Consider the following 72,089-nt stretch of genomic DNA (forward strand, 5'->3'; position numbering starts at 1 on the left):
TTTCATGCCATTTTTCCTTAGGATCTTTGGAAAAGTTTCTGGGGAAGGAGAAATTCCCTTGTGTGCGCTACCTCATCCTCCCTCTCCTCTCAACTTGTCGTGCTTATTTGGCCCCATCGTTAATTGTGACCCATTTCCACTGAATTATATTCTCAATTCCGGAACCAAAATATGAGCCCAATTTTCCCCCCCTCCCCCTGCATGACTTGTTTTAAGTGAGCATGAGTGTGTCAAAGCACAATTTCTCGCAGTAAGAAGGAAGGTGAAAGGTAGTCAGAGTAAAGCCAAATTATACTCCCCAAAACTAATGGTGGTGACTACTCACATTGGTCTGTTGCATTATCAAGCTAAATTTGTTTATTGAAACTTTTGTGATGCAACTTTTTTTAAATTAAAGAATATTAATTTAACTGAGGAAAATCCATTACATTGGATGTAATAAATGTGTAAAGTCTGAGCAAACCACTTGGCAGCCGAGTTGAACTACTCTGTGATCTAGTCTAAAACAAGTAAATTGATGATCTTAAGCAATAATGCATTCAATCTCTTCTGAAAAAACACTGTTGTACCACAAAAATGGCACAGAGTAAGAAGAAGGTGGCAGAACTCACTATGTATTCAGGCTAAGAAGGAAGTTCTCACCAATTCCACTGATTCTCAGCCAATCATTACGAATGGCATAGCTGTGAAGGAGGAAGCTTTGCAGTCTGATGCTGTGGGAGTGGAATTCCAGCATGAAGGTGTTCAACCTGATAGATCTATGGAGCACTGGGCTAAGTTTTGCACCAAGCTGATGCAAAAGTGGTGAACGATGTGACCACCTGCAACGATTGTGTTCCTCGTGCACACTTACTGCCCTCCATTGTGCTTAAGCGCATAATGCCCACTTGACGTATGGCATTGTGTTCCGGGTTAAATTCATCAAAGGTCTTTCTTTTCATTACAAAATCAAGCACAAAAGCTTTGAGTGAAATGTTCCGAGTAAACCACTTTTTTCATTTCTTAAAATCTCAAACTCTTCCTTCAGTCTGCATTGTGTCATGTGCCCGGTGAATATTCATTCTAGAATATTTTCTTTAAATGCTAGTATCCATAATAATCACTTCCGTGGGAAGATTGACATTGATAGCAATCAGTATTCATACACCCTGTCTCAAAGGACTACTATTACTCATTATGTTCCATTTAATAAGATTGCTCTACATACTCGATTCACTTCAATTTCATCACTTTCCAGAAAAAGCTTATCCTGGAAAGTTAAGTGTGTTTGAATTTTCGAAGGATAAGTTGTGATATGTTTATATTTTGTAATTTTGTGTGCATTATCTCATGATTACAAACAATGGCATGAGTATGAATGTACATAAAACCCTTATTGAGTGTAGAAATATTGAATGTGCACGGTTTTATTTGTTGTCCAACCAATGAATACAGGTATTTTTACATCTTACATTCATTGACAATTACCATCGTAACCCCCCGAGCTTAGATATTATCATCTCATGCGATTAAATAAAATAGTTAGAAATGTACTTTGGTTTGTATGTTGAGAGTCTTTAATGTTGGCCAAAGTTTTTCCAGGTTGTAGAGGAAACATTTATAGCTGTGTCAGCTGAGAATTGTCCTGACATTTCTAGTTATGGGGTCTACATTTAAGAGGCTTATCAGAAACTGCCAAAAATGAATTTTTATTGCTCCAGCCTGCTGCACCTGTCCTACGTAGGCAACAATCGATTGGACATAATCTCTTCTTTTAGGTTTAGCCCGATGGCCATCATGTCGTACTCATGTGCACAACATGAGAAGATTCAGGCATGGGGTGGAGTTGATACATCATGAGGAGTGACTACGGAATGAATTTTCCAAATGATGTATCTTCATTATGTATTTATCCATCCAATCAGGCCCCAAAGTACCATTCACAAAAATGTAAAATCAAATTATATAAATAGAGAGAATGAAAATTACACTAATAAAATACGTAAATACAAAAATTAAAGTATTCTATCAGCATACAATTACATAATTAAAGGACGAAAATCTTAATATCATTCTTGGAATAATTGAAAATGCCGAAATTATTACATCCATTTCATGATCGTAAAATTCTGTTTATTGTGATGTTTTTACCATAATTATTTCTATGGTATTCTGTGATAATTAAATCTTTATATCTGGCATCATGAGAGGGAGAATGGAAACTTATTAATTCTGGCAGTTAAGGATTATCGTAATGTGAATTCATTATATTGGACAGTACTGCTAGGTCAAAACGTTCATGTCTTTTAAGAGAATGTAGGTTAAAAAGATTCACCAATGGATCATAATTTATTTCACCCAATGGTATCCTTAGTTTTAAATTATCTTTGTGCTTTCAGCGAAACGCAAATATTTGTGTTGCACTTCCTCCAAGATGTAAATGCTGCCATGCTGAGTGACGAGACCTAGTAGCATGAAAATTTTTAACTGCAGCATACTAGAAAAAAGAACAAAGTCTTTAAAACTAGAAATTTTAAAAATTTTTTGGTCCCTATATTAACCCTAACATTTTAAAGAATTTACTAGAGATGCTGTAAATATGAAGAATAAATGTTGGCTCTAAATCGAATGAGACACTAATAGAGATTCCCTATGGATGAAATTACGGCCAACACTGCAATCAAAATGGATGATACCCTCGTGCTGTGAGGTACCAATTGAGGCACATTTATCAATATTCAATTGCAACCCATTCCTAACAAAACAGGTGTTGTGATTAGCGATACAGTCCTGCCTATGGTCACAAGATTCAACAGCAGTCATGCAGAGACTTTCATCGTCAAAGAGAGACTAATTGGTGGTCCACTCAAAGAAGAGAGAGGGAGGAGCAAGGAAAGGCCACAAATATTGACCCAGAGCTACTCATAATGCAGTCGTAAATCACTGAGCACACATATTGGCCTTAATTTTGGCAATTGATGTATTGCATAAGGGACTAGTAAACCATTTCATTAAACCACGACTAATGCCATAGGCTTCCAATTTGGCCTGAAGTAACTTAACTTTGTCGAAAGCCCTCTGTAAATAACAATATATAGTCAGTTTGAGGACAGACCAACATATCTCTGATGATGTAGGACATTTATTTCTAGAGATTTGCCATTACAATTCTTCCAGGACAAAAAACTATATTGAATGGGAATGACTATTGTTTTAAGCAAAGGTTGAAATTAAAACAACTTGGCTTTTCCACATATAAATTTTTTATTTACTACCTAGGTTTCGTTATGGTATAACATCATCAGGTAAAAATACAAGTCAAGCACCGTCTATATAGCTCTGGACGGAGGGGAAGAGGAGGGAGGGAGGTAAGCAAGGATTGGTTGAGGCTGGAAGAGGAGGGGGATTGGTAATATTGATAAGTTAGCAGGCTGGGAGGAGGGATTGATACATTGTTGAAAAAGGTTTGCTTGGCGTCGGGTTAGTTGGCAGAGGAGTGGGGGAATGGGTGATGTGAACGGGGAGAAAGGCAGGCAGGCTGGGAGGGGTTACTACATTGTTGATAAGTTTTGCTTGGCATCTGTTTAGTTGGCAGATGGGCGAGGAAAATGCAATAATGGGGAGCATGAAGGGTAAAGGAAATTGTTGGTCAAAACATCTCCGTAATCCATGTGCAGAAGAATTTCTAATTGCTCCAGCGCATCGAGGTGGTGACCTTTCTTCTCAATGAGCAGGATTTCAAGGATGAAATCCCTGCTGTGGCCACAATGCAAGGCTAACTTGGCTAAACGGGATAGCTTCTTGTTGTAAAGTCTATCAATTAACCCTTCTCTACATCCATTGTTCACCGCAATCTGTTTTATGATGCTGAGTTCTTTAAGAGTGTTCTCTTTAGACATTGGGATAGAACGTGCTCTGTGTACCATGGCGTGGAAGGCTGATAATTTCTGAGAGAAGCAGTGCCTAGAATAATGGTGAATGGCTCGTCAGGATAATACTTCTTCCAGAAAATGGAAAAATCACACCTATTGCTTATAATTTTAATAGTTAAATCTAGAAAGTTGAGGGATCCATCTGCTTCTAATTCCTTTGTAAATTTTATATGTTTATCTCTGGAATTAAGGAAATTCAAAAAACTGTCTAATTGTCTGTCAGAACCCGTCCAGATGCAGAAAACATCATCTGCATATCTATACCAGCGAAGGACATTCTTTATGAGGGGGTTCTGAGGATAACATTGCTAGCTCAAAATTGTCCAGGTAAATGTCTGCAAGTAGCGAGTAAAGCGGAGAGCCTATAGCCAAACTGTCTTGTTGTTGGTAAATTTTGCCGTTAAACACAAAACTGTTTTGTTCTAGACAGACTTTTAAGGAGGAGCACAATTCAAAAATCACTGGGGTTGGAACCTTTGCTTTAACAAGGGTAACTTCCACAAGGTTTGGAGCTTCTGGTCTTGGAACACTGGGGAATAAATTTTTAACATCAAACGATACCATTATGCACTTGGGGGTTAATATTTCTTTAGACAACACATCCACTAGTTCTTGTGAATTTTTTATTCCATATTTCGGGGAAAATTTGGAAAAAGTATTGCATAAGACTATTATTAAACTTATTAGCCCAGAAGTGGTTTGGAGCTAAAACATTGGTGCCACACTGATTTTGTGGATTTTGGGCAGACCAAAAAATCTGGGCACTGATGGATTCATTTGTATTAGGTTGCGTTTCTCCCGGGGGCTCATTATCACTACACCGGAGTTGATGGAAGCTTTGCACACTTCCTGATATTCGGGTGAGGGGTCCTTAGTTAAAACTATTTCTTTGCTGTTCAAGATGAAATCTTCACACTTCTTTAAGTAGTCACTTCTATCCAGGACAAATACTGCGTTACCTTTGTCTGCCTTGGAAACAATAAGGTCTTTTTTTTTGAAATTGCGTCTTAGATTGAGAAAAAGGCTTTATAGTCTTTTGTATTTTATTCGATGACTGCATGTTGGTAACAAAAGATTGAATCCGTGAGGCGACGTGTTCTTTCACACCGCAGACATCTTTCCAAAGGGCTAAGTCTGAATCCACGGCTAGATTTTACAAATCACGAACTGAAATGGGAACATTCGGACAAATTTCAGTCCTTTGTTCGGTAAACTAAGTTCTTTGGGTTTGAATGTATGTTTGGAAAAGTTAACCACTCTGTCGTTTAACACATGTGGGGTCATGGTCATCGTCGGAGGGTGTTTGCCTCAGGTTAGGGCAACTAACTCTCTGGAGATAACCTCCTTTTTCTTGACGATGATCTTACTTGTTCTTTGGCAAACACTACCATCCAACGTGATCCACTCAGCCCAATGGAGAGAGCTGGTCAATTCTTGATATAATAAAAATAGGTAATGAGAGATAGTCTCTCTCTTGACATACCATTCGTGAAGCTCTCTTTTGATCCTGTAAGTTCTATGTGGAAAAGCCAAGTTGTTTATTTTTAATTTCAATATGAAGATACCAAGTGATGCCAGAAACTGTTTAAGCAAAGGTGTTAAGTCATCACATAAAATGCTCCCAAATATATTAGGAATGGTAGATAGCATACATATAGGCCAGTGCTTTCTTGCATTTAATTCATCTCCAGATTTGAATATGGCACCAATATGACTTAGTTTCCATCATTTGGGAGCAGCATCTTATGTGAGATAACATTGAATAGCATAGAGAATGGAGTAATAAAAGAATGTTGGTAATTTTTCAATAAAACAGGGAATATTGCCAGGATCCAATACCTTCTTTGTTGTCTAATTAACTGAGATTAAAAGATACCTTGCTCACAAGTGATAGCATGGTTGTTTAATATGGTATCATGTTCAGCAAACAGGTAGAATCCATCCAGAACATTGTTTTTATGGATTCTTGAGAACAAATTGTGAATAAATCAACTTCCTCATTACCATCACCCCACATTGTATCATTACGATACATAAATTAGGAAAGCTAGAGAGGCACAGGCCCTTTCCTGTCTGTTAGCGCCCTGCCTTGAAGTAGGTGTGTACAAAAATTCAAGCTGCATAAAAAATATCACCTAATACAATGCATAATGCCTACATTTCGTACGTGGAGAGTGCATTAACCAGGATTTTCATCAACCTGGATAATTTTTACCCTTTCAATGAGGGTAATCAAGAGTGATTAGCATGAGAGCTACAATTTATTTCTTGGAGATAAGTTCAAAGCATTGAGAATGTCTTCGTGTATTCTCTTCCCATATTTCAATTCCATTCATACTGGTGCACGTTGATATAGATCGGTAGAGAATAATGATACGGTGATAGGAGCTTAAATTCCCCATTCTTTACTCTTAAGGCAATGACAGCTCAACCACTCTGATTGGTCTAGCATAACAAGCAAGTATTAAACAACACATTGGGGCTGTTCCTCCTGAGACCAAGGAACCTACAGAAAAACTTTGACCCATGGCAAAGCAAGAAAATACATAGAAATCATGTTGCAATGTGCTAAGATGACAGCTAACTTAGAAGATTACATTAAATTTCAGTCAATTGACAGTAGAGAGATCCAATAGGCAAAGGGAGAAACCTAACTTAAGAAGGAGACACAAATATTCTGCTTGGAAATTGTATTCCAGTACAAGAACTCTGGGAAAACTTAAGGGCACATGTTTTCCAGCTTTAATGATTGGTATTGAGGGTTTTAGGGAGCAGCTGTGTCCTGAGCCAGAAATATTTGCATTCAATTTTCTGTATCTAATGCAAGCTGCATTCTGGGGAGTAACTTCAGTTGTTCCCAGAGATGTGACCTGCAATGGATTCAAACATTCATAATGATCCAAGGCACTTCATTGCACTTCTCCTTGTGGAAACACACAGCAAGAGGGGTATGTCCTTCGGTGAATGAACTGAACCAAAGGTGTGGATGTATATTAAATGAAAACATGTAGCGAGGGTCCATGAATTGGTGGAAAGTTGGAAAGCATTTCAGATTGTCATCTATACCACTCACCAGGCAAATAATAGCCATAAAAGAGTACCTTAACATTTTAAGTTTTTCACCATCAAGAAAATTAATACGAGTGCCATGAACGCAGTTGACACTAGGCTGGCGCAAAATGCTTCTCCAGTGATCCTCAAATAATACTAATTAGGGAAATTGACGATGCATCTTGTGATTGTTTGTTTCAAGGAGGAGTCAGTTAAACAATAAATGTTTGTTTATAAAACTCCAAGCAGAAGCAGAATATGCAATTGACTTGAACCTGCACCAAATTTGATCATCTGTGTCAAATGCAGCGATGGCAGTGGATGAGACCTTCCACCTCTCCATGAAACTCCTTTTCACTTGTAAAAATCACCAAGCAGAGCCAGTCATGGGCTTCATATCCCAAAAGTCTGACTCATGGGGTGCTGAAGAAATGGCTGACAGCTCAGCTGTACTAAATTCATCCACTGCAGATGCCATGAAGAGGTCAAAAACAAAAAAAGGGAGTGAGAATTATAACAGAAAATAGTACATTGAGTGGATGAAGGCTTCCTAATCATGTTATGTATCAAACAAAATCACAATAATTCACATGACTAGAAAGGTGAATAAAGGCAGGTAGAATGCAAGTGCTCTGAGCCCATCCTCAGGGATAAGGGAGCAGCAATGCAAGTCTCCTCCGATGCATTTTGGTTGTCTCCCGGGTGGATGGATGCTTTGGCTGAAGCAGCAGCAGTGTGGGGAGGAGTGTGCTCACAGAGAGGCTGGAACAGTTCTCTATGCTCATGCTACCGCCACGCAATGCAAGGGGGCGCTTGACTCTCACTAGGATGGCACGCCACTACACATCCGTGCCGTGGGTGATGGCTCATGGACCCCTCCGCATGTCACTTCCCCACCAGTCACCACTTCCGTGACCACCACAATCACTCAACCTCGCTTTCCATCCATGGGGTTCATCGAGGGCCACATTCCCCTCTCCCCAAGTCATCAGTGGAACACCCAATCAGACCATGGACTCTGTGAATGCCACGCATGAGCGAGATGAAAGCCATTCAGATGGGACATGCACCAGATTCATCCTTACAAGACATCAATTTGCAGATGTCTAATTTGAACCACTTATTAACACTAATGAAATATAATTGCTGAGAAATGCTTTCAAATAACAGAATGAAATATTATGAACAAATGGATGAAAAGTTGCCATTTGTGGACATCCCCCGCATGTGTGTTGTAACTGACTCATGGGAGAGGAGGGGGCGAGGGGTGGTTTTCACTTCCACCGCTGTGTGGGTCCTCGCATCTCCCCCTTGGCCTTGGTCCCGCTCGAAGCACCCATGGGATGGGCAGCCTCATCATGGGCCGCTAGCTCCTCGTCCAACAGGAGCTGGAAGTTGCCCAGTGCCTCAGGGGCCGGGATTTTGTTCCATCGGACACTTTGGGTTGGTTCAAAAGAGAGTGAAAACACATCACTAATTCGAACTGATTCCATGCCGTTTCTCAACTGGAGTTCCATTCATTAATAACGAGAATAAAAATGCATATGTCAATAACAATGGGAGATATGCAAGTACATGTAATCGTCAAACGTGATCTACACAAAAAATATAATTGATAATATGAAATTAGAAAATATTTTTAAAAAACATTAATTTGGAGAACTTTTATCACACATGAAAATATGTGATAAAAGTTGAACTCTCTTAGGTTCCGACTAGTCATGAACACTCGTGGACCACATACATTATATCACAACATATTAACTCTCACGACACAATAAGACATTGGTGCCGTGAATTCTCAAAGATTCAAGATAAAAGTGGTACAAATATGGGGGCAACAAAAACCGTAATTAACCCCCTCTTCACACCAAAAATGTAGACATAATGCATTGCATTACATATTAAATTCAGAGATATTTTTTAATAGCCTATAGAACATATTTTTTTTGTTTTAGATAATTCAAGCCAAGGCACTATTCGCCATCGCAACGCATTTACCCAGTTTATGACCTGTATCTGCTGAACTTTCATCATAGGAATGTTTATCAAACATCATCCAAGAAATAAATTATAAAAAGGCATTATGGTGGCATGCCTACGCTGCAAGAAGCATTCTCTGAGAGCAACATGACAATTGTTTTAATGAGTTTTAACATGGGAACTTTTCAACTTACAAATCAGCTCTTAATTCTTAATAACTAAATATACATGCATGTAACATATGTTGTAATGTATTAATTGACAAACCAGGATACAGAGTACATGAAACTATGCGTGTAGCAGGCTTTTTCGCATTGCATTGAGCAGGCTCTTTCTCTGAGACCAAGTTCCTTGCATGCCATAAGATGTTTTTCAGTTTGGAACACAATGTGGAACTTCATCACGCACAGACCAAACAAAAATATGCGACTGCATTTTGTGCATTATTTTCCATAGGGTCCCTTCTCTGATTCCAATTTATTACATAGCTTCACCGGGGGGATCGAGATGGTGCGGTGGCTATTGTACCGGCTGCCCACCCGGAGGGCCCGGGTTCAAATCCCGGCGGCGTTGAATATTTTTCATAGGTATCCCTAATCGAGGTGCTTTGTGGAGGGCACTTTGAGTGAGTACTCCGTCCGTCAGATAGGACGTTAAGCTGCAGACCCCTTGGCGTCTTTCATTAGGAGTAGGCTAATGCTGATGCTTGGTTTCTCTCCACCCTTCATCCTTTCCTGTCCATCCCCTACGGCCCAAATGACCTCAGCCCTCAGTCGCCTCCCCTATATACTACTACTAGCTTCACCAGAAAGGCTTGGGGCATTCTAGTTAAGCAGTGGCCTTCACGCATAAATGCAACCCAGCATCATACTATCACCTAAAACCATTGCATGGAATCTTTAATACTCCCTAGTGGATATTAAGACATTATATGAGGTTTTAGAGAGTAAAAAAACCAAACACATCCTAACTTATATCAGTTCCAGTCCATTATTTTGATTTTGATTCTAGGCTCAAGAGCCGTTAGATTTGAACTGAGCCATCACTGCTTCACACATGGTGTATAACATTCGCACATTCACAGAGTGCTCACAGATTCTTTTCCCCGTGGCACCTGAAGTTTCCCACAAAGTTCTGGGGTTTGCTGAGTCACAAGACTTGGGTGAAGCTGAGGGGCATTCAAAGGAATCACCCACACTTTAACCCTTAATCAGAAGCTAAATGCTCTGCCAACTCTACTATTTTTATTACAGCATTACTTATGCTTTATAAATAAAGGCTTAGAGTAAGAATATTGCTCTGAATTTCATACACAGACAATTGAGCTTAGCAACATTGTAGTTGACAGAAGCCTGAGCTATTTTTATCACTCAGACAATCATGCAATTCCTTTTAGCAGCCAGAGATAAGTTCAGATATGTGATGCACTGCACCGTAAGTTTTATGGGTATCTGACTCGGTAAATATGTCAAGGGGACAGTTTGCAATAGCTTATTCTTTAATATTATGAGTTCATATTAAATTGAGCAAAGATAAAGCAAAATTACTCACTCTGGTATCCCATCTGGTGGGAGAACAACGGATATTATGTTGTCAATCAATTTATACTTCAGAATTCGGTCATTTACAGTGGTCGAAGTCAAGGACGGAGATGCATTGACCTGAAACCAAGGGACAGATTCATGAAAATTCATTTAATTATTTATTTATCCATAGGAATAACCCAATTACCAATAGGAATGCAGAATACCTCTGATAAAAGCTAATACAGTACAAATTTACATACTAAGGGGTGCGTTCCGAAAGTAATGCAATTGAATTTTCTGCGCCCCTCCTTTTCATCGGAGTGGGATCGAACCACTTGGAGTAGGTGGGAGGGGGAGACGCTAAGCTTAGCCACAAAATCAATCTCAGTGCTCTCCAAGCTGTGGAAGCGGCGGGACATCAGTTATTGTAAACCTCTGCGCACCGACTGTGTCATGAAAAAAATAGAATCGACGATCAAGCAACGTTACGCAATTAAGTTTTATGCTAAACTGAAAAAATCTCTTGAGGAGACTAACAAAGTGATTCTGGAGGCTTAAAGGGACTCTGCTCTGTCCAACTCACAAGTTTCGAGATGGTTCAAGGCCTTTAAGGAGGGTCGGGAAGAGGTTCACAATGAACAAACCCAAGAAGGCAAGACTGAGCTAATCAAAATTGAAAACAATGCTCATTGTCTTTTTTGACGGTAAAGGAGTGGTCCATAAGGAGTCTGTTCCTTAAGGACAGATAGTTCACGCCACCTACGATGTGGACATGCTGGAAAGACTCCGAAAAAGGATCATCAGGATGACAAAAGACATCTCCACTGCCTGGCAGCTCCATCATGACAACGCGCTACGAGTCCGTGAGTTCCTGGGCAAACACCAGGTTTGCCCCCCCCCTTCCCCCCCCCTATAGTCCTGACTTCGCCCCAGCAGACTTCTTTTTGCTCCCTCGGATTAAGGTAGCCCTGAAAGAAACCCGCTTTTCGTCCATAGAAGAGATACAATCAGCCGTGACGATGACCTTGCGAGAGGTCGCCGAAGAAGCCTTCCAGGGCACGTACCGGTCATGGCAGAGTCGCTGGAAAAAATATGTAGACGTCCAAGGACAGTACTTTGAATAATTTAAAGTGTTTGTGCAAATCTGTTCAATAAAATACTAAAAAAGATAATTGCATTACTTTCGAAACACACCCTGTAGTTATGAAATTAGTTCATTCTCACTTACATGACTAAATGTAAGTATAGACAATGTGTGTTGATTACATAGGAATTGATCCTTCAGTATATTCATGCCACTATAAAATACATTATACATACAATAGAATCACACCGAATTATAATATTATATATTCAAATAAATAAAAATTAAGAGTGAAAAACAGTAATTGTAGAGCTCCCAATTAATGTTCATTAGAGTACCCCCATAGGTATCACTAAGGTACGAGATATATTTCAATGACTCCTTGGTGCCACCGTGACCATTTTAGGGGCCTCTTCATGCCTCCTCCTCCTTCCTCAATCATCTCACACTCCTCATTCCCTCTAAATACCCCCCCCCACAATCCCCTCCTCTTCAGCAAACAAAAGTAACTTTAGTCACTCCACTTCATACCACCAGACTTTCCCATAAGTGTCTTTTTAGTGACCTTTCCTGGATTATTTGCTGCATGTGACCTAACCACCTAATGTTAGCCCTGCTGATTTTATTTACCACTCTCAGTTTGCCCAACACATCTTCCAGGTATTGATTAGTTTGGATTCTTCACATTCCATTCCAACAACTCATCCATAGATCCTCAATCAGACTATCCCATTTCATCCAAACCTCTTTTCCCATTTGCTTGCCTCTCTAAACCTTGAATGACAGCCAGTCATATGATAATTGGATACATATTCATTTTATTGTCATTACTTATATTCTTTTATACACCTGTATTTATACCGTCTCAATTTTAAGATGTATAATTAGATTAATATTTTTTACATATATTAAAAAATATCCAACAATGTTTCTTGGTAGGTTTCAATTTATAATAAGATGAATTACAAAGGTGTTTTACCTTTCAAGGACATACTACCTTGATCAAAAAGTTCCCGGAATAACCACCGTGTGGCGCTCCCATCGTTCCGATTTGAGTTCTGTTTTTTTTTTTTAAATTGGTACATCTGTTGTTGATATTCCCTTTAAATCTTAGTGTCATAACTTGACATTTGCAAAAGTTACGTAGCCAAGAGTACATCTATCTCTGTGTGTGTTGGCGATTTTTTACAATTGCAGAAATGGATTTAAATTTGCAACAACGAACTTGTATTAAATTTTGCGTAAAAAACGGATTTAGTGGCGCACGGACGTTGGAAATGTTGGAAAAGTGTTTCGGCAACGATTCTCTAAAAAAAACGGTCGTTTACCAGTGGCACGAGCGGTTCAGAAGTGGTCGTGAGTCAATCGAAGATGATGAACGCAGTGGCAGACCATCGACATCGAAAGTCGGTGAAAAAATTGATAAAGTAAAAGAAATGTTGGTCAATAACCGCAAATTAACCATCAGAGAAATAGCGGAGGGCTTGAACATTGCCTATGGATCCGCCCAAGACATTGTGGTTAATGATTTGGGTTTCCGTCGTGTAGCAGCAAAGTTGGTGCCAAAAGACCTCAATTTCATGCAAAAAAGAGACCGTGTTGACGTCGCAAAAGACATGATTTGCGAGGCTGAATCCGATCCCACATTCATCAAAAGGATCATTACTGGAGACGAGACGTGGGTTTATGAGTACGACACGCAATCCAGACATCAGGCAAGTGAATGGCGTTCACCAAATGAGCCGAGACCAAAAAAACCACGTCGTTTTCAGTCAAAAAAGAAGGCAATGCTGACGGTTTTCATGGATTACAACGGTGTAGTGCATCATGAATTTTTGCCAGAAGGCCAGACAGTAAACAAAGAGTATTATTTGGGCGTTATGAGACGTTTGCGTGAAGCAATTCGCCGAAAGAGACCAGAAATGTGGGCAGAAAACTCGTGGATTTTGCACCATGATAACGCACCGTCGCACAGTGCTATCATTATTCGTAATTTTTTGACGAAAAATGCAACAAATACCATCCAACAGCCACCGAATTCACCTGATTTGGCTCCCTGTGACTTCTTTCTGTTCAATCGAGTTAAAAAACCATTACGGGGAACGCGTTTTAGCAGCCGAGAGGAAGTAATGGAAAAATCGCAGGAAGCACTGATGGACATACCGAAAACCGAATATAAAAAATGTTTCGAGGATTGGATCAAGCGCTGGCATAAGTGTGTTGCAGTCGATGGGGATTACTTTGAAGGGGACAATATAGATTTAGATGAATAAACTTGTATTTTTAATTTTCTGAATAAATTCCGGGAAATTTTTGATCAAGGTAGTATTCTGCTTTTAGATTAACACATAAAGCCTGGCAGGCATCTTTCACTAGTCTGCGATTGTGCACAGTGTGCAAACTGAATATTGGGGCATAATTCCCCTGCACCACATGGGGAAGTCAAGACTAAATAAGGGAAACTTAAATCATGGCAAACCACTTACTGTGGCCCTTATTTGATGATAAAAAATGAAGAATAACCAAAACAGACTGAAATGGCTTCCCTCATTTGTGCATTTGCTTTGCAATTTTTGGGTCTATCACGTCAGAGAGAGTAGTTGAACTGCTGATACTCATGAGAAAATGTTAACTGCTGATGATGTTGTAATTCCAAAGCCATCACAAGTGTCCTGCGAGCTCCAAAATATATGATCTGCTGTCCAATATAAGATAAAATAATAAAAAACATCCCAGAGCCAAGAAATTAAAGGGAGAATATTGCCAAACATGTCCTTTCTAATGAATTGACACTCACTATCACTGACACTGGACACTTTATATGCACACTGATTTATTGCCTGGTGTGCTTAAACCTTTCTAAGGAAGAAAAAAAGGCACTTGCTCATATTAATTTGTTTCTTAGGGATATCATCTTACCAACTACAACAAGCCTGAATGCACATCAATGGCTGATATGTTATAATAATCTTACAAAACTATGCCATTGCAAGAAAGGAATTTATAATCCTTGAATAATGATAAAATATAACTTTGTAATGAACTTTGTAAGAACTTTCACGAAGATGCTGCACCGCAGTGACACCTAGGACTCAATAAAGCTTATATTTTGTTTAGAGTTACGAAGTTCTACTTTAACATTATTCTTTATGGAACAGTTCCACAAAGTTATTCCTAAAACTATTAATTATATTTATAATCCTTCCTTGTTATCTTTGATTTTGATGGAAATATCCCCAACCCCCAAGCTCTGCTCTCTGCACCAGGCTGTTGATTCCATCACAGGGATGTTTCGTCTGGATCCCAAGCCCTCGACGAGGCCCAGGGCCCAAATTCCTGGAGACATGCAATGCCTCTGCCCTTGGCTCCCATACATTAGCGAGGGCACTCACCTCAATGAGCCAAGGCTTCAAGCGGTCGTCCACAATGATGTCGTAGCCATAGCACTCGAAGCAGTGCCTGTCATTGGCCATGACGGGAGCAACAGCCTTGAGTGAGTGCACGATGAGCCATGAGATGGAGGAGAAGAGCCTCTCGGTGACCGCCTTCCCCCGCGTTCCCTCCAGGTATAGCCTCAGGTTCTGCACACTCAGTTTCCCACCATGGATGCCATTGTACTCTCCCTGCACCAAGAGGAGGCACTTGCATCAGAGGGACAACCCATTAAGGTACACTCTCAACACCCTTCTACATGAAACATCTCCAGCCATATTCACGTCAAGAGTGTGGCCAGAAGAAATGCTGCACTGTGAAATGCAATATACTGTGTTGTGGCAAGGATATTGAAAGTAAATAAATCATATTGGACTGATCTCATCATTCTCAGTCAGTTAGTTGATGCTAGATCATGGCCAAAGAACACAGTGGTTCAAAAGTTCAATCTCAATAAAAAATACTCCAAGATAAATAATGATGCCTAGCCCAATGGAATCACTTTCAACTGATCACATCCTGACTCAAGAGTGATAAATTTAAATGACAATAGATTGGGAAAAAAACTGATATTTTGGAATAATTTGTAATGAAAACAATTATGACATATGAATTACTAAACACTGGTTTCATCCTTAAGAACTTTTGACAGTGAATAATGATTATTTTGATATCACTTTCTCATGCCACAGAGAAAATAAAAATGTGGTTGTCTATTTTCGTTCAAAATGGCTTAATTTACAGTGACTTTAATTTTAAATCAAAATTAAAAAAGTATTTTTAGGATATTTGCTTTTATACAGCTGTTAAATTTCTGAACCCGTACTTAGTTTGTTTTATTCTGGTAAATCAATATTTTATCTGATGTCCTCTTGTATTTTTTTTTCTTTTTTTTGATAGTCTTATAAATTCATGTACAAACCTTCAAGACCAATAAAGCTATTATGATTATTACTTAGGATTTACAACAAAAGGGTGGAGAAGAGATGACATAATACTTAGGTATGGATCAGTTTGGGTTTAGAAAGGAGATGAGTACCCATGGCACCATAGCAATTATGAATTCCTGACTAGAAATGAACATTGACTACCATCATGATTCGTTTGCATGCTTTACTAGAGAAGTGGCTTGATAGAGTAAACCGTATTTGCAGCAGGTAGGAGTACACGGTAGGATCAGATGACAAATCTGGAACCTGCGTTTGTCTCAGACTGCACAGTTGAGGATACCAATTAATATTCACCACTTCTGCCAAAATAACAGTATTTATATTGAATTTAACTTTACAAAATGTAGGAGGATCATAAAAGGACACTTAGATTTTATTAGACAAGAGAATTTTCTAGAGTTTACTAGATATCCAGTTGATAATTGGTTAACTTACAACAACAATATGGTTTTCTTGCAAATGTCCTTTTCCTTCCTGCTCCCTTGCGTTATGCTTATCCCATGACTTGCACAAATATTTGCAACTTCACACAAAAAGTTATCGCAACAACGTGGGACCAATACAACAGATATTATCATATTTGTAGCCACTTTGCGCATACACAATCTAAAAGTCAGCTTTGTTATTATTCAGAGCCATACCTTGACTATGTGCATGAACAGGAATCTTTAGAAAAAGAATACACACATGGTACAAACAAATGCAACAGGAAATCCAAAAGATAAGAGCACTAGGTAGATAGTTATAAAACTTTCTGGTTGTCGGCTGAGAATTGATCAACAGTAAAATAATGCTTTTCCAGCAAGAGATGTTTACTCCACTCTGAAATTTATGCGTAAATACTGCAATGATATAGATTTTGGGAGGGAGTTCTACATTTTCATTCCCACACCCACAGTGTAGTTGGAGAAGAACTTTGGTAAGTGACATGAATGTTTTTGCTACTCTTTGTACCACATGGGTCGACTTCTCATCACAATAATGCAGAAGAATATTTTTTTATAAGAATAGCAATACAATACAGACAGGTTCTGTTCCAAAAACAAGTAGAATCAATTCAGAGAAATATAAAATATAAATCCATTTCTTGCAGATCAAAGTACAAATTAGTTAAATTCTTCAAAATAGCACCTTTTTGTGTGGATGCACTGATGCCATCGCCTCTGCCAGTCACACTACACCTCCTCCGGAAGGCATATTTTTGGGAGAGAGCCCATACCTTGAGTCTATATAATGATTATATGACTATAATTCATTTAATTATGTAATGACACAACTCAAGCAACTTTTAATTATTAAGTAATTTAGAACCACATGTACCTCCACAACTTTTCTTAATGAGAGGATTAAGTTAATTAATTTGGAATGTTTATTGAACTGCCATAGAAACTACATGGCAAAATGATAAAGGGCAATATTTTCAGTCAGCTGTGTATGTTCAAGGTTTCACTTTGATAGTGCGTGGGAGTATATAATGCCATGCAAAAGATAATATTATATTGTTTCACATTGTAACCTAGCTTCTCTCAGGGTGAATGCATTGTTCTACAATGGATCGTAAGTAATGTGAGCATATGCTGTATGCTAATAAAGTTAAAATTCAAACTCTCCAATTCATTACACCAATGGCTGCTTGATGCAGGTAATGTATCAATGATTAGTAACCAAGTCCTTAAAGAAAGTGTATTCCTTTTAACAATTCTTTATGACAATATTGTGAACATTATAGCAATCTGATCTCATCCATGCAAAGCTGAGCCTTGTTCTCAGTAATAATTAGAGTTCATGTAAAAATGACAAAGGCCCACAATAAATAATTTTATAAACAAGATAACATTTTAATGTTCAACAAGTTCACAGTTTGTGTATAATCTGCTTCTCGCCTCTAAGCCTTCATCATCCCCTCTATGCAGTGTTTACATCATCCCACAAACCAATAAGGAAGACTTTGAATGAGAGGGAAAAGTATTTATCGGTTAAACACAGAGTGAATGCATTTATTAAGAGTAAACTAGAATCCTTAGCTGCCATGAAATCGGTGCCAATATTCCAAAGAAGTTGAACAATGTGCATCTATCAAAATCCATATATGTGTTTGCACCAATTTTCAAGGAATGCATTGGTCATTAATCATAAGTTTAAATATAAATAATCACTCAATGGCACATTTCTGAGGAAACAAACCCTGATGGTGACTGATAGCGATGCATGCCAATATATATTTTTTTCTAAATACCAGTCATCATATATCATCACATTTCTCTTTCGCAGATTAATATGCTCCTCGGACCTAAGGTTAGAGGGCATGAAATTTGTCGATAAAACTGCCCTTTCCCTCCAAGCACACATGAAATACATCCACAATGGATCATGCGAGCACACAAAACCAATGAGACAAAAACATGAGATAGAAATTAAACCAGGAGGGTTGACACAGCCCCCATATTACAAACCCCATGCTTCTGCACGGAGACGTTGGTGAGGTGGACGTACATGTTGTCCAGTTCCTGCGTCCCAGTATCATACTTGACAGTGCAGAAACGGCAAAAGCCCAACTTGAAGAGATATGCCTTCAAGGGACGGAATGATGTGACGAGGACATAGAGGCGGAGATCAAACTTCTTGCCCCCAATCAGCAGTGGGTTGTCTATGTACCTGTGGCAAGGGGAATGAAAGGGGGAGACCTTGGGTGAGGAGGCCATTGGCGGCAGCCAACACCACTCTCGGGCCACCACAACCACCAAAGAGACAGCTGCTTGCTTCCATTAGTATTACTGTTATCGTTACATGAATCCATTGATTGGAGGTAGGTTTGGGGAAGTTCCAGAAAACTATTACAAAATCTCATGGGCTTCCAACGGACTATTCTTCAACACAATTTGCACACCTTTGGACTAAACTAATTCCCTTTTAGTTCCAGAATTTAACTTCCCTTCATGCCATCTGGAATAGCTTTAGTCTTCCAGTTTCCTTTCCCTATTTACCTAATGCTTTCCCAATTATTTGACTCTTGGCATGCAATACACACTACATACATCAGTGTACTTTTATACTATTTATAATTTCTTTATTCAATATCTTATCCATAATAAAGCATTTGATTAATTCTCTGTTCACACCATTGTCAATGTTCATGTAGAGTTATGTTTGTTGCACACTGAACCAATGGCAAAGAAATGATTCTGATCTTTGGGGAGCAGACCCCTTCTGCGGTTGCGTACACGCAGGCACATACATAAATGCCCATTCGCCCATGAAAGAGTGCAAAACCAAAAATTCTCTGCTTTGAAAATTGTTTAAATATCATTGTTATATTTCATATGCCATTCAATGTTATGGAATCAAAAAGTGTATTTGACATTGCATTCAATCTAATTCATTAGTCATTGGCATCAGCAACATGAGAACTTAAAAACAATTTTCAAAATAATAGAATTTTATTCTCCGAAAACGCTTTTTCTCCTTTTCTCCCACTGAACATTTAGACACCCAAAGAATTATGGAAGTATGACTCACACTCGCTACATCAAGGTTTGATTACTAAAGATTGTAGCGCAAGAATTTAACAATAAATATTCATGTGTTCCCATTGAAGTATTTATTAGCTGAATGAAATGTGTTCAATGTGATAGATACATTATTCAGGCATATTAGTGGATGAAATATGCGTTAAAATTTTGGATCCAGTAGCTTAAGTACCATAAAATATATAACAATGATATATCTTTATATATATATATATATATATATATATATATATATATATATATATATATATATATATATATATATATATATATATATACACATATATATGTATGTATGTATATATATATATATATACACATATATATGTATGTATGTATATATATATATATATATACACATATATATGAATGTATGTATATATATATATATATATATATATATATATATATATATATATATATATATATATATATATACATACATTCATATATATGTGTATATATATATATATGCTTTCGTAGAGGTAACACGGAAGTGCCGAATAGTACAATACACAGTAACACACAATATAGAAACACAAAAAAAGAGAAGAACACTCACACGTTATTTCTTGATATTTCGACGGAAACAATCCGTCTTCCTCTGAAGATATAGAAGTAATGACTGCTGGAGTTGTTGAGGTGAGGGGTGCGAGAGAAAGGGAAGGGGGCCAGGAGAACGGGAGGCGAAGGAGGGGTGAGGGTGGGCTTCCACAAAGTAACAATTTTAGGCCACTCCCATCAGTGAACGACATTCAGGCCCGGATGCTGATAGGCCATACAGATGTAAATGAATGCCATTTCAAGTGTTTTTAATTGTATAGGGTTATCGGATGTGGGAAGGGAGGCCAGGACGGAAACATTGTAGCACAGGTTGAAAGGGGTATTATGATGGGAAGCATGTTTAGGGATGGGGAGACCCGCGGACGGGGAGGAGGGATTGCACGAGGCGCGGTGGTTATTAATCCTAATGTTAAGTGGTGTGGAACATTGGCCTATGTAAAATGACGGGCAGAGTTTACAGGTAAGAAAATAAACTACATTCTTGGAAGTGCAAGAGGAATAGGGGAAGGGCGGGAGAGAGTTAAATGGTGGGATGGAGTGGGGTGGAGTGGTGAAAATAGGGCAGGTTTTGCATCTTGCTCGATGACATGGAGTGGGTATGGCTCTGGGGGTGTGAGGGGATTTTGAGAGCGGCCTGGTGGATTTGAGGATATTTGCTAGGTTGGCGGGACGTTTGAAAGTGACAGAGGGGCATTTGGGAAGAAGGTTGGAGGAAGTGTTGTGATTTTTGAGGATGGGGAATAGGTCTTTGAGGATGAATTTGAGAGACTGAATGCCTGGGAAGTAGGTAGTACAGATTGAGAGAGGCTGGGAGTCTGTGGTTGAGGCAGGCTTGGGGGTGAATGTTCCACACCACTTAACATTAGGATTAATAACCACCGCGCCTCGTGCAATCCCTCCTCCCCGTCCGCGGGTCTCCCCATCCCTAAACATGCTTCCCATCATAATACCCCTTTCAACCTGTGCTACAATGTTTCCGTCCTGGCCTCCCTTCCCACATCCGATAACCCTATACAATTAAAAACACTTGAAATGGCATTCATTTACATCTGTATGGCCTATCAGCATCCGGGCCTGAATGTCGTTCACTGATGGGAGTGGCCTAAAATTGTTACTTTGTGGAAGCCCACCCTCACCCCTCCTTCGCCTCCCGTTCTCCCCTTCTCCTGGCCCCCTTCCCTTTCTCTCGCACCCCTCACCTCAACAACTCCAGCAGTCATTACTTCTATATCTTCAGAGGAAGACGGATTGTTTCCGTTGAAATATCAAGAAATAACGTGTGAGTGTTCTTCTCTTTTTTTGTGTTTCTATATTGTGTGTTACTGTGTATTGTACTATATATATATATATATATATATATATATATATATGTGTGTGTGTATATATATATGTATATATATATATATATATATATATATATATATATATATATATATATATATATATATATATATATATATATATATATATATATATATATATATATATATATATATATATATATATATATATATATATATATATATATGCAGGTATACATGGAAAATGCCAGGTGACTCAGGAAGATATCAGCTAGATTATATCCTGGTTAGACACAGGTTTAGGAATAGTGTGATAAATTCCCACAGCTTTCCGGGAGCGGATGCGGACTCAGACCACAATTTAGTTGTTATGAAATGTAGCGTACGTTTCAAAAAGATAAGGCAGGGGCGGCGAGTTAGAAAATGGAATGTAGAAGCATTAAATGGGTTGAAAAGGAAGGAATACAAACAGGCGGTAGAGAAAATAATGGAGGATGGTAAAGGGCTTATTACTATCGAAGAAAAATGGGAAATGATCAAAAAAGGGTTGTCTAAAGCCGCAAAAGACACTATTGGAACCGTTAACGCTAAAAGGACTAGGAAACCATGGATCACGGATGAGATAATTACAAAGATGGATGAGCGGCGAAAATGGAAGAATATAAATACAGAATTAGGCAAAATGAAGTACATAGAATTGAACAATAAATTGAGGCGGGCAACAAATAACACAAAAGACGCATGGTGGAAGACGCAGTGCGAGGATATGGAAAGTCTCCAGAGGAAGGGTGAAATCGGTGCGCTGTACAGCAAAGTTAAATCGTTATCGGGAAGTAAGAAAGGAAGAGCTATGCTAATAGTTAGAGATAAGGCGGGTAAGGTAATAGTTGACGCAGGAAAGATCCAAGAGAGATGGAAGGAGTATATAGAAGAACTGTATAGTAAAGAACTCAGACCAACACAGTTAGACATTGAAAAAGAAAATGACGTAGAGGAAGACAGCTTAGGTCCAGGCATACTAGACAATGAGATAGAAAGGGCATTAAGGGAGATGAAACTAAATAAGGCCGTGGGGGTAGATAACATTCCCGTGGAACTTTTAAAATGCTTAGGAAAATGTGGGAGGAAGAGGCTATATGGGCTGATCCGTAGCATTTATGAGGAGGGAATCTGGCCGGAAGACTTTGTGAGAGCAGTTTTAGTTCCGATTCCGAAAAAGGTAAAGGCCACGTCATGTGAGGACTATAGGACAATTAGTTTGATATCCCACGCAGCTAAAGTTGTTCTCAGGATCATAAACAAAAGGATAGAGAGTAGGGCAAATGATTACTTAGGGGATGATCAGTTTGGGTTTAGGAAGGGGAGAGGTACGCGTGATGCCATTGCAGTAATGAGATTATTAATCGAGAGGAATATAGAACACAACCAGGAGGTATTTGCCTGTTTCGTAGATTTCGAAAAAGCGTTTGATAGAGTGAATTGGGAAAAACTAATGAGTATATTGCAGAAAATAGGAATAGATTGGAGGGAAAGGAGGCTAATCCACAACCTGTACATGTCTCAGACTGCTCAGGTGCGGGTGGGAAACGGGGAGTCAGGATGGGCAGTGTTAGGAAGGGGTGTAAGGCAGGGTTGCCCATTATCACCGTTGCTGTTCAACCTGTATGCAGAGGAAATGATCAAAGAGGCATGGGAAGAACTAGAGGTAGGAATGAAAGTGGGCGGGGAATCCGTAAAATCAGTTAGGTTTGCTAATGACCAAGCTTTAGTTTGTCAGTCAGCCAAGGGGCTGCAAGCATTGCTGAGTGAATTGGAAATTCAGTGCGACAGGTATGGGATGAGAATCAACATTAATAAAACAAAGGTTATGCGATTTTCTAGAAAGAAAAAGGGCAAGCTTAACATTAAAATAGGAGGGCAAAAACTAGAGCAGGTAGAACAGTTTACGTATCTCGGTAGTGTTTTGGACCAACACGGTCAAAGTAGTAGGGACGTAAGGAGAAGAATTGCGCTAGGCAAAGAGGCTTTCACGAGGAGGAGGGAGTTGATGACGGGGACTTTGAGTAAGGATGTTCAGAAAAGACTCGTAAAAACTTTGATATGGAGCGTAGCTATGTACGGCGCGGAAATGTGGTCATTGAAGCAGGAGGATAGACGTAGACTGGAGGCTTTTGAAATGTGGGTGTGGAGAAGAATGGAGAAGGTGAAATGGACAGAGAAGAAAACAAATGAGGAAGTACTTGGTATGGTGGGCGAAGAGAGGGGTTTGTTGGGAGCAATCCTATGGAGGCAGGAAAAGTGGATGAAGGGGGTGTTGACCGGCAGTGGGATGTTGAAGACTGTGATAGAGGGTAGAATGTTCGGCAAAAGAGGAAAGGGAAGGAACAGGATAGGGATGTTGGACGGGATGAAGGGCGGAAGAAAGTACTCAGAGATGAAGAGGGACCTGGTGTAGAGTAGAATTTAGGGTTGTGTTTTGTTAGTAGTCACAAAATATTTGTTTGGTAGTTGTGTCCATCGAAAAACCTACCTTAACCGGTAGATTACCTTAAAAAAAAATATATATATATATATATAAACAGATATAAGGAAAAGGGATAGGAACACATATAAAGGACGAACACAATAAAGGTGGGGAAGGTGGAATCGGACGGATCACAAGAGTAAAAATATTTCCTTGACCGGGAATATATACATATATATATATATATATATATATATATATATATATATATATAATAATAATATATATATATATATATATATATATATATATATATATATATATTTATATATATATATATATAGTCCAGTGGGTAGAGCGTTGGACCTCTGACCAGAGGGTCCCGGGTTTGATTCCCGGGCAAGGCACTCTGGGCACCTGCAGCTCCACCCAAGCTTTGTGATTTTTCCGGTACCATATCTTCCTGGGAAACCATAACCGGCACAGGGACAGGAACTGGCCCCCCTACCCTGACGTGTGAATTTCACACACCATTGGGCTTAGTAATGGGTGAACTCTACCATCACTTACCAAATCGACCTTCGGGTTGATTACTGCGCTTATGGTTTATACATACATACATACATACATACATACATACATATATATATATATATATATATATATATATATATATATATATATATATATATATATATATATATATATATAATTGGCTGACAAAACATAACACAAATAGAAAAGAATAGACACATATAAAAGAACACTTACACGGTAAATTGTTCGAGCTTTCGGCCCTCTCAGGGGCCTTCTTCAAGAGAGACTGAAAATATGCTATGGAACAGGAGAGGGGAAAGAGTTATGGGCGTGGAGGGGAGGTGTGGAGGGGAGGTGTGGAGGGGAATGCTGGGAGGGAAATTAAATATGGCGGTTAAGGGTGGGAATTTTAAAGGAACGGAAGGATAGTATGTAGGCGGATTCACGAGTTCTCACCTCTATGTTGGTAGCTGAATCAGGTAGGGATTCTAGGATGCTGAGGGAAAAACACTGGTCGAATGAAAGGTTGTGGGAATTGGCGTGTGAAGGGATAGGAAGAGAAGAGAGTGAGGCAGAATTACAGGAGTATCGGTGATTATTCATTCGGATGGATAAGGGGGTAATGCATTCACCTATGTAGAAGGAAGTGCAATGCTTGCATGATAAAAGATAAATAATATTTTTTGAGAGGCAATTAGCGTGGGAACGAGGTGGGGGGGCTATGAGGGGATGTAGGGAGAGGGGAGTAGGCATAATAAGAGGACAGGTTTTACATCGGGGGCGGTTGCAAGTTGGGGAAATATTGGGAAATTTGTCACGGGGGGGCGCCAAAGGGTTGGTGGATCTCAGAAGGTTTTTGAGATTGGCGGGTCGTCTGTATGCGATAGATGGGCATTGGGGTAGTAAGGATGAGGTCGCGTCATTGTCATGTAGAATTGGGAACAGTTCTTTAAGGAGGGTTTTCAGTCTGTGTGATCCGGGGTAATAGGTGGTGCAAAGGTTGAGTCCTGCGTCAGATGTGGGCTTTTTATTGTGTGGTGTGTGTGGTCGGGTGGAACGGTGGATTTTATTTCGTAGCAACTTTTCTGGGTAACCGCGTTTGAGGAGTGCAAGGTGTAGATTGGCAAGGTATTTGTTGAGAGTGGCTGTGGTGTTGCAAATTCGGTGTCCGCGGATAGAGAGAGAGTTAGGAATATATATATATATATATATATATATTCCTAACTTAACCCATTATTATATATATATATATATATATATATATATATATATATATATATATATATATATATAATAATGGGACGGCACAATAGAACACAAAAAAATAGTAACACTTAAAAGGACACTCACACAGTAAATTGTTTCAGCTTTCGGCCTCCTCTGAGGCCTTCTTCAAGTAAGATTGAAAATATGCTGGAGAGGGGTAAGGTGTCTGGGTGGGGAAGGGAGGTGAGGTGTAGGGAATGCTGGAAGGGAAATTAAAGATGGCGGTAAAGGGTGGGAATTTTGAAAGATCGGAAAGCTAATATGTAGGCGGATTCACGAGTTCTCATCTCTATATTGGTGGCTGAATCAGGTAGGGATTCTAAGATGCTGAGAGAAAAACACTGATCGAATGAAAGGTTGTGGGAATTGGCGTGTGAAGGGATAGGAAGAGAAGAGAGTGAGGCAGAATTGCAGGAGTACCGGTGATTGTTCATTCGAATGGATAAGGGGGTAATACATTACCACACATGGCAATACACAACAGGGGGCCTATGTAAAAGGAAGTGCAATATTTGAATGACAAAAGACAAATAATGTTTTTTGAGGGGCAATTAGCATGGGAATGAGGTGAGGGGGCAATGAGGGGATGTAGGGAGAGGGGAGTAGATCTAATAAGTAGACAAGTTTTACATTGGGGGCGGTTGCAAGTAGGGGAAATATTAGGAAATTTGTCACGGGTGGGGGGCACTAAAGTCTGTATGCGAGAGATGGATATTGGGGTAGTAAGGATGAGGTCGCGTCATTGTCATGTAAAAATATGTGTCTATATATATATATATATAAAAGTGTGTGTGTGTGTGTCTGTGTATATATGTGTATGTGTGTATGTGTGTATATATATATACACACACACACATATATACATATACATACAGTTGGAGAGTGATGAAATTCCTAACAGCTGCATGAACTCTTGGTGTTTTATGCTTTGTTCATTTAGTGTCTACCAATTTATTGCTGTTTATAAATGTTTTGCAGCCTTAATATGTCTTATATTATATGTATTACTAGCTTAAAATCTCTGGAGAAATAGATATTATCATTATCATGCATAGGCCTCTCAAATTACACTTATGCACCTGGATATGACATAGGATTCACGAACAAGGCAAGGATTGAAAGCTGAAGGAGATTTGCTCTCCCGTGACCACTTCTTCAACTTGGACAATTTGTTGATGAGGAAGATGCCAGCCCCTTGAGATTTTCCGCAAGGCTTCATGATCCAAGTACTCTGTGGGGTCTTTCTGTACTCCTCCACAAACATGTTGTAATCCGCTGGCAGGACAAAGGTGACTGGTACCAGGTCCAGGTACAGGTACTGCCTTCCACTACCTGGGTATGACAAATATAATTAAAAACACTATTGAGGAAGGAAACCACCTCAAAAATTTATCCCACAAGAAATATGATGGACAAAAGTATGAGAATGATTCCTCTAAACTAGGGGACTTGACCCAGAGGGCGGTGTATCATGCCAGGGAGTGGTAGGAGTGAGGCCTCTCTGCGGTCATCATCACCAAAATACTTGCAAATTTGGATCCAATAGCATCAGCATAAAAGAGAGAAGAGGAGAGATTCAGATCATAGTTTAGTGCTAATGAAATGAAACATCAGATTTGAGATACACATACACTTGTTATCTATTTAAAAGTGTTTTGGACCCATATGGTGCCATGAGAAGGGACTTAAGAAAAGAGCTGCATTAGACAAAGAATATTTCACGAGAAGGAGGGAGATGATGGCTGAACCATTGAGAAAGGATGTTAAGAAAAGATTAGTGAAAACTTCGACATGGAGCATGGTTTTGTCTGGCACAGAAACATGGTTGCTGAAGCAATGTGATAGTATTATTAATAATGCTTTATTCACCATAGGCAGGTTCAGCATAGCTTCCTCACAAAGCAAAAAATGTGCATCAATTTTCTTTGAATACATCACATGAAAAAAAGGTTATATACGAGGGTCATCCGGAAAGTAGTACCCGTTCGTGCCGCATGAAGTGCTGACGACGCGAGTAGCCGCTGGACGAGGTCAGATAGCTTCAGTGGCTTGTCTGCCTTCTCTGAGCCAAGTTGCGTGACGCTAGCATTGCCTGTGTTGTTTCTGTGATTGTTTACAATGTTTAAAAAAATTGAGAACGCCGCCAGTTGTGAAGTGAGGGCAGTGATTAAATTCCTCAATGCAAGAAACGTTCGCCCATGTGATATTCATCGCCAATTAAAGGAGGTGTATGGAGACAATGTAATGGACGAGTCGTCTGTTCGGCGGTGGTGTCGCAACTTCAACATGGGGAGGGGGAACACACACGACGATGAGCGTTCGGGGAGACCGTCTGTCATTACAGACCAACTGGTGAGCTCAGTTGACGAATTCGTGAGGAACGATCGGCGCGTCACAATTGATGACATCTGTGAGCATTTTCCCAATGTTTCTCGAACAATTGTTCATGAAATTGTTAAACACCATCTGCATTATGCAAAAATTTGTGCAAGATGGGTCCCTCGCGTATCTCAATGAGCTGGCGGCGAAGGACTATGCAGCAGGAATACAGAAACTTGTCACACGTTATGACAAATGCCTTAATTTGCTTGGAGATTATGTTGAGAAGTAGTTTAAAGTATCCTCTTTCAAATAAAATTTTTTATGTTTGTTAATATTTACTTTTGTCTTTTTATTTCACGAACGGGTACTACTTTCCGGATGACCCTCGTACATTACAGAGGGATATATAACAAAACAACATTTAAGACTTTTCTTTACATGATGCACAAAATTCATCCACTGAGTACCAAGGTTTGATAATCAGGTATGCTTTAAGATTACACTTGAATTACACATTTGCAGGAGATGCTTCCAAGTCTGGAGGAGGTATGTAAAATATTTGGCTCCTTGGTGGTATGGTCCATCAGCACTCAAATTGGACAGTCTTGCTCCAATTCATACGTCAAGCTTAGTAGGTGTATCTTGATTATGGATATTTTAGTTTTGTTTGTATACATGAAATGTTCCCTTAACAAATAAGATTAGATTACATACTTAAAGAGCAGCCAGTGGCATGATTTGCAGCCCATGAAAATGAGGCTTGCAGGAGTGTCTGAGAGGAAAGTTTTAGATAGCTCTTATTAAAAAAATTAATAATAGCAGCACATTCCAATGAGAGCCCCTTTGGGGCTTCAATGATGAAAATATACGCAGGCACGTGCATTACTTGTGTGCCATGGTCCCTATTGGGTCATTGCTTACCCACCGGCACCAAAGGCAGAACTAGAGGTTCCCTCATGGCCGCCTTCAGTGCAGCTGGCAACGGCAGATGTCCGCTCAGCCAGAGGACTCCCCTCCTTCTCCAACTCCTTGCGATACCTCTTGATGTTCTTCACCAGCAAGTCCTTCCTCGTCAGCTCGTAATGGTTGGGGAAGTGATTGATGGTCCTGGAGCAGGGAAATGGGTCAACAATTGGGAGTGTGCAAAGGATACACACACCCATAAGCACAATACACTGTATGGCTCACGCTCACAGCAAATTTGAAGAGATTACGATTTAAAATGTTAATTTGGTCTTCATTGAGATGAGTTTAGATAGAAATGAGTATTAGTATTCTTTTATGTATTCAACCAGTTAAGGTATGCTTTGGATGGACACAGCTTATACAATCATACAAAAATATATTTACTTGCCACTCCTGAGAAAAAACACTAGCTGACATTGGACACTTGAATAAGTTCCTCATCTATTCTGCATAGTTCTTTCCTACCATTATTCCATCCAACATGCATAACATCTTCCTTCCCCTTCCTTGCTCGTTAAAGGTTCTCCCCTCTATCACAGTCTTCAGCTCCCCATAGCAAGTCAATCAAAATATCCTGCATCCACCTTTCCTGCCTCCTTTGGATTTGTCCCAACAATCCCTTCACCTCCCCCACCATGCCTAGCACTTCCTTGTTTGTTTTCCTTTCTCTCCATTTCAACTTCTCCATCCTTCTCCACACCCACATTTCCAAAGCCTCCACAATCTACTCCTATCATCTTGCTTCAATGGCCATGTTTCCGCCCCCTACCAAACCACGCTTTATATTAAAGTTTTGACAAATGGTTGCTATACCTTCTTACTTCAGATTTCTGTCGAAAATTCCCTCATAGAGAAAGCTTCTTTTCCCAGCACAGTTCTTCTCCTTATGTCCCTCCTACTTTGACCATTTTGGTTCGGAACATTTCCTAGTTGGGTTAACTGTTTTGCCTGCTCTTGTTTATGAACTCCTATTTTAATTTTTAACCTAGCCTTTCTCTTTCAGGCAAACCAAATAACCTTTGTTTTATTTATATTGACCCTCATTCCATACCTATTGCACTGGCTTTACAATGCACTCAGCAATGTTTACAAACCCTTCGCTGGCTGGCAAATTAAAGCTTGATCATCAGCAAACCTTTCAATTTTACAGATTCCCTGCCAATTTTCATTCCTACCTCTGGTTTTTTCCATGCCTCTTTAATCATTTCCTCCACATATATGGAGGACTATTAAGCCTCAGGCTATGTACAGGTTGTGGATTAGTCTGCTATCCTGCAAATCCACTCCTATTTTCTGCAATCTATACCTTAATTCCACCCAATTCAGGCTATCAATTGCTCTCCCAAAATATAACAAAAAGACATCCTGATTTTATTCTACATGTTCCTCTGTATTAGTGCCCTGATTACTGCACTGTACACCTCTCCCTTACCTGGATCAAACAAGTGATCATCCCCTATGTGATCATTTGACATGCTCTCCATCCTCTTGTGGATGATCCACCTTGGCTGCATGCAAAATCAAACTTACTGTTCTGTAGTCCTCACATGGTGTAGCCTTTACTTTTTTTTTTAATATGAACTAACACTGATCTTACAGAGTCTCCCAGCCAAATTCCTCCCTAATAAATAATACAAATTAGTCCATAAAAACTCTTCCTCCCATGTTTTCCTAAACCTTTTAGCAATTCTGCAGAAATGTTGTCTACCCCACAGCCTTAAATTGATTTCAGTTCCCTTAATGCCCTTTCCATTATGCCATCAAATGAGCCTGGACTTAAGCTACCCTCATCCATGTCATATTTTCTCCCTATGTCTAATTTCACTGGCTTAATTTCTTTACCTCACATTTCCTTTATATATTCCTTCCATTGCTTTAAATCTTCTCTGGCTCAACTAATATTTTCCTGACTTATATTTGATTGTTTGCAATGATTTTTCCATTTCACTCCCTGACAGTGTTTTCACCTTTTTGTACAGCACACCAATTTCAACCTTTCTCTGTAAACTTTCCATAATCTTGCACAGCACCTTCCACCATGCTTCTTTCACCCTATTTCTTTTGGGCCTCAGTTTATCATTAAAGTATTCATACTTCCTTCTACCTAACTCTGTGCTTATATTCTTCCATTTCCCTCTCTCCATAGGAATTTCGCAAACTGGAGTCAACAGCAGCAGCAGAAAAGAGGACTGAACCAGGCAGAATGGAGACCTGGAATGTTTGGACAATGTTGAGGACAGGAAATTTGGGAAATAGAAATTGGGGATTATAGAAAAAGATTCTTTAGGCCTATGAAAGAAGAGATGGAAGGATAACAGGGATAATTCGAGTGATAGTTATAGAGTAGTATGAAATGGAGAGGAAGAGAGCCAGCAAGGAGTGGCAGTAGTATTGAGCAAAAAACTTGGAAGAAGCATAGTAAACATGGATCTGGTGAGTGATGGAATATGATAAGTAGAAGTAAAGTTGAGCCAAGGAACTTGGTCATCATTCAGGTGCACATGCCTACATGTAAACTTGGTGAGGAATAAGTCGACAGAGTACACAATAAATTAGAGGAAACAATTGTTGGTGCGCCTGGAGGGAAACAGTGGAAGGTGATGGGGATTGAACAGTGGGTGCTGGTGAGTGAAACGAGAGATGGGAGTGAAGTAGGGGACTTGTTTATGACCAAGTGACAACCAAAGGGGGAAATCAATTCGGTAGGAGGAATGGTTTAATCATAACTAACAATTAGTTTATATGCCACAATAAACACGAGTAAACAAGGCAAATGCCTCAGGATTCAGAGAGATATCAGTCACCAAGACCAAATAATGGTTAGCCACACGACTTTAAGAAGAGGGTAATTAATTTGCAGTTTCCTTGGAGCAGATTGGGATTCGGAACAATTTAGAGCCAATGTAGTGTGATGCCAGATTAAAGATGATAAAAGAGGGAAAGAAGACGAGGGCATTGAATGTAGAGGCATCAGTTAGGACAAAAACGAAGGAATGCCACGAGACTGCACAGAAAATTATGGGCGATGACAGGGAGCCGGGCACTAGAGAAGAAAAATGGGAAGATATCAATAAAGATGTAGCAAAAGCCACAAATGAAACTAAAAGAAACGTAAATAGGAAAAAGGACAAGAAAACCAAAGATTACAGACAAGATGATTAGAGAGATGGACAAGCAAAGGAAATGGAAGAGCGCAAACACAGAGTTAGGACAAAGAAAGTACCGAAAATTGAATAATAAATTGAGGTGGTAAAGAAATTGAGCAAAAGAAGTGTGGTGAAAGACCCAGTGCAAGGATATTGAATTGTTACAAAGGGAGGTTGAAATGGATACAATTTACTGGAAGGTGAGAGCATTGTCAGGAAATAGGAAGGGAAATGCCTTCCTCTCAATCAAAGGTAAGTTAGAAAAACTATTGATTGAACCAAGGAAGGTGTAAGAGAGGTGGATCGAATATATAGAGGAACTACATTGTAAATTTATTAGCCAGGAGAGGGAGATGAGTACTGTTGACAAAAGGTGGAAGAATCTCAAAAAAAGGATATCGAAAGCTGCAAACAGAACTATAGGAACAGTGAATGGGAAAACGACAAGCATTCATAGGGACTAACACATAAGATGATGTATGCAATCACATGAAATGATAGCGAATGCAGCTGGAAGAAATCCCTTGATGGTGATTGGATTGTGGTGGTAGGCAAAGGGGGAAATGGAAGTGTGGTAGGAGAGAGGAATGACTGTCGTGAGAAAATCATATAGGAGAAACAGCTTATTGTCTAGTTGGGACAAAAAAAATTTGGGTAGGTAAGTTTCCCAGGAGTGCATATGGATTCTGAATCACAATTGTACTGCTCATTAAGTGCACCGCTAAATTTAAGAGAATGTGAAAGGAAAGGACAATAAGAAAATGGAATGTAGGAGAATCAATCGGGGTGAAAAGGAACCCAAGGTCATTGATAAAATTCTGAGCGAGGATAAGGGGATGGGTACAGTAGAAGAAAGGCAGGAATATCTAAAACGAGGGGTAAATAAAGCGGCAAACAAAGCAACAGGAACAATAAATAGAAAAAGGGTTAGAAAGCCATGAATTACAGAAGATATGATTAGGAAGATGGATTAGAGAATGTAATGGAAGAATGTGAAAATGGAATCAGGGAGAAAAAATAGCCACCGATGAACAATGTGAGGAGAGAAACTAATGGGGTGAAAGAAGCATAGTGGAAGATGTATTGTGAAGATGTAGAGGGTTTAGAGGCAGGGTTAAATGGGCACAGAATAGTGAAGGAACTGTCATGATTTAGGTACGATTAATCTGCTTATCTGAGTATATTGCAGAAAATAGGAATAGATTGGAGGGATAGGAGGCTAATCCGCAACATGTCTCAGACTGCTCAGGTGCAGGTGGGGAACAGGGAGTCCGGATGGGCACTGTTAGGAAGAGGTGTACGGCAGGGTTGCCCATTATCACCATTGCTGTTCAACCTGTATGCAGAGGAAATGATCAAAGAGGCATGGGAAGAACTGGAGGTAGGAATGAAAGTGGGCGGGGAATCCGTAATATCAGGTAGGTTTGCTGATGACCAAGCTTTAGTTTGTCAGTCAGCCAAGGGGTTGCAAGCATTGCTGAGTGGATTGGTAATTCAGTGCGACAGGTATGGAAAGAGAATCAATATTAATAAAACAAATGTGATGCGATTTTCTAGAAAGAAAAAGGCTAAGCTAAACATTAAAATAGGAGGGCAAAAACTAGAGCAGGTAGAACAGTTTACGTATCTCGGAAGGGTTTTGGACCAATACGGTCAAGGTAGTAGCGACGTAAGGAGAAGAATTGCACTAGGCAAAGAGGCTTTTACAAGGGGGAGGGAGTTGATGACAGGGGTGTTGAGTAAGGATATTAAGAAAAGACTCGTAAAAACTTTGATATGGAGCGTAGCTATGTACGACGCGGAAACGTGGTCACTGAAGCAGGAGGATAGACGTAAACTGGAGGCTTTTGAAATGTGGGTGTGGCGAAGATTGGAGAAGGTGAAATGGACAGAGAAGAAAACAAATGAGGAAGTTCTTGGTATGGTTGGCGAAGAGAGGGGTTTGTTGGGAGAAATCCTATGGAGGCAGGAAAAGTGGATGAAGGGGGTATTGGCCGGTAGCGGAATGTTGAAGACTGTAATTGAGGGGAGAATGTTAGGCAAACGAGGAAAGGGATGGAACAGGATAGGGATGTTGGACGGGATGAAGGGAGAAAGAAAGTACTCAGAGATGAAGAGGGACCTGATATAGAGTAGGATGCTGGATTTTGTGTTTTGTTAGGAGTCACAAAATGTTCTATTTAGTAGCTTTGTCCATCCAAAAACCTACCTTAACCAGTAGATTACCTAATAATAATAATCTGCTTATACCACTTGAAAAAGAATGTGATGTCAATGAGAATAGTTCAGAACTAGGAATACTTGACCACCATGAAGAAAAGGCATGTGAATATATGAAATCTAAGAAGGCTGTCAGGACCCCTACAATACAACTCTTGAGTTGGAAAAATAATTAAGGTAGAGATTTTGTTGGGTGGTTTGAAGCATTTACAAGGAATATGGCTGGTTGACTCTTAGACGAGTATTGACACCCATCCCAAGAAAGGGAAAAGCAGCAGAATGTGGCTATTTTATTATATACCAAAAGGGAACACCATGGGTACACAATTACCACCTAGTCTGGCCATTTATAATAGAACACAAAGAATCTATTTTAAGAGCTGTGGAAGAAGTGTGCCGCAGAAATAAAGGCAAGACAAGATGAAAGGAAACTCTGTGAAGGAAAGATCAGGTGAAGGAGGCCACAGAAAAAAGAATTGGGAATTATAGGAGTATTATAAGGAAAGAGATGGAGAGAAAAAGCAGGAATAATTGGAACTGAAATTGCTCGATATGGTGATTAATGGGGACATTCGAAGTCGCGATGACAGAGTCACGTTAGCTAACGACCTAAATGCAATCCACACTTGGTGCGATACATGGCAATTGGAATTAAATTTGAAAAAATGCGTAGTAATACATTTTTGGGAAAAGAGTAACACCCCCTCATTTAGTTACAAAGTGAAACAAACAGAAATCTCGAGGGTAGATTCCTTTAAATACTTGGGTGTAACAATTACTCACGATCTGTCCTGGGGAAAGCACATACGGGAAATATGCGGTCGTGCTAATAAAAAATTGGGATTTGTAAAAAGAGTGCTGGGTAAATGTGACGAGAAAGTGAAGGAACGATGTTTTCTTGTCCTAGTCAGGCCCCACCTAGAGTAAGCTGCCAGTAAATGGGATCCTAAAGAGATAAATTTAATTTCAGAATTGGAACGAGTTCAGCGGAGGGGGGCTACTTTTGTCAAAAATTGTTATGACCGCAGTGACAGTAGCGTAACTACTTTGCTAGAAAATTTAGGCTGGGATTCCCTTACACAGCAGCGTTTAAAATATAGATTAAAATTATTAAAAACATTTAAAGATGGGCCATTTTCCGATGACATCAAGAACATAATACGAACCCCAATGTATTACGGGCGGAGGGATCACAAATATAAGATTAGAGAGATTGACTGCAAGACAGACAGATTTAAATGGTCATTTTTTCCAAGAACAATAAGAGACCAGAATTCTTGTAATCGAAATCTCCCAGGAGCTGGCTCGACATAACAGGTATTAGCCTACAAGGTAGCGACTGCGCATGGCTATACGATTATATTTACATGTTTTTTTTGCAGGTTCCCCTTACCTTTCCCCATCCATTTGAAAAACCCTAACCCCCTCATCCCTTACCCTTTCCTCCTGGTGCTGCACCCCATGCCACACACCTTTTTGGTGGCTTGCAGGGTATTGATAAAGATGTAGATGAATAGAAGCTATCAAATAGAAGCTAAAAGTATAGTTAATGAAGGGATAAACAAACATGTGGTTGGATAAATTGAGTTAAAAATTAGAGGAAGATATGAATGGGAAGAAGAAACGAATTCATGGTTTGATAAAGAAAAGGAGACTGGGAACAGATCTACGGCATGCTAAGAGATTGAAACAGCAACATTAATACAGAGGAAACTAAATTCAAAATGTAGGAAATACAGGATATGGGAAGGGAGTGATGACTGTTGGGACAAAGAAGTCAAAGGAAATGAAGGGAAGGAGGGGATCGAGATGGTGCGGGGGCTAACGTACTGGCCTCCCACCATGAGGGCGCGGGTTCAAATCCCGGCGGTGTTGAATATTTTTCAGAGGTATCTCGATCCCTACTTGAGGTGCTTTGTGGAGGGCACTTTGAGTGAGTACGCCGTCCGTCGGATGGGACGTTAAACTGCGGACCCCTTGGCGCCTTTCGTAAAGAGTAGGCTAATGCCGACGCCGGGTTTCTCTCCACCCTTCATCCTTTCCTGTCTATCCCCTATGGCGCAAATGACCTTAGCTGTCGGTCGCCTCCCCTCAAAAACTACTATGAAGGGAAGGAATTAACATGGGATGGCATGCACTATGAATGGAGGTTCACAAAAAGAGGAGAGTCAGCTTGAATTGATGAAATACCGGGAGAAATGATGTAAGTGTCTGGAGTACCTGGAGAGAACTTACTACACACTTTATAATGGCATAGGATGATAAAAGATTGCCGGATGATTGGAAAGAATGTATGATTGTACCAACCCAAAAGAAGATAGACAGGAAATTACTATCTAACTACAGCCATTGTTCTAGAACTAACCTCACAGGTAGGTAAGCTGCGTGAGATGCTCATAGATAGAAAGATACAACCAACTGTTGAGAATGGGATGAGAAGAGCAGTAGTTTTTTCAAGCAGATCAACAGCACACTAAATTTTTGGCTTTTGGCGGCCAGTGAAGAAATATTAGGAGTTTAGAAAAGTATTACCATGAGGGTTTCCGAAGATAAGCAAAGCCTTTGATGCAGTGGACAGGAGGAAAGTATGAAGCATAGATGCATAGAAGTGGAAGGTGACCCAGGAGAGAGAATGGAGGATCAAGGAGAAGAAAAGAAAAGATTTGAATTAACAGAATTTTAAAATTGCAACAGGATCGAGGCAAGGTGTTGTCACTCCAGTTTGCTGTTCATATCAACGAGATATACTTAAAGAGTAAAAGATATGCAATGAAGAGAGAACATAACATTTATACTGTCAGCAGATGCCACCAATAGGAGGGTGATAGCATCCATGGCGTGTTGCATCAAATTCTGGCTTGGGAAGAGGAGGATAAACAATCAAACTTAATATTTCATTATGAATGGAGTGAAACACTAGATGTGAGAAGGGGTGGAGAGCCAGAGAGTGATCATCCATTAACTTAGGGACTGCAGAGTCCCAACTTAAATTGAAAAGATCAAGATAGCTCAAATATCTCAGGGGTTTGTAGTGAGAAAAGAAGCAATCGATGAAGAGATCACCGAAAGAATAGATTTTGATGGAGTTCTGCATGGACAGATGAAAGACCTGATATGAGATAAATATCCAAATGAAGTGAAGACACTAATTCACCAGATTTGCTGCATTCCTGTTTTGACATATGGCATGGAGACGCGGATGATGAGAGCCAAATGCATGCTACAAATGCATAAATAGCCAACCAGAGAACGTCATGGCAGGGAAAATGTTTGAAATGAAAGTACAGGGAATTGGACCAAGAGGAAGGCTACGAATGGCATGGGATTTTATGTTGGTGCACACTAATTAACACATAAGCATATATAACATGTCAGAAAACAATGATATAATAATAATACATCTCAATATTAAAGTGAAAAGATAATTACGAATTGGTTTGTACTTCACCATATTTACATTTATAAAAGACGATTTACGAATATGGTTTTTCGAGAACCACCACCTTAAGAATTATGGAATAAATAGTAGTCCAAAATAAGTTAATGATAATTGTCTCGAGTATCTATTTTTGCAATAGTTTTCAAAGTTTTGGTCAAATCATTTAAAAACTATTCTTGGATCATATCGAAGGACTTACTGATGATCATGCATTCTGTATCCGCTATCAACGCTGAATAAATTGCGGCATGTTTGAGTTCCGGCCCTGCGAATCAAAATTTCTAATCAAAACAAAGTTGTAAAAGAGACACAATGTATCACCGCATATGTGACGGCCTACCAGTAGAAGTTCCAGTCTTCCTCTGGTCCAACTTGGAGCCAGCCACGTTTTTCAAAATTGCTTACTAAAACTGACTTATCCAAATCGGAACAAAAAACAACTTTCATTTTTTACGTTATTGGGACAGATATGATTTTGAACGATACCTCATGTAACCGGGCAACTGTTTATTTATGCGTTGCTAGCTACCGTCTCTCCCACTGAAAACAAAGACGATATAATATTTGATGACAGCGCTCGCATGTTTAGCGAATGCAGTGTACTGTAACAACCTAGTTGAATGCTACTGTAGTGGAATTTGGTTTTCAGTTTTCGGTGACGAGATCAGAGTGAGTAATGATATTAGTCTTATGATAGATCTGAGTGAGAAATATGTAATAGTCTTGTGATATATCAGAGTTAATTATATATAATACTCTTTTAGGACGTAGCATGTACACATTCTTTTATAACTGAAAGTCAGTTCATCGACCATATTCTTTGTGCGTCGAAAGTGCTTCATAAAATACTCCAATGAGACAGTGGTCAAATATTGTAACCCTTTTATTTTGTGATTTAAATGCATGAAGTGCTGGTTTATTTTTGTTGTGATTGGAAAGTCCACTTTACAGTGTGTGTGCGGGTAAAATGAGTTAAAAGATCTCAGTTAATGTAACACGCCAGCAATACTCTTTTGACAAGCAATCGCACTTGTATGTCTACATCACTGATTTATTTTATAGGGATTTGAAAAATTTAGCGGGGATAATATTTTATTATGGAAACCGGTGAATCCAAATGCTGTTGCAATCGCCCGACAGGCAAAATATTATGCAAGGCTTGTGGTAACATCCTCGATGGACGTGCTCGACGTCCATGCCCAGCTCATCCGCAAGTAATTTTACTCATTTGATCTTCTTACCACTTGTGTTCCTCAATTATTTTAGAACTGACCAAAGTTTTCAAGTGCATTGTTTTTACGACAGCATATATAGTCTTGCCGAGATTCATGCTCTAGTTAATTTCGTAATGTTCTCGAGCTGTGTTGTTGCGGAAGCGAAAATCGAGCAAAGAATTGAAGTCTTATCATTTCATGCCTCGGTTAATCATTATAAATCTGTTTTCATAACTGTCATTTTATTTTCAGGTCGTGTTCCTCATGGATAAAGAACAATGCCCAAAATGTAAAGCATATTCTTATTTAATGCAAGAATTTACTGTCGCTGAACGCAATATCGATAATTAAGGGCAAATATTTTTGAATATGGAATTATTTATCTTTCAAATCTGTACTTTAATGTAATTTATTGCTAATAAATATTTTTTTCCAAATTTGAGAAATTTGTAGTTATGTTGGTGCTCCTGTGTGAAACTAAACCAATTGCAATGGTTGGTGAACCTTATTTGATGAAGAGGTGCGGCATTCGTTGGAGAAGGGTATATGCCAAGACATATGTACAATTGTAAGAATGGAAGAGAAATTTTAATGTTTTGGAAAGGAACTCCAAGTTAGTGTGGAATGTGACATAGTGTAAGTAATAATTAAAATTTGTCGTGAGGTGCCGGATTTAACTGTTGTTTATGAATAATGCGCGTTTATCGTTCGATTCAAACTTCACTTGGAAGTTATGGCCAAGGATAATTATGGCAGTGAAGAGAAGTCCGTGGTAAGTTTTTGGTAAAAGTGTTATTAGTGCATTTTTCTGGATTACATCGCATTCAAAACTTGACATTGTTTTCAAGTACGAAGCACCATGTGAAAATGTGATCATAATGGATTCCCGGTACGAGTGCCCAATATGTTTAAATTATTTGGAAGATGCTGTCCTCACTTCTTGCGGTCATCGCTTCTGTTTGAGATGCATAAATCTTTGGCTTGAGTATGATTTTAATTCGTGACGACTTTGCTTTACTTTTGAAATCGGACCATTAACACACAATCAATTTCAGACAGAAAGGGTCGTCATGCCCCATTGATGTGAAACCTTTAAGTCACCAAGACATTTTCCCCGACAACTTTACTAGAAGAGAGATAGTCCAGGCCAAAATGAATTCAACGGCCAAGGTAAGGAATGTTTGGATTTTTTAATATATTTCCATATTATTATTATAACAACTGAAAGCACTTCCTTAATGCTTCTAAGGACTTTAAATCTGAAAATTTCAAGGAAATTCTAAGTATCGATCGCATAACAATGGGAAATTGAGTGCAGCGGTCTAATATTCTTATTGCTTTTTGGAAAATTGAATAATAGTGTAGAAATGACCTTTGGTTTCGTCCAAATTTACGTATACCGATCGGATACTTCAGGTTGATATTTTTTCACAGGGTGTGTGTAATAATAACTCAGAAGCGGATTTGCTTAATGCAACCTATTCTTGACTGGATTCAGTTTAAGCAAAATTAATAAATTTAAAAGACGTGGAAATATTTTCAAAAAAATTTCTTAACAGTTAGCGAAATCTAAAATAATATTATCTTAAGTTGTGAAATTAACGTCTCACTGGTCATATGCAGTGGAGTACCTTGGAGTTGGAGATGAGAGGCATTTTAGGGAGCACCAATTTCCCTGAGTCCATATGGACCAATATGTTAATATAGTGGAGGCTGTTTATCCCTTTGCCATGTTTGCAATTGTTATTTGCAGGTGGGAGTGGTGGCCCCCACTGCTGTTCTGATGCAGGGCCGCAGCAGTGGTGGGGATGGAGAGAAGGAGAAGATGGATCTCTCTGGTGGCAGCTGTGGTCGCCCCCATGACCCACTGATGGCAGCCATGTATGAGAGGATCATACTCCTTGAGCAGAGGGCACATGAGCAGGACATTGTCGTGGAAAACCTAAGGGTATGCACAGTTTGTAAATTATGTCCAAAATTATAATATTGTTAAGACCTAGGGAACTGTGCCATTGATAGCAAAATTCTTGTTTTGATGTTGAAGAAATAGCGCTCTATCAGCATGGTATCTAGAATGATAAGTAAGCAAAGTAAAGGATCAAACGAAATGGTGGAATCTGGAAATCCCTAAAATTGACCTCCAGAATGAGTGGCAGCACCAGAATTCCTAAGCCAGCAGGTTTCCTAATTTTAATACTCTGATGTTATTATTGGCAGTTGAGCATAATGGAAAATAACAGTAATGAACTGTGGTTGGCAAAAATTACTTTTTCTCCTCGCAAATGATATTCTTGCTAATATTGCTGTGTTGCTCTTGCTTTTTGTTTGTCGCTACGAGAAGCGACCTTTCAACATCATTTTGTATGTATAACCATTGCTCAGATATTCTTGCCACCCAATTTGCAGTATCTATCTACTTAATTTTGTCCTTTTTCTTGAGGATGGTGCAAATCTCTGATGTAGAAATATTCACTGTGCGTGATAGATCAGCCATGCTCGTGACTCATTCTCACTTCTTAATGTTCCACTTTTCACTTCGAATGAAATTTTAATTCTCTTATGGCTGCCATTTTATGTTTTTTTCTTCCAGGCCAGTTCGAAAATGATGCACAATATATTATTAAACTTAGGACAAAAAATCTCAAATAATGTCTGAACATTTGGAGAAATGTGTGGTCAGTAACAGCACTAAGATGCTAGCGAAACGAGTGTTAAACTGAAATTGCAGGCGTACAATCTCTGGCAATTTTCCTCTCCTTGTAGCGCAATATGCAAAAAGTTGCTCTCTAAGCAAATCATTTTCAGGGACAATATTTTTGCTCATTATGAGAATCATTCATTAGGTGAGGTGCTCGTTAAGCAAGGTTCCACTGTACAATGAATACTAAAATTACCCAGTGTCATTTTGAGCATATGCCAATAATTTTCTGCACATCCAAATTATGGTAATTCATCCACTCCATTCCATGGTGTTATCATTGTTGGAATGCATTTTCATTAAGTCAATTAAATTTATTTTAGGGAATGTTATGATTTAATCACAGGCATTATATAAATTTTCAACTGGAAATTTCACTAAAATGTGCATTCCAGAGGCCTTAAGAAATTAGTTTATGGCATTCAGTTTAACGAGGTCTGTTCAAAAAGTTCTCAAAATCAATTTAGCACAAAAGATACATCAATTACAAATTATTGGTGGGGTCCCCTTCAAATTAATTTCCTCCCCCACGTATACATTTATCCCAGCAGTGTTTCCACTTTCGGAAATAGTCCTGGAATGCTTCTTCCAGAATGCTCATAAGCTCCTCCATCAAAATTTTCTCTATCTCTGAAATGGTTTAAAAATTTGTTCATTTGAGTTGGGTTTTTAGTCAAGGGAACTTAAAAAGTCACATGGGACTGGGTCTGGTGATCAAGGTGGATGGGGAGCACAATGGTCTAGCTTTTGGCTAACAACTAAAAGTAAGTTCTGGAGATGAATGAGCCATTGTGGTGAAAAAATTACCCGCTGCTCCTCCAAAGTTGGGGCTGTTTATGCCTGATTTTTCTCTTATGTGTTTAATAACCCCCAGGGAGTGCTACGTGTTGACTGTCTGGCCTTGAGGTAGGTATTTGTGATGCTCAAGCCCCTTTGCATTGAACAAAATAGTCAAAATTACCTTGACATTCAAGCGAAGTGTCAAGACTGTTTAGAGTGGGGGGATGTTTCACCAATCACCATTGTGAAGAGTGCTTTTTTGTTTAAACTTCATATCCACAAGCCCATGACTGTTATGTGACCTGTTGTGATTCTGGACAAGAAGGTTTCATCCTCTTCAGCTCAATCAAACAGTGCCTGACAGACTTGAACTCGATCTATTTTCTGGTCTGCTGTCATCAGACAAGGTATGAATTTGGCGACAACTGGATATATCCTCAATTTTTCGCACAGGATTTCATAGCATGAGCCAATCAAGGTGCTACACTCTTCTGCAAGTTTGTTGACAGTCAAACATCGATTTGCATGAACAAGATCATTCACTTCCTCAATTTGGGGGTCATGAGTTGACATTAGTGATCTTCGGGAATGCTCGTCGTCGTCCACAGATTGCTGCCCCTTTTTGAGCCAGTTAAATCTGAATTTCCAATTCACTCAGCAATGCTTGCAGCCCCTTGGCTGACTGACAAACTAAAGCTTGGTCATCAGCGAACCTAACTGATTTTACCAATTCCCCGCCCACTTTCATTCCTACCTCCAGTTCTTCCCATGCCTCTTTGACCATTTCCTCTGCATACAGGTGAACAGCAACGGTGATAATGGGCAACCCTGCCTTACACCTCTTCCTAACACTGCCCATCCTGACTCCCCGTTCCCCACTCGCACCTGTGCAGTCTGATAACATGTACAGGTTGCGGATTAGCCTCCCTTCACTCCAATCTATTCCTATTTTCTGCAATATACTCATTAGTTTTTCCCAATTCACTCTATCAAATGCTTTTTCGAAAGCTACGAAACAGGCAAATACCTCCTGGTTGTATTCTATATTCCTCTCGATTAATAATCTCATTACTGCAATGGCATCACGCGTACCTCTCCCCTTCTTAAACTCAAACTGATCATCCCCTAAGTAATCATTTGCCCTACTCTCTATCCTTTTGTTTATGATCCTAAGAACAACTTAAGCTGCGTGGGGGGATATCAAACTTATTGTCCTATAGTCCTCACATGATGTAGCCTTTACCTTTTTCGGAATAGGAACTAAAACTGATCTCACAAAGTCTTCCTGCCAGATTCCCTCCTCATAAATACTACGGATCAGCCCATATAGCCTCCTCCTCCCACATTTTCCTAAGCATTTTAAAAGTTCCGCGGGAATGTTATCCACCCCCACGGCCTTATTTAGTTACATCTCCCTTCATGCCCTTTCCATCTATCGTCGAGTATGCCTGGACCTAAGCTATCTTCCTCTACGTCATTACCTCTTTCTAACCTTGTTGGCCTGAGTTTTTTTACCTTACTATTAGTTCCTTTATATATTCCTTCCATCTCTCTTGGATCTTTTCTGTGTCAACTATTATCTTACCCAACCTAACTCTTGACTGTTAGCACAGATCTTCCCTTCTTACTTCCTGATAGGGATTTAACCTTGCTGTACAGCGCACCGATTTCACCCTTTCTCTGCAGATTTTCCATATCCTCACACTGCGTCTTCCTCCATGCTTCTTTTGCTTTATTTGTCTCCCGCCTCAATTTATTGTTTAACTCTTTGTACTTCATTTTGCTAACTCCGTGTGTCTTCCATTTCCTCCTCTCATCCATCTTTGTAATCATCTCATCCGTGATCCATGGTTTCCTAGTCCTCTTTGTGGTAATGGTTCCAATAGTGCCTTTTGTGGCTTTAGACAACCCTTCCTTGATACTTACCCATTTTTCTTCTTTAGTACTTGATCTCCCAGCTCCCATGATTTTTTCTACAGCCAACTGATACTCCTTCCTTTTCAATCCATTTAATGCTTCTATATTCCATTTCCTAATCAGCCACACCTACCCCATCTTTTTGAAATGGACACTACATTTCATAACAACTAAATTTTGGTCAGGGTCCATATCTGCTCCCGGGAAACTGTGCGAATTGATCACACTTTTTTAATCCGTGCCTAACCGTAATATTGCCTAACTGATACCATTCTGGGTGCAGCTCCACTGTGGTGAGATGCCTTTGCTGTCGCCTCACAGAGGAACAGGCACTGTGTGGACTACCTTTTGTCTGGCACGTAACCTTTGACCTATCTGGCATCGGTGACCCTACCAGGAGCAATTATCATTGATCCTGCCAGCACAGCTCCTGGGGTCATCAGAACGCACAAAACGTTCCACTATTTCAATGTTGTAGATTTTGGATGTACTGGATATATAATTGAAATTTCCAGAGAAAAGAGGCATTTAATGTAATTCACATATGGTGTGGTTTGGTCGGCAATACCTGTCTGGATTCGTTTAGCAATGCTGAACATTGGTCCTCTGTTGTCTGGTGTCCTAATGTGTGTGATTGGGGTGGGTCTGATTTGCAGAGGAAAGTGGCAGAGCTGCAGGAGCCAAAGGGGGCGGGCACGGCATGGGCCGCGCAGGAGGAGAAGTTGGTGTTGCGCTGTTGCCATGGGCTTTTTGCGTGGAGAATAAAGGACTTTTCAGCACAGCTGGAGTTGATGCAGGGAGCACTCAGTCGACCAGCTCAATCAACGCCGCAAATGCTATACAGTCCACGGTTCTACACGCAGCCCACTTTTGGCTACAGGTTCTGTGTACGTCTCAACTTGTCACCCAGGAACCCAGGGCACCTCTCCCTGGTGGTGCACGTGGTGCGGGGAGATTTTGATGACATTCTCCATTGGCCATTCACCGGTGAGTGCCTCCCTATTTCTCGGTTTCCTCTCAAATAAGTATTCCATTTCTCTGAGGTGTAGTACCAAGCCTATGATTTATTCCCCAAAACTGGACACACCACTCCAAACTGCCCTGCAAAAGTGACGCACACATTTTAGAGACCCATCGGTGAAAACCAAAAATCAATTAATGGTTTATGTGTGCAATCGTCCATAACTTGGTTCGTTGGGCATTATTGACTATCATTCTTTGTATTTCAGTAAAAATCAAAAAAATGATGAAAAATACTCTGGCTTTGGTGTCTTACTTTGGCGTCCATGATACTTCCTCCAATGCTGAAGCTTGTAACTTGCTGTAATTTATCCTAGGCTGTGGGAACTCTTTGTCTCTAATTTTAGTTTTCACTTTCGTGGACACCAGATCAAACCTACCCGTGCTATATATGATGCCTAAGGCCCGATGCTGATCTGTTATTTTTGCCCCCAAAATCGCACATTGAGTACTGCATATAACACATTAGTTTGTGCCATCTGTGAAATTGTGGGTTTTGAGTGATGATCCTGGCTCATGTGTTTTTCTTCTCTCCCCTCCTGAAGGCCGGATCACCCTGGAGATGGTCAACCAGAGGGACTTCCCAAGGGGTGAGAACCTTCGCGAGACGGTGAGTGTGGGAGGGGAGGGTACGCCCAGGGCCTTCTCTCGCCCCCCACCCGATGGACAGCGCTCAACCATCAATCCCAGGGGCTTTGGCTACATGGAGTTTGTGGCACTGGCTGATCTTGAGCCGGGTGGCTTCCTTGTCAATGACATGCTTGTTGTTAAAGTGTGTGTGGAGCAGAGTGACCGGGATTCCAGTCAAGTGAGAGGCTGAGGCCTTAAAGCTTTCATTCACGCACACCTCATTTGAATCAGCCACACTGACATGGCTGGGAAATTTTTTACCTGCATATTTAGGGAATTGTGAGCATTTAACAAATTAACAATATTGTATACATATTATATATTTTATTATTTTGTAATAAATGCTTTTTTCAATACCAAGTCAGATTGTATTTTAATAAGGGTTACATTTGATAAGGCCTTCTTAGATGTAGGTAAATACTACGATGACAGTAGTGATATTAGACTTATTAGGATAGTTAGAAAATTAAAAATATGTTGTAAATAGAAAAAAATTTAATTTATTCTTTGTCATTTTATTTTAGAAACAGATTAATTAAACATTTTCCTATTTTTCTTGATATTTCTGTTGATATTTAGGTACTTTTTAGTTAAAGTGGAAGTACATCCATTTGCACTGGGGAAGTGAATTGCCAATCATACTTCATTCGTGATTGGGTTCTGAGATACAAAGAATACATTTTAAGAGTAAAGGCGATTTCGTCATTAGAAAACACATCAGAAAAAATTTTTATTGATGTTTTTAGTTTTTTACAAACCTACAATACTTTTCTGTATAATTGCCTTTTACCTCAGCACATTTCATAATGCAGCTCCAGATTTGTAATCCCTCAGTGTAAAATTTTGCTGCCTGGCAATTGATCTAGTCGACATTAGTTCTCCACCAAGCCACCGTATCCAGTCCAAGAAGAATAGTCGCGAGGTGCAAGGCTGGGAAAGCAGGGTGCAGTCTAAAAATGTTTGTCCCTTCAATATTCTTTGCTCTTGCTGTTGGTTGGTTGATAAGCATTTTCAATACCCACCTTGCACACAATTCCTGATATCCAATATATTCTGTTGCAAATTTCTTAAATAGTGGTGCATCCAGTCAAAGAAAATTTATTAGCCCAAGCAGTAATCATCAATCAGATTGCAGTTCCTGGTCAACATGTTGAACGATTTCATCGGTCAGATACTGGACCTGCTGTTCTACTCCTCATCATGGCTGTTTGTGAGGCCATTTTTTGACACCCTTATCTAATCTTTTCTTCACTCTATAAATAAAGAAATATATGTAATCCGTGAACTCTTCCCAATTCTTCATAGCAGTTAGTCCAGATCACTTTCATTCCCACATAGTCCCTCTGTTTTGTTTAAATGCCCATTAAACTTGCGAGACATCTTCAAATCGACAAGACCACCTGCTGGACCCCCTGTCTCTTCCCCGCCCCTGTCTGCACCATGCAACCGCCTACGCTGCAAATGCTGCCATCTTCTAAGACCCTCCCTTACTACCGATTCCCAACCCAACGCCACTAACGCCTCAGAAAACGTTATATACTGCCTCTCCTGTAACTTCTGCCCTACCTTCTACACGAGTGAATGAACCAGCACCCTTTCCCTCCACATGAATAACCACCCCACTACTCCACCAAATCCCCAATCTTACTTAATCATCAAATCCCTACTCACACTGCTTCCCACGACCAATCTTCCAATGATTGCTTTTCTGTTTCGGTGATTGAAACACTTCCCAAATCTGCAAGTATCATAAAGGTGAGAACCCCTGAGATGGCGCATATCTGGGTGCTCCAGTCATTCAAATCTACCGGGCTTAACTCGGCCCACTGAATGCATCTAATAGCCACCTATATATCCCCTCCCACCCCCTTGTCCAATTCCTATTGGCCCCTTACCTCACCTCCCCTCACCCCACCCACCACACACATCGCTCTTCTCGAGGACGTCATTCTGCTGATGAAGGCAGTGGTGCATTCGGTTTGAAAATGGCTGCACCAATGCCATTTGATGACTGCAAAGGTCGGCCTACACTTGTGATGGATGAACTGATGGTGAAAATCAACAAAAAAGTGATATAATGGCAGGGCTACGAGTATGGATCTCTTGCTAGTTGTGACTTGCAACACAGTGCTTTGACAGTGAGGCATAATTGCATGCTGGTGTAAACAAGTGGCTGGAATGTAGAGTGGCAGATTTATTCGGAGACAGAATTTGTTAAGCTTGTGTATCGCAATAGTAAATGCCTCAATTTGTATGGCGACTATCCAGAAAAATAAAGAATGTGCTTTTCTAATATATGTAATAAAACTTTGTCTGAACGCTAGGTCATATTCTACAAGAGTAGTTTGAAAGGTTCTTGGAATCAAAACCCGATGTCAGTGCTTGTGTAAACATGGAACATGTTAGTACTCTGGGAAGAGATCTATGGTGTGAACGCCTCTCTGTTGTTGCTCCTGTGTGGTGATGGAAATGTTGAGATTTTCGAACTGTGATTAAATACTTTCTAAAGAAAGGCATGAAAGCAAAGGAAATTCATGCTGACTTTCAGAACACTCTGCTCCTTCATATTGAACTGTTGCCCAAGTGGATGAACAAGTTAAAGTTTGGTCGGGACAGCTTAGATGATGATCTGTGTAGTGGTCGGCCATAAGGTGCCTCTACCCCAGAAATTATTAAAAAATGGCATAAAATGGTCGTGGAGGATACACGAATGAAAGTGCAAGGATTCGTTGAAGTTGTGGGGATGTCATCTGAATGGGCATATCACGTTTTAAAAGCGGAATTGGAAATGAGAAAATTATCTGCTGGCTGGCTGTCGTGACCTCTGATGCAGGATGACAAACACACCAGAATGAACATTCCTGGACAATGTTCAACCCGTTTCGTGAGCAACCAAGATTTTCCGTGCTGGTTAGTGACTGTAGATGTAACTTGGGTCCACTACTATACCTCAAGAGACAAAACATTAGTCAAAGCAGTGGAAACCTGTTCATTCACCACCAACAAAGAAAGCAAAGGCAATATGTTTGTCCAGAAAGGTGATGGCTTCAGTTTTCTGGAATGCGAAAGGGATCCTGCTGATATGTTATATTCACGCTGGTCAAACAATTACTGGGCAATACTACACTAACCTCCTTGACCAACTACAGTGAAAGATACATGAAAAAAGGCCAGGTTCGGCTAGGAAGAAAGCCATCATTCATCAAGATAATGCATGCTCATGCTCACCATATTCGCCTGATTTGGCACCATCAGATTTCCACCTCTTCCCCTAGTTCAAAAATTTCCCAGGGGGTTGCAGATTCTCTTCAAACAAAGAACTAACGGCTCCAGGTATTTTGCAGGCCTTAATGAATCTAATTTTTGAGATGAGACCAAGAAATTGGAATATCGCTGGACCAAGTGCATTGGTGTGCTGAGAGACTACATTAAAAAGTAAGAAAGTTTCCCTGAGGTAAGTCATTTATTTCTATTCTATTCGGAGACCTTTAAATTACCCTTGAATGTGTGTAAATAAATGGGTGTGTGTGTGTGTATATATATATATATATATATTTATATATATACAGGTATATATATATATATACCTGTATATATATATATATATGTATGTATATATATATATATATACATATACATGTGTGGGTCTCTGTATATATATATACTAGTGTGGGTATATATATACACACACACAAACACACTGTCAAACACCTTTTTGAATTCTAAAAAACATGCAAAATCGTTCTGATTGTATTCTATATTCCTCTGGATTAGTCATCTGCAATGGCACCACACGTGCCTCGTCCCTTTCTGAGCCCACTCCAAGTAATCATTTGCCCTTATATCTGTGCTCTTATTGAAGATGCTGAGTGTTGCTTAAGGTTTTGGGTATGATCAAATTTTGTTCTATAGTCCTCTTTTACAACTGCCATCTTCTTTTTTGGGGTAGGAACTACTGATATGATGAAATTTTCTGGCCACAGTCCTTTCTCATAAAGACTACTAATTAGTCCTTAAAAAAAAAACATTCCACCCAAATTTTCCTAAATACTTCAGTAGTTCCTAAGGGTATCTTATCTACCTACTGAGCTTTGTTTGCCTGCCATTCCCTTAAAACCACCATCTTGTCATGAAATATTTCTGGACCTAAGGTACGTGTATTTTCATCTATGTTATATTATCTTTGTTTTTGTTTGCTGGCCTAATATACTTACTATATAATTCTTCAAAGTATTGCTTCCATTTTCCTGCCTTATCTTTTATTGTTTCCTTGTATTTTCACTTTTTACCTCCTCACAGTTCTTCTCTCCTAAAAAGTACTACAGTACCATAATTACTCTCTAGTCAAGGAATTTATATCTTGCGTTTTGATATGGTGTGCAATCTAGGTGTAAGGTTTGTCTCTTCACTGTCCTTTGACGTACACATTAAATGAATTGTTATGGAGTCCTTCCTATAAAAACCATACACATTAAATGAATTGTTATGGAGTCCTTCCTATAAAAACCATCACCACTCTACAGGGAGGAATCAACACATTCTTGAAACTAGTATTCAGAAAACTTTGTAACATATCTTATGATGTACCATGCATGATGATGCTATGCAATTAATGAGTATAACTACTTTACTATGTGAGAGAGAGGTCATTGGCATAAATTTCTTACGTGAGCTTTGTAGTAATCTTCTGCACTGCCCTGATCTCCTTTAGTCATTATGTTTTAATGCGCCAAAAGTTAGCCCGAGAAAAAGTAAGTTATTCAAATTTAAGTTTTGTAGAAGAATTTATTCCTGTTTTGGTACCATTAATAGAATGATGAGACAATATAATGAACTGGCAAGTAACTTCGATGTACATTACATGTCACCATCCTCCTATAAATGGGCCTGCAAAGCTGCTCTGTAAAAACCTAATAGTAAGAACCCATTGCCAATCAGCATTCACCTGTCACAAATTAGTTAATATTATCATTTGCACTTAATTTGGCAATTTTTAAGACAATACGTTTTTCGTCTTGATCTTGCTTAATATTCTTTAATTTTGATTGTCTATCATAATTTGGGTTTTATTTAAAAAACTTGCCATCAATTGAATTTGTAGTTTGACACCTGGCAGTTGTTTGTAGGTATTTACTATTATATGAATGTGTTTATAAATAAATGTATATGTTCAATATACATGGGGAATGAGCAACAGCTCATGTATACTGTTTTCAATATATATCATATTTGTATTGGCAACTATGTATTTTTCATTCAGGAAATAAGGGCAGAAGCCCATTAATAAAAATCTCATTATTAAACTTTCCTTTTATATATACACATATAATTAAAAACTAGGAGTATGTTCATCTTGTGGGTGTTCAGTAATTAAGTGGGGGCCAAGATCTATTGAATGCACCTGGTACCTATCTTTTGTGGATCAGATCATCTTGGATATTGTAGCGTGCCCAAGCAGAAAGATATTGCCCTCCCGTACCGAATGTCCGTGAATTTCACAGAGTATATGGTCTCCTGATAAGAAGTGACTTCCATCAACTATTGAACTAATTTACTTGGCACAGTCTCTCATCAAAATCATTCCAGCATTTCCCATCATGTGCTATGCTTTTCCATGGCTCAATGTTTTGCTTCCAGTACTGCAAACAGCTAATTGAAGAATAAGTTTCTTTTTTCACTCTTGTATACGTGCCCTCCTGAGAGCGCCATTGACCATTTTTAAGTTTGGAAAGGTCTTGAAAGGAAATGGTTACTGTGTTTCATTAATAAAAGAAGCTCGGAGTGAACAATGATTCCGAGAGGATTATAACCAGAATGGCAAGACTAAGACTTTATTCTCATTGAAACTGCCAAAAATACTCTGCATTCAGCCTCGGATGATGTTTTCAGTCAAGAAAAAAAAATGCTCAAAGCCAATGCAGGGGGATGCGACATCAAAATTATTTCAGGAATACATTATTAGAATTGCAGCATCTTGTATGCTTAAATTGCCTAGTGATTAATAGTATTCCCAAAAATCATTTTGGAACATAGAAGTAAAAAATACAGAGCAACTGACAATTAATGCCCCAGGCCATTAAAAAATATCCTAAACAAATAGTGCAAGTAAGTTATATCACAGTTAGTGAATGAAATGCACTAGTTAATTTTCAGTTTCTCTATACTGCTCATGGCTCTGCCAGTATGTCATTTTTAAGGTGAGCTGTACCCTGTGCGCCAGGCATTCTTCCCCCTTCTCTCCTCATTGTAATTCACTGGAATACTCGAGACTTGTATGCCCCCATTGAAAATTACAATATGCTGAAACTACAGTTGGGACGGGAGAAGTATGTGAAATTTAAACGTTTTCCATTTAACCATTGCCACATGAACGCAATTTTAACAGTGATTCCTTCTATCTTCAATTATATTGCACAAGTGACATAAGGGCCTCCTCACATGAAAAACTATCTTTACATTGGTAAAATGTTAATTTAGTCATTGTTGGAAATTGAGATAAAATTTGCTTGAAACAGGGGAAAGAATGCAATAGGGATGATACTATTTGGTACACTAGGTGCTCTTAATTATCATCTTGAAAACTCACTTGTTCGCAAATAATAAAAAATAATTAAAGATACTATTATATTCATATTAATACCAAAATTAGGCTGTATACAAAATTAAAAATTTTAGTTCAATATTTATATTAGGACATATAAGAGGTGGCAACTTTAAGCGTGAAATCAACTTGAATTGAGCCTTGCCAAATTTTCTCATTTGCTGGTTGTGGGAGAGAAAATAGGAATTAGTTCTCATTTCTTTAAAGGAGTTGATGGCTGCTGATTCCAGTTGATTTCTGAGAAGTCTATCACTATTTGCTTACTCTCCGGAATGTGCTGCCTGCGGAAGGAAAGAATCATTACTATACAAAATTCATACCCGAGAAGAGAACACATCGTATCCTTTAATAATCAATATATGACTAAAGATTGTGTCCGAAGTGGCATCAAAAGGTTTTTATGAGATTTAAGAAGTCATACATTCATTGTTGCCAAACGTGCTCACCGATACTTGATGCCAGCGGCGTCAAACATTCTTTTCGAAGCGATAGTTTCCACCTTGTGTGCATATTTATCCGACATATAAACTACCTCTTTGATCCCCGACTGCGTTATTATCTTCGCGCACTCATTGCAGGGAAACAGAGCTACATACATCGTACAGCCTTTCACGTCTTTTGTGTTCTTGTTTAGGATGGCGTTCATTTCGGCATGGCAAACTGAAATAAATAAAATTCAATTCAGCGCTCATTTTTAATTTCTGCATTAATTAAAAACATTTAACTCTCACCGTATAAATATTTATTATCAAGATCCTGCCGGGAACCCTTAGACCACGGGAACTCGTCATCGCTACAGCCAGTCGGCATTCCATTGTATCCCAAGCCGACGACTTTGTTTTCATCATTAACCACACATGCTCCCACTTGTGTGACAGGATCTTTACTTCTCTTTGCGGCAAGGAAAGCCATTGACATAAAGTAATCGCTCCAATTTATATAGTCCTCTCGTTTCTTATTCATATCCCTGAAATCATGGTTGGATAGTATTTTATCTATTGCATTACCCGCTCATTCTCAATGTCGATCGCATATATTGTCATACTTTACGCTGCCAGTGTTTGCCTCACTTATGTCCATTGCTTTGCTCCGACTGATTACAATGTCCGTCAATTTGTAATGTTGTGTTAGACAAAACACTATGATTCTCCCCCTAACCGTTACAGTGCATAAATCTACAACTAAACCTGGAAATTAAAAGTCAATCGGGAAATCTTATATATAGATATATAACGCCTAAACGGTCTCCTGGAACTCTACGTCCTCCTCCGAAAACAAACCAAATTTCTAGCCACGATTGTCAAACTTTGCGCTGTGGTGACCGCTGACTATCGGAAAACGTCATTTGTATGCTTTTTATCGGTGAAGCTAGGACGCTGCCGAGAACTCTACGATACCGAGCATTTTGGACATTAGCTTCCAATTGCCGACGCGTACGGCGCTAGCTGTTAAAATACTGTGGATAAATCGCACAATTGAATCCTTTTTTAGATAAAGTCACATCGATCGAGAAATAAATTTACAGATCACGTAAACCCATGGCAAAAATTTTCTATCAAATACATAAAAAATTAATTTTTGTATAATAGATAGAAAAACGGCCACGATTGTTTTTTTGTGAATTAGGTCGTTCAAAAATCAATACATTTGGTAGTTGAGTTTTAACTTTTCGCCATATTTTGAATTCTATATAAAAATTAAATCATCTCCAGACAGAATTCAGTTCCTCTTCTATCTTAAGGAACAAACAGTTTTTCTTTTGCATTGGGTTTTTAAGACGGGTGTGAACCAAGAGATTTAATATGTAACTAACTATTGAGGGAAGGATGATTTACATCCCTCTTCTTTTGCCCTTCGTAATGTTGACTGAACAGAACGGGGAGGGTCCATTTTACTCTTAATGGCCAAATCCCCCTTTCCTTTATACGCTTCCAGTCGGCTTCCCTTTAGTCCGTTTCGTACCATCTCATTATTCCTAGAAGAATTTTGGCGAATAAAGCTGGCTGTTCTCAGATGTTATAAAGTTAACCTACATACGAGTACATAAAATGTGTGCGTGTATGTATGCATAAAACGATTAATTTAATGCAAATTAATACTCGTAGTAGTAGTAGTATTTAGGGGAGGCGACCGACAGCTGAGGTCATTTGCACCATAGGGGATGGAGAGGAAAGGGTGGAGGGAAACCCGGCGTCGGCATTAGCCTACTCTTGGCGAAAGGCGCCAAGGGGTCCGCAGTTTAACGTCTCATCCGACGGACGCCGTACTCACTCAAAGTGCCCTCCACAAAGCCCCTCAAGTAGGGATCGAGATACCTCTGAAAAATATTCAACACCGCCGGGATTTGAACCCGGGCCCTCTGAGTGGGAAGCCAGTGCGTTAGCCCCCGCACCATCTCAATCCCAGCAAATTAATACTCAACGATTATTATTACTATCCCTAATATACCGGTGAAGGTAGGTTTTTGATGGATACAAACTACCAAAAGGTCTAGCGACAATTTCTTAGCTTCCTTTAACAAGACACAAACAAAATTCAGCTCTAGAAAAGGCCCAGTACATTCGAAGTCTTCAACACCCTATTACAACCAAAAACGCTCTAAATCCACCTCTCATGCCTGCTTTCCATTTATCTCAACAATCCCCTTTCCTCCCCTCTCTCACTCTACTAAGTACTTCCTCATTTGTTTTCTTCTCTGTCCATTTCAACTTCTCCATTCTTCTCCACACCCACATTTCAAAAGCCTCCAGTCTAAGTCTATTCTCCTGCTTCAATGACCACGTTTCCGCGCCGTACCTAAGCGCCGCGCCATAGCTACGCACCATATAAAAATTTTTACGAGTCTTTTCCTAATACCCTTACTCAATGTCCATGTCGTCAACTCCCTTCTTGTGAAAGCCTCTTTACCTAGCGCAATTCTTCTCCTTACGTCCAAACTACTTTGATCGTGTTGGTCTAAAACACTTCCAAGATACGTACATTTTTCAAGATGCTCTAGTTTCTGCCATCCAGGAAAAGGGATAGGAACACATGCGTATAAAAGACGAAAAAAGGAGAATTGGGGAAGGCGGATCACAAGTGTAAAAATATTTCCTTGACCGGGACTGGAACACCGGATCTTTCGACTTCGCGGACCGATGCTCTAACCATTTAAGCTATCTAGGAAACGTAATTTACCCTGAAATCTGCGGAGGGTTTATGCAACCAAGTGCCCCTATTCTTTGACCTAGGTCTTGGACGGGGAATACTGAGACTGGGGGGGGAGGCGCAGCATATGCTGGAAAGTGAATTAAAGATGGCAGTTAAGGGTGGGAATTTTAAAAGATCGGAAAGCTAGTATATATGCGGATTCGCGAGTTCTCCCCTCTATATTGGTGGCTGACTCGGGATTGAGATTCTGGGATGGTAAGGGAGAAACACTGGTTGCATGAAAGGTTGCGGGAATTTGCGTGTGAAGGGATAGGAAGAGAAGAGAGTGAGGCAGAATTACAGGAGTGCCGGTGGTTGTTTATTCGAATGGACAAGGGGCAATGCATTCGCCTATGTAAAATAAAGTGCATTGTGTGCATGACAGAAGATAAATGATGTTTTTTGAGAGACAATTGGTAATTTGAGAGGCGTGGGAATCGGTTTCGATCGAGGGTGCCCGGGGTCAGCGACAGCAAATGCACACGCGATCCCAAGGTGATCCGGTCAGTGAAGACCTGTTCGTCACCCAAGAGCAGCTGACCCTTTAGCAACACGAAATACTGGACTCTTCAGAATCTACAATGGCATCCGGACAAGAAGAGCCACACGCACAAATGACAAGAATGGCAGAGCAAATAGCCCGACCCACCGATGTAATACATAACCATGGCGTGGCAGGAGCCACGCTGTTACCATCATTCACCGCCCTATTATCATCTACTTCCAACGTTGGCATGGACCCGCCTGGAGGTACTACAGCTCTTCACGTCACTGGCCGACAATACAAGCAGTCACCGATTGAAAGCCAGGGACCTACATGAGATAACTTTAATATTAACTATGACTGCGAGCTGGGAAACGTTGTAAATAATCCAAAGAAAAACGTTATATAATAGGGCAAGGATACTACTAGCAGTCGCCATGATCGGATGGACGGACGCCCTCCGGATGGCAACCGAATCACCAGTGAACCTACTTCATCTACCACCTGGGTTCACTCTGATTCAACCGCCTCCTCCACCACCACCACCACAGCAACACTACCAGCCCTTTCGGAGCAACCCTCCTCGTCAACGGGGGCGAGGACGGGGATACCGCGGCACTCCACGTCCCTGAGGCATCCATCTCCTCAGGTGAAGAACAGTTACTCCGGTGGGTGGCCATCGGCGAGCCCGAAGACCCCACCGCGTGGGATACCTCCTCTGAAAACAGCAGTCAAGAAATCCACCAGAGTGACCACGGAGGCTAGGGTGTTGACGACCCGGACAACACGGAGGAGGAGTCAGATGCCTGGCGGTGGCGGACCATCCCGGACCGGGACCTCATCGTCGAAGACCCACCTGAAGAGGAGGAAGAGGAACGCCCCTTCCAGCTCCCCGAACCCGCGGACGAGGAAGAACTTACCGCTACCGCTACAAGCGCCCCATAGCATCCCAAGACGAGCAAGACACCCTTCCGGCAAAGAAGAAGCCAAGGCTGCTCTGAGCGGGAATAAATCAAACGACTGACAACGCAGAAGAATTCTTCCCGCCTTAGTAGCCTTGGAGGCTGGAAAGGCGCAGTGTAAGGGCTACGCAAGAGCCCTTGCAAGAAACTGCTCTAGAGTGGGCAGTCGGGAATCGGTTTCGGTCGAGGGTGCTCGGGGCCAGCAGCATGCATTCGCCTATGTAAAATGAAGAGCATTGTTTGTATGACCAAAGATGGATAACGTTTTTCGAGAGGCATATAGCGCGGGAACGAGAAGAGGGGGCAATGAGGGGAGAGGGGTGCAGATCTGATAAGCAGATATAGTTTACATCGGTGGTGGTGGAAATTAGGGGAAAAATGAGGGCATTTGTCGAGAGGGGGACGCAAAGGGTTGGTGGATCTCAGAATGTTTCTGAGATTAGTAGGTTATCTGAATGCAAGAGATGGACATTGAGCCAGTAGAGATGAGGTAGTGTCACAATCTACACGATAGGAAACTTCTTCAGGAAAGGTTTTCAGTCGTCGGGATTCTGGGAAATAGGTGGTGCAAAGGTTGAGTCCTGCGTCAGATGTGGGCTTGTTATTGTGTGGTGTGTGTGGTCGGGTGGAGCGGTGGATTTATTTTGTAGTAACTTTTCTGGGCAACTGCGTTTGTGGAGTGCAAGATGTAGATTGTCAAGGTATTTGTTGAGAGTGGCTGTGGTGTTGTAAATCCGGTGTACGTGGATAGAGAGAGAGAGAGAGTTAGGAATCGAGCGTTTCGTGTGTTGAGGATGACTACTTGTGTGGTGTAGGCATTGCTGATGATTAGTGGCTTCGATGTGTACTGAAGTGGGGAACTTGTTGTTGTGAAGTGAGATGTTTGTATCAAGAAAGGTGATGGTGGAGTCTGAAATGTATGAAGTGAATTTAACTAATGAAAAGATTTTAAGGTTGATAAGAAATTGTTGAGGGATATAGAGTCCAGAGGAATAAAAATGCCGTGTATGTAGCGGAGCCAGAAAAGAGGTTGGAGGGGTTGTACGGCTACACATTGCCTCGACCTTTAACACGCCAACCGATTCGCCGGAAAAGTACTTGAAATTTAATATTTTTTTCCTTATCAGACAGAAAATAAATACCTTTATGAAACATTTAGATGAAATCAATGTTTTTAGCAAATAGTAAGCAATAGATTTTTAATATTTCCTTTAAAGAACTTCCGAAATATATCTCGGGGATACTACACCTTTAATAATAAATAGCCCTTGTTTCTCTAACTTTTTTAAACCATCTAAAAAGTATGGTTTTGTAAGTTCCTAAACATAAGGGTCTGTGTTAGCGATGACCTCATCATTCGGTGTAATTTTTTTTCCGCCGAGCCTTTTTTCAAGGTTTGAAGTAAAAGAAGTAACTGGGGATCGAATACGGCGGATATGGTAATAATTCGAGCTTAAATTCCATGATTGTGACCATCGAAACTGCGTGGGTGTGCACCCATGAATTGCCTTAATGGGGGAAAATTTCATTTTTGCCAATTTGACGTTTTTTCTTGATTTCTTCGCTCAACAAGTGCAATAACGACGCGTAATACTCTCCGTTTATTGTTTGTCCTTTTTTCAAGCCATCGATGCAAGTGCATCCCAAAATAACGTCGGCCAATACCTTATCGTCGGCCGATTTCACCGACTTCACCTCCTTCGGAGCGGGATCGCCTTTAGATAGCCTGTTTCCTCTGTTACTTTGTCACTGGAGTGTAGTGGTGTAACTATGTTTCGTTCGTAGAAACTCGTCAGGATTACGACGGAAAAGCACATTGACCATCCACCGAATGGACCACACACGATTGCGTTTATACTTCACTGGGGGCAGACGCGGCACCCAGCCTACCGAGATTTTTTTCACACCCAATTTTTCGTGCAAAATAGAAAACGCAATACTTTGTGAAATTATTGTGGCCTCTGATATTTCACGAACTTTGATTCAGTGATCACGCACAACCACATAATGGTATTTGTCAATTATTTTACAGGAAATCGCACAGAACCTATTAAAATACTACGAGCGCCATTTGTTGGATTTTCTAAGAAGTTCTTGAGCGTCGCATCAATCAAAAAAAGGATCTAAAGCCGTAAAAGAAACTATATATGTACATAGTAAGTGGAAATTGGACAAAGAAATCATCGATTACAGAAATGACAGGAAAGATAGACGAGAGAAGAATATGAAAGGAAAAAAACACGGAGTTAAGTAGACGGAAGTATAAAGAGTTAAATAATAAACTGAGACGCAAAATAATTAGAAGAAGACAAGCGTGGCGGAAGACTTAGTCGAGCGCATGGAAAAATTACAGAGTTGAATGGATGCGCGATGCAGGAAAGTTAAACTGCGTCTTGAAGTAAGAAGGAAAAAACTGCGATAACAATCGAAGATAAGCCGGGAGAAATATTAGTTGAATCAGAGGAGAGAGAGATGGAAGGAATATACATAAAGACGGCCTACGTATATGATAGGGGCGTCATGCCAGCAAGCTTAGACATAGAAAGAGAATATTACGTAAATGATGATAGGCTTGATAGGTCCAGGTTTCCTCGATGGCTAGATTAATATGGTATCAAAGGGATTGGCATCAAATAAGGCCGTGGGAGTGGACAACATACTTGAAAGTAGGCACATAAAAGTTTAGAAAAATACGGGAGGAACAGTTTTTATGGACTAATTCGTAGAATCAATGAAAAGGGAATTTGGCCGGAAGACTTGGTCGGATCAGTGTTATTCCCTATGCCATATTTTTGAATCCGAAGGGAAATCGTCATGTAAATAAATGCGCACTCACCAGCGGGACGAGTCAGCCATCAATTCTCGTGCGCCGTTCATTGTTGCGTCGCAAGTAACCGCGCCGATCGGCGGGAAGTAAAATATCGTAAATCGATGCCCTCTTTCAATTTTGAAAATTGAGGGTCGATATTTAAAGTGGACGTGCCCCCCCACACACACACACACATTTTGTTCGACTGTAAAATGACGTTGCCTTGTCGCGACGGATAGCGCTATGGAGGCTCGTCGTACGTGCAGAGCAACTCCTTAGTTGGCGAGGGACGCTCGGAAAATCGGTTGAATTCCATATTGGACCATCGCTTCTCCGTTAATTATTTCGTGGAATGGTTATCCTTAAAGATCGCCCATTTTCTCGGCTTCAGGTCGACTATTGCGGTCTCGTCGACCCCTCCACCGCCCTTCGCACACGCGTTCTCCACCTCTCCCTCCCTCCTCCTCCTCCTCCAGAGCCCTCTTTAGCAGCGCCCGCGAAATTGCGAAATGTTAAAAATGATTTGATACATTTTTTTGGAAAAGCCAACTTTGTATTATTACTTCAAGCAATACAATTATTTTTAACATTATTTAGAGTGAAATCGACTTGAAATTTGGAAAATGCCTCATCGCCGTCATTGTATGAGATCCTTTGAATTCTGTTCTCAGTGGGTATCAATCATCATTTTCAAACCATCGTTTTAATTTTTTCGCGTTAAGAACACTTGCGGGTCAAGCCTAACTCACCTGTGGCCCTGTCGCGGGGTCCGCTTTGCAACAACTTGCGACCGACAAAGATGGATGTATCGTTCGCCTGAATCCTGACCAGACCGTACTGTGTGCATTGGCCATGGCCAGTTCCACCAATGGCAATCCCTCCACCCTTGACTGAACCACGGGGATCGAGACTGACTCTCCCTTCGTGCGAGCCAATTTTAAGTGTCAACCTACACTGGTTTAGATGCTGAGGAATTTATTTCCTAAAATCTTACTTAAATAGCGTTTGGATATCAAATGGATATTAATGTGGAAGCCCATATAAATCAGCCAATTGTCAAAGCTCACAAGAATGATAAAAGATGAGACCAGACTGGGGCGCCTCGAGTATATAAAAAACTATATATACACACACACACACACATATATATATATATATATATATATATATATATATATATCCTAGCCCGGGAATCGAACCCCGGACCCTCCGGTCAGCAGTCCAACGCTCTACCCCCTATATATATATATATATATATATATATATATATATATATATATATATATATATATATATATATATATATATATGAGGGTCGCGGTAGTCCAGGGGGTAGAGCGGTGGACTGCTGACCGGAGGGCCCCGGGTTCGATTCCCAGGCTAGGCACTCTGGACACCTGCAGCTCCAACCAAGCTAAAGTGATTTTTCGGGTACTAGATCTTCCTGGGAAACCATAACCGGCACAGGGAAAGGAACTGGCCTCCCTACCCTGATGTGTGAATTTCACACGCCGCATAGGGCTTAGTACTGGGTGAACTCTGCTATCACCTGCTAAACCGGCCTTCGGGTTGATTACTGTGTTTATATATATATATATATATATATATATATATATATATATATATATATATATATATATATATATATACACACCCTCCCCGGACTACAACCTTGTCGTGGTGGAAGGGCTTGTGCGTTCCGATGACCCCTAGAGCTGTGCTGACGTGAGTAATAGTAATTGCTCCTGCTAGGGTCACCCATGCCAGATAGGTTGAAGGTTAGGAGCCAGACGAAAGGAAGTCCACGCAGCGTCTGTTCCTCAGTGAGGGGGCTGCCATTGCGTCTGACCCCAGTGAGGCGGCCAGTACGCATTGGTGTCACGTTAAAAACACTATTTAGGAAGGCAATGGGAAACCACCTCAATTATCATTCCCAAGATAAATAAGATGATGGACAATACAGAGATTTGAGTCCAGGCAACTACGGGGCTCGGCCCAATCGGCCGTGTGTCGTGCCCGACAGCGGGGGAGGCAAGACTTCCGCGGTCGTCATCCCACGAAACTCTTTCGAGGGAAAACCAGCAGCAGCAGGACAGAAGACGCAAGAGAAGAAGACCAAATTAGTTAGAATAGGAACGTGGAATGTTAGGACAATGATGAGGACAGGGAAACTGGAGAATGTTAAGCGAGAGATGGAAAGGGGAAATATAGATATTTTAGGTCCATGCGAGGTGAGATGGAAGGATAGCGAGGATTACTGGGGTGATAATTATAGAATAATGTACAGCGGCGGGGACGGGAGCCAATGAAGGGGTTGCCATTGTAATAAATGAAGAGGTAGGAAGAAGCGTCGTCAACATAAAGCAGGTAATGGATAGATTATTACTAGTAGAGATAAAAGCAGAACCGACGAACTTCGTTATTATACAGGCATACATGCCACCGAGCAACCATAGGGAAGAAGAGGTTGATAGGATATACGATCAGTTAGAGGACATAATGGCGTGTGCTCCCGGGGGGAAACATATGATAGTGATGGGGGATTGGAATGCGACGGTAGGCGAAGGAAGAGATGGTGATGAGGTGGGAGACTACGGTTTAGGCATGAGGAATGACCGCGGGGAGAAAGCAGTTGAGTTCTGTAGGAGACAGGGCTTAGTCATCACCAACACTTGGTTTAGACACCACAAAAGTCGCAGGTATACATGGAAAATGCCAGGTGACTCAGAGAGGTATCAGCTAAATTATATCGTGCTTAGACACAGGTTTAGGAACAGTGTGATAAATTCGCACAGCTTCCCGGGAGCGGATGCGAACTCTGACAACAATTTAGTTGTATTGAATGTTGCGTCCTTTTCAAAAAGATAAGGCAGGGACGGCGGGTTAGAAAATAGAGTGTAGAAGCATTAAATGGATTGAAAAGCAAGGAGTACCCACAGGCTGTAGAGGAAATCATGGAGGATGGTAAAGAGCTAAGTACTATCGAAGAAAAATGGGAAAGTTTCAAGAAAGGGTTGTCTAAAGCCGCAAAAGACACTATTGGAACCGTTAACGCTAAAAGGACTAGGAAACTGTGGATCACGGATGAGATGATTACAAAGATGGATGAGCAGAGAAAATAGAAGAATGTAAATACAGAACTAGGCAAGTACAAAGAGTTAAACAATAAATTCCGGGCAGGCAACAAATAAAGTAAAAGAAGCATGGTGGAAGACGCAGTGCGAGGATGTGGAAAGTCTGCAGAGGAAGGGTGAAATCGGTACGCTGTACAGCAAAGTTAAATCTTTATCTGGAATAAGAAAGGGAGATCTATGCTAACAGTTAGAGACAAGGCGGGTAAGGTAATAGTGGGCACAGGAAAGATCCTAGAGAGATGGAAGGAGTATATAGAAGAACTATGTAGTAAAGAACTTCCACCAACGAAGTTAAACATTGAAAAAGAATATGACGTAGAGGAAGATAGCTTAGGTCCAGGCATACGAGACGATGAGATAGAAAGGGAATTAAGGGAGATGAATCTAAATAAGGCTGTGGGGGTGGATAACATTCCCGCGGAACTATTGAAATGTTTAGGAAAATTTGGGAGGAAGAGGCTATATAGTATGGGCTGATCCGTAGTATCTATGAGGAAGAAATCTGGCCATAAGACTTCGTGAGATCAGTTTTAGTTCCTATTCCGAAAAAGGTAAAGGCTACGTCATGTGAGGACTACAGGAAAATAAGTTTGATATACCACGCAGCTAAAGTTGTTCTTAGGATCATAAACAAAAGAAAAGAGAGTAGGGCAAATGATTACTTAGGGGATGACCACTTTGGGTTTAGGAAGGGGAGAGGTACGCGTGATGCCATTGCAGTAATGAGATTATTAATCGAGAGGAATATAGAACATAACCAGGAGGTATTTGCCTGTTTCGTAGATTTCGAAAAAGCGTTTGATAGAGTGAGTTGGGGAAAACTAATGAGTATATTGCGGAAAATAGGAATAGATTGGAGGGAAAGGAGGCTAATCCGCATCCTGTACATGTCTCAGACTGCTCAGGTGCGGGTGGGAAACGGGGAGTCCGTTTGGGCAGTGTTAGGAAGAGGTGTAAGGCAGGGTTGTCCATTATCACCATTGCTGTTCAACCTGTATGCAGAGAATATGATCAAAGAGGCATGGGGATAACTGGTGATAGGAATGAAAGTGGGCGATGATTCCGTGAAATCAGTTAGATGTGCTGAAAACCAAGCTTTAGTGTGTCAGTCAGCCAAAGGGTTGCACGCATTGCTTAGTGAATTGGAAATTCAATGTGACAGGTATGGGATGATAATCAATATTAATAAAACAAAGGTAATGCGATTCTCTAGAAAGAAAAAGGCCAAGCTTAACATTAAAATATAAGGGCAAAAACTAGAGCAGGTAGAACAGTTTACGTATCTCGGTAGTGTTTTGGACCAACACGGTCAAAGTAGTAGGGACGTAAGGAGAAGAATTGCGCAAGGCAAAGAGGCTTTCACAACGAGGAGGGAGTTGATGACGGGGACGTTGAGTAAGGATGTTAAGAAAAGACTCGTAAAAACTTTGATAAGGAGCGTAGCTATGTACGGCGCGGAAACGTGGTCATTGAAGCAGGAGAATAGACTGAGACTGGAGGCTTTTGAAATGTAGGTGTGGAGAAGAATGGAGAAGGTGAAATGGACAGAGAAGAAAACAAATGAGGAAGTACTTGGTATGGTGGGCGAAGAGAGGAGTTTGTTGGGAGAAATCCTATGGAGGCAGGAAAAGTGGATGAAGGGGGTTTTGAACGGCAGCGGGATGTTGAAGACTGTAATTGAGGGGAAATTGTTAGGCAAACGAGGAAGGTGAAGGAACAGGATAGGGTTGTTGGACGGGATGAAGGGAGGAAGAAAGTACTCAGATCTGAAGAGGGACCTGATGTAGAGTAGGATGTTGTGTTTTGGCAGGGGTCACAAATTATTTAATTAGTAATGATGTCCTACAAAAAACCTACTTTAACCGGTAGATTATCTTATAATAATAATAATATTTATATATAGTATATATATAGGGGTTATGGTAGTCTAGGGGTAGAGCGTTTGACTACTGACCGGAGGGCTCCGGGTTCGATCCTGGGTAAGGCCCTCTGGGCACCTGCAGCTCCAACGAAGCTATGTAATTTTTCGGGTACCACATATTCCTGGGAATCCGTAACCGGCACATAGAAAGGAACTAGACCCCCAACCCTGATGTGTGAATTTCACGCGCCGCCGGGCTTAGTACTGGGTAAACTCTAAACTCTATCACCACCTACCTTACTTTAAAATAGAAGTGAATATATATATATATATATATATATATATATATATATATATATATATATATATATTTTTTTTTTTTTAGGTAATCTACCGGTTAAGGTAGGTTTTTCGATGGACACAACTACCAAACAAATATTTTGTGACTACTAACAAAACACAACCCTAAATTCTACTCTACACCAGGTCCCTCTTCATCTCTGAGTACTTTCTTCCGCCCTTCATCCCGTCCAACATCCCTATCCTGTTCCTTCCCTTTCCTCTTTTGCCCAACATTCTACCCTCTATCACAGTCTTCAACATCCCACTGCCGGTCAACACCCCCTTCATCCACTTTTCCTGCCTCCATAGGATTGCTCCCAACAAACCCCTCTCTTCGCCCACCATACCAAGTACTTCCTCATTTGTTTTCTTCTCTGTCCATTTCACCTTCTCCATTCTTCTCCACACCCACATTTCAAAAGCCTCCAGTCTACGTCTATCCTCCTGCTTCAATGACCACGTTTCCGCGCCGTACATAGCTACGCTCCATATCAAAGTTTTTACGAGTCTTTTCTTAACATCCTTACTCAAAGTCCCCGTCATCAACTCCCTCCTCCTCGTGAAAGCCTCTTTGCCTAGCGCAATTCTTCTCCTTACATCCCTACTACTTTGACCGTGTTGGTCCAAAACACTTCCGAGATACGTAAACTGTTCTACCTGCTCTAGTTTTTGCCCTCCTATTTTAATGTTTAGCTTAGCCTTTTCCTTTCTAGAAAATCGCATTACCGTCGTTTTATTAATATTGATTCTCATCCCATACCTGTCGCACTGAATTTCCAATTCACTCAGCAATGCTTGCAGCCCCTTGGCTGACTGACAAACTAAAGCTTGGTCATTAGCAAACCTAACTGATTTTACGGATTCCCCGCCCACTTTCATTCCTACCTCTAGTTCTTCCCATGCCTCTTTGATCATTTCCTCTGCATACAGGTTGAACAGCAATGGTGATAATGGGCAACCCTGCCTTACACCTCTTCCTAACACTGCCCAAACGGTCTCCCCGTTTCCCACCCGCACCTGAGCAGTCTGAGACATGTACAGGTTGCGGATTAGCCTCCTTTCCCTCCAATCTATTCCTATTTTCCGCAATATACTCATTAGTTTTCCCCAACTCACTCTATCAAACGCTTTTTCGAAATCTACGAAACAGGCAAATACCTCCTGGTTGTGTTCTATATTCCTCTCGATTAATAATCTCATTACTGCAATGGCATCACGCGTACCTCTCCCCTTCCTAAACCCAAACTGATCATCCCCTAAGTAATCATTTGCCCTACTCTCTATCCTTTTGTTTATGATCCTGAGAACAACTTTAGCTGCGTGGGATATCAAACTAATTGTCCTATAGTCCTCACATGACGTGGCCTTTACCTTTTTCGGAATCGGAACTAAAACTGCTCTCACAAAGTCTTCCGGCCAGATTCCCTCCTCATAAATGCTACGGATCAGCCCATATAGCCTCTTCCTCCCACATTTTCCTAAGCATTTTAAAAGTTCCACGGGAATGTTATCTACCCCCACGGCCTTATTTAGTTTCATCTCCCTTAATGCCCTTTCTATCTCATTGTCTAGTATGCCTGGACCTAAGCTGTCTTCCTCTACGTCATTTTCTTTTTCAATGTCTAACTGTGTTGGTCTGAGTTCTTTACTATACAGTTCTTCTATATACTCCTTCCATCTCTCTTGGATCTTTCCTGCGTCAACTATTACCTTACCCGCCTTATCTCTAACTATTAGCATAGCTCTTCCTTTCTTACTTCCCGATAACGATTTAACTTTGCTATACAGCGCACCGATTTCACCCTTCCTCTGGAGACTTTCCATATCCTCGCACTGCGTCTTCCACCATGCGTCTTTTGCCTTATTTGTTGCCCGCCTCAATTTATTGTTCAATTCTTTGTACTTCATTTTGCCTAATTCTGTATTTATATTCTTCCATTTTCGCCGCTCATCCATCTTTGTAATCATCTCATCCGTGATCCATGGTTTCCTAGTCCTTTTAGCGTTAACGGTTCCAATAGTGTCTTTTGCGGCTTTAGACAACCATTTTTTGATCATTTCCCATTTTTCTTCGATAGTAATAAGCCCTTTACCATCCTCCATGATTTTCTCTACCGCCTGTTTGTATTCCTTCCTTTTCAACCCATTTAATGCTTCTACATTCCATTTTCTAACTCGCCGCCCCTGCCTTATCTTTTTGAAACGTACGCTACATTTCATAACAACTAAGTTGTGGTCTGAGTCCGCATCCGCTCCCGGAAAGCTGTGGGAATTTATCACACTATTCCTAAACCTGTGTCTAACCAGGATATAATCTAGCTGATATCTTCCTGAGTCACCTGGCATATTCCATGTATACCTGCGTCTTTTGTGGTGTCTAAACCAAGTGTTGGTGATGACTAACCCCTGTCTCCTGCAGAACTCAACTGCTTTCTCCCCGCGGTCATTCCTCGTGCCTAAACCGTAGTCGCCCACCTCATCACCATCTCTTCCTTCGCCTACCGTCGCATTCCAATCCCCCATCACTATCAAATGTTTCCCTGCAGGAACACACGCGATCATGTCCTCTAACTGATCGTATATCTTATCGACCTCTTCTTCCTTATGGTTGCTCGGTGGCATGTATACCTGAATAATAACTAAGTTCGTCGGTTCTGCTTTTATCTCCACTAGTAGTATTCTATCCGTTACCTGCTCTATGTCTCAAATTATCTCTATTGTCCATCATATTTTTCTAGGGAATGATAATTGAGGTGGTTTCCCGTTGCCTTCCTCAATAGTGTTTTTAACGTGACACCATCACTTACTGGCCGCCCCACTGGGGTCAGACGCCATTGCAGCCGCCTCACTGAGGAACAGACGCTGCGTGGACTACCTTTCGTCTGGCTCCTAACCTTCGACCTATCTGGCATGGGTGACCCTACCAGGAGCAATAATTATTACTCCCGCCAGCACAGCTCTAGGGGTCATCGGAACGCACAAGCCCTTCCACCACGTCAAGGTTGTAGTCCGGGGAGGGATATATATATATATATATATATATATATAATTTATATTTTATAAATAACCTTTTTTGTGTTCACTGTATAATTTTCATAAAACGTACTATAACATATTATGCTTCTTTAACTTTTGGATTATTATTTATCATTCTGAACATTCAAATTGACAATTTTATTTAAATATTGCTACCCCTTGTATCATTAATAACAAGTTACTTGAGCTGATTATATGCAAACTTTTTCCTTCTCTTATTTGAAAATTGGTGACAATATCTCTCGGCTCTATTCAAAACAACTATCACTGCAACTAAGTATATGAACAAACTGTCGACCCATGTAGTAACTGGGCCACCAGCCCCGTCCGGAAATAGTATGGAGAACTGATGGTGTTGAAAAGGAGTCTGTTTTCAGTGAAAGCTGCATTGAATTGTTAACGCCAACCCCGGCTCATAAACGGTTTCCCTCTTTCTCGCTGCTTTCTGCTTCTCGACGAGTTCTCCATGAATATCAGAACGTGCTTGGCAGAAGCAGCGATCAGTGAAGCAGCAGCCTTCATCCTGCTTCTTCGTCCTTGGAAATGTTTGGACACTCGAGATGATAGGGTCAAGTACGAATGTTAAGAAAGTTAGATACGCTCCACGTATAACCTGTTGAATTTTGTTTAATCCAACAACATAAAGAATAGAAAAGAATTGTCAAGCTTTGAAGTATTGAAAAAACCGCACTTCATTAAAATCCATTTTAAATGAACGACGCACGGAATCGAATCTAGAATGACCCTTGCCCTCCGGATCAGCATACATTGAGAATAATCAACTGAGTTCCCTTCGACAGCATCACATCATTCTGTTTTGAGGTTGTAACTTGAGTATCCATACGAGGGATACACATTGAATGCCCTTCTGATTGAAATTCACTGAGCTTAGAAATTACAACTTTTCTGATAGGATTCAGATAAATATGCGTGTACGTAGAAGTATGGTGGATTAAGTTTTTCGGAATTAAATTGGGTAGGCCGATGATAATTGAACGAAGTATGGGCCAGCGACTTGCCAAAATTTCGTGGTCCTAGAGTTTGCTTAATAACACCGAAATGGCGGGAAATGCAGACCACATAGGACTAAGAAAGGAACGATGATACCATTACTGATATTTTATTGCCACGACTTCCGAATTCATTTCTTTCCTTACTTTATTTTGTCATTATGAACGCATTAAATATGTCTTCCGGTTGAGTGTTCAAATGATTGTTCGCTCTCCGTTCCCCCTCCAAATCAACTGGTTTTATTCGCTTAAAAAATTAACTCCGCTTAATAAATGTAGAAAAAATAATTTCCCATAAGAATCCCATCAATACTACCAAGTACGACGTATTCACTTTCAAATATAGGATGCACAACACATTTCGGGCATAAATTGGCAGGCCAGGCGATGCCGGCGGATTTTTGTCGCATGTATTAATTGGGATGTGTTAAATATATTATTTTTATAGTCTGAATCAGCCTTTTTTTAAAAATCGAGAGCGCTTTTAAGACCGTTATATTACTAGGGAAATGAGAAAACATTATTTTGGCCATGTTTGAAATGTTAATGCAGTCATCCCTCCTTCGCAAATTATCTGTATTTGCACGGCGCATTATAAAATTTAGTTATATTTTTCTGATGCCTTTCATAAAGCTTCACATGGCATTCTGTGAATAAATGCAAATATATTTTGCACATTTTATCATTTTACGTTTCTTGACCATCCTTCAACTACTTCTAACGATTTTCGAAGAGCAAGCAGAACTCGCCCCGAGGAGAGGTGAAAGACCGAGAATTCGCTTCCCCAATCTAAAAATGGTGCCCGCTCCAACACAAGCCGTTTCGGAGTGGACGCAATATGGCGGCTCGATTCCTCCTCAACTGATCCCCTTGTGCCATCTGAACCTTTAAGGTTTTTGGCATGAACATCTAGTGCTTCCGTGGCACTATGATCCATACCTTGAGCCAATGAAATCTCCTTCTACCAGTTGGTACCAATGATAACCAGTTGACCAAGAATTTTCTTGTGTGCTCTATGGCAAAACAAGCTTAGTGCAAAGCCCTTCATCTAGCGTGGCCAACGATACTATACCTACAGATTTCTTTATATCTCATTTGAGTCAAGGAATTTTTTTGAGCCGAGGTGGGCGAGTACTTGTATTATTATGGCAGCAATCATCCCTTCAACTTTATCCGTGTCCCTTTGCTCTTTCCTTTTCTTCTTTTCTCCTTAAGAAATAAGTCCAAAGTAGCTCTTTGGCTCCCCGTATCCTTTAATTTTTCGTTTCTTCTTGGAAAGGGCATGCTCTGGCTTGGCCACTGTCCCCAAAGTGTCGACGCCTCAATGGACGCCCCTTCATTGCACGTAAACATTTTGATTATTATTATTAAGTAGTCTACCGTTAGGGTAGATTTTTGGATTGACTCAATAATTTGTGACACCCAACAAAACACAATCCAGCAACCTAGTCTGCATCAAGTCCTTCTTCATCACTGTATACTTCCTTCTTTCTTTCATCCCATCCAACATCCCTATCCTGTTCCTGCCCTTTCCTCGTTTGCCTAGCATTCTCCCCTCTATTACTGCCGTCAGCATTCCACTGCCAATGAAAACAATCTGAATCCATTTTTCTGCTTCCATAGGATTGCTCCCAACAAACCCCTCTCTTCGCCCACCATACCAAGTACTCCCTCATTTGTTTTCCTCTCGGTCCATTTCACCTTCTCCATTCTTCTCCAAACACAATTCAAAAGCCTCCAGTCTACGTCTATCCTCCTGCTTCAATGACCACGTTTCCGCGCCGTACATAGCTACGCTCCTTATCAAAGTTTTTACGAGTCTTTTCTTAACATCCTTACTCAACGTCCCCGTCATCAACTCCCTCCTTGTGAAAGCCTCTTTGCCTTGCGCAATTCTTCTCCTTACGTCCCTACTACTTTGACCGCGTTGGTCCAAAACACTACCGGGATACGTAAACTGTTCTACCTGCTCTAGGTTTTGCCCTTATATTTTAATGTTAAGCTTGGCCTTTTTCTTTCTAGAAAATCGCATGACCTTTGTTTTATTAATATTGATTCTCATCCTCATCCCTATAATGGAGAGGCTTTTAAAATATTTTCACTGTTTCGTGCGAGAAGGGATTACGTGGGTCGTTCAATAATTCCTTATAAATTCTTAGAGATATCGCTCGTAGTATCGGAAAAGGTTTTCTTCAAGAAAGCCTCTTCTCTCACTAGACTGCTGTTAAAATTTCCGTTTTATGCATCGCGTGGTTTCATTCTCATAGCCGATCGAAGCAACAAACTTTTGTTTATTTAGAAAAATGGAAAAAATGAGTTTCGTGCGCTGATTAAACACTTCTATTTACAAGGCTTAACACAGATAGAGATGAAACCAGAGTTTGGATGAAGTTCGTGGCCCATATATCCTTCTGTGTTTGCAACTGTTTACAATTAGGTAAAAGAGTTTAAACGTGGCCGTACATTCACAAATGATGAACATCTTTCGGGGCGTCCGGCGGAAGGAACTTCCTCCAAAATGATAGACAAAATCCACGATATGGTTTTGAGTGATAGACAAATCAGGGTTCGCGAAATAGTTGAGGCCACAAGCATACCATAAGATACAGGGTTTTCCATTTGGCACGAAAAATTGGATGTGAAAAAAATGTCTGCAAGATGGGTGCCGCGTCTGTTCTCGCTGGAGGATAATTGCATTGGTGTGGTCCTTTCG

At 40.3% G+C, this 72,089-nt stretch overlaps 3 protein-coding genes across 9 annotated transcripts; 1 reads left to right on the plus strand and 2 right to left on the minus strand.

The window, feature by feature from the left end:
• Window positions 1-8,236: 8,236 nt before the first annotated feature.
• Window positions 8,237-38,136, minus strand: LOC139693349 (polyglutamylase complex subunit TTLL1-like). Its single transcript, XM_071591476.1, has 8 exons — window positions 38,030-38,136; window positions 37,889-37,954; window positions 28,895-29,025; window positions 26,676-26,928; window positions 18,391-18,592; window positions 14,948-15,178; window positions 10,497-10,606; window positions 8,237-8,399 (listed from the first exon to the last, which is right to left on the minus strand). Exons 1-8 carry the CDS (start codon window positions 38,134-38,136, stop codon window positions 8,237-8,239), a joined length of 1,263 nt encoding a protein of 420 aa, XP_071447577.1.
• Window positions 38,137-39,412: 1,276 nt separating this feature from the next.
• Window positions 39,413-46,372, plus strand: LOC139693336 (TNF receptor-associated factor 6-like). 6 transcript variants are annotated; one of them, XM_071591458.1, is made up of 7 exons: window positions 39,413-39,539; window positions 39,635-39,675; window positions 39,752-39,792; window positions 39,959-40,073; window positions 40,657-40,851; window positions 44,955-45,285; window positions 45,864-46,372. In XM_071591458.1, exons 2-7 carry the CDS (start codon window positions 39,637-39,639, stop codon window positions 46,136-46,138), a joined length of 996 nt encoding a protein of 331 aa, XP_071447559.1. In that variant the 5' UTR covers window positions 39,413-39,539; window positions 39,635-39,636; the 3' UTR covers window positions 46,139-46,372. The 6 variants fall into 6 exon arrangements, with proteins under 6 accessions (XP_071447559.1, XP_071447557.1, XP_071447558.1 ...); XM_071591456.1 differs by having other exon boundaries at window positions 39,752-39,888; window positions 45,864-46,371; XM_071591457.1 differs by having other exon boundaries at window positions 39,413-39,675.
• Window positions 46,373-52,558: 6,186 nt separating this feature from the next.
• Window positions 52,559-53,912, minus strand: LOC139693350 (deoxycytidylate deaminase-like). Of its 2 annotated transcripts, none has more exons than XM_071591478.1 (4): window positions 53,620-53,912; window positions 53,281-53,516; window positions 52,996-53,209; window positions 52,559-52,830 (listed from the first exon to the last, which is right to left on the minus strand). In XM_071591478.1, the coding sequence occupies exons 2-4, from the start codon at window positions 53,510-53,512 to the stop codon at window positions 52,743-52,745; spliced, it is 534 nt and encodes a 177-aa protein (XP_071447579.1). In that variant the 5' UTR covers window positions 53,513-53,516; window positions 53,620-53,912; the 3' UTR covers window positions 52,559-52,742. The 2 variants fall into 2 exon arrangements, with proteins under 2 accessions (XP_071447579.1, XP_071447578.1); XM_071591477.1 differs by having other exon boundaries at window positions 53,595-53,911.
• Between the last annotated feature and the right edge of the window lie 18,177 nt (window positions 53,913-72,089).

This window comes from Hetaerina americana, unplaced genomic scaffold (genome assembly GCF_022747635.1).
Source record: "Hetaerina americana unplaced genomic scaffold, ioHetAmer1.1.p SCAF_47, whole genome shotgun sequence".
NCBI lineage: Eukaryota > Metazoa > Arthropoda > Insecta > Odonata > Calopterygidae > Hetaerina > Hetaerina americana.

Excerpts from the sequence above, each read along its gene's own strand:
- LOC139693349 (XM_071591476.1), bottom strand. The coding sequence starts at position 38,136 with ATGAAAGTTGTTTTTTGTTCCGATTTGGATAAGTCAGTTTTAGTAAGC. Across the intron at positions 37,955-38,029 it reads GAAGACTGGAACTTCTACTG|GGCCGGAACTCAAACATGCC; the intron begins GTAGGCCGTCAC and ends TTTGATTCGCAG. Across the intron at positions 8,400-10,496 it reads CCACCAGATGGGATACCAGA|TGTCCGATGGAACAAAATCC; the intron begins GTGAGTAATTTT and ends ACCAACCCAAAG.
- LOC139693336 (XM_071591456.1), top strand. The coding sequence starts at position 39,637 with ATGGCCAAGGATAATTATGGCAGTGAAGAGAAGTCCGTG. Across the intron at positions 39,676-39,751 it reads GCAGTGAAGAGAAGTCCGTG|TACGAAGCACCATGTGAAAA; the intron begins GTAAGTTTTTGG and ends ATTGTTTTCAAG. Across the intron at positions 45,286-45,863 it reads TCTCCATTGGCCATTCACCG|GCCGGATCACCCTGGAGATG; the intron begins GTGAGTGCCTCC and ends CCCCTCCTGAAG.
- LOC139693350 (XM_071591477.1), bottom strand. The coding sequence starts at position 53,629 with ATGGACATAAGTGAGGCAAACACTGGCAGCGTAAA. Across the intron at positions 53,517-53,594 it reads GCAAACACTGGCAGCGTAAA|GGATATGAATAAGAAACGAG; the intron begins GTATGACAATAT and ends CCATGATTTCAG. Across the intron at positions 52,831-52,995 it reads GCCGCTGGCATCAAGTATCG|GCAGCACATTCCGGAGAGTA; the intron begins GTGAGCACGTTT and ends TTCCTTCCGCAG.